The sequence below is a fragment of the Humulus lupulus genome, chromosome 7, assembly GCF_963169125.1.
Source record: "Humulus lupulus chromosome 7, drHumLupu1.1, whole genome shotgun sequence".
NCBI classification, from domain to species: Eukaryota; Viridiplantae; Streptophyta; class Magnoliopsida; order Rosales; family Cannabaceae; genus Humulus; species Humulus lupulus.
In genome coordinates, this window is record NC_084799.1 from 161,628,358 (window position 1) to 161,700,446 (window position 72,089).

Below are 72,089 nucleotides of genomic sequence, written 5' to 3' on the forward strand. Positions count from 1 at the left end.
GTAATACTAGGCTGGCCAAAACCATTTAGTGGAGGAAAGGTTTGATTTTTAAAATTTAAGTTGAATAGTATGGAGAAAATCAAGGAAGGGAGTTGGGGTTTGAAGCCTATAAATAGAGACTTACCCTTCACTATTTTTCTCACACTCAAAAGCTCTCGAAAACCTCTCATAATTTTGAAATTCCTAGTCCCAAAAGCTCTCTCCATTTTTCCATAAACACTCTACATAGCCATAGCAAAACACTAGTCCTTATAGTGCTCGTGATCTTTTTCTTCTATTTTCTTTATTTTTCCTTACATTATTGCCTTTCTAAACCCTATTATAGCTGAACTATTGAACCCCATCAAGCCAATATATAGCTAAAATCTACCCAAGTATCCAAACTCTTGGTGCTATTGTTGGAGATAGACATTAGAGAGAAGACTCGGGATTTCATCATTTTGGTTCTAGGTTGGAGGTATGACTTTATAAGGTTTAGAAAATTATTGAAAGTATAGTTTTATTATAAGTATCTAATCTTAAATATTTTATGTTATATGTAAGGTTTTGGGTGATTTTTCTATAGCAGAGCAATCTCTCTTTTTCCTCTCTTTTCCACACTCAAGGTAAGGAAAATTAGGTAGTTTAGTTTATGTTTTGTATGACCTAACATTTCAGGTATAATAAATTGATAAGTGTGGCTGGACCTAAGGTGTCCAATGATGTATGACAGACTTATGTTCGGTAGGCTCGGTTGCCAAAATTTTATGATGAACCTAAGTTGATGTCCAGTGTATGACAGACTTATGTCTGGGGCTTAATTGCCGCCCATGTATAAGAACTTATCTTTTTATTATATTTGTCTTGTTATAATGACCTATGACCTATGATTATGACTTATGACCTCTTACGAAGATAAGGGGAAGTGATGTATTTTAGGCTTGACCGACCCTAAGGCGGCACTCTCTAAGTTAAGACATGAAATCTGAAATAATGGGTTACACATAGAAAGATGTAATTAAGCTTTTGTAGTGGATAATTGCATTTTGACAAAACCAGCGGTACTTTATAATTAAAAGAAAAAATAAAGAGTTATTTTAAGTTTTAAATTATAAAGATAAGATTTTCTTATAAGCTATCTGAATTTAACTTGACTGACCCCAAGGCGACACTTTATTTGTTAGGTAGTTTTATTGTGGAAAAGTAAATGTTAATTTACGTGTTTTAATTGTTGCATTCATGTATCATGTTTACTTTCCAAAACATTGATATTTTTTCAAATGATAATATTATTGTGTTTTATTTTTAGTCATAAAATGTTGCCGCCCAATTATTTTCCTATAACATGCCTAGTAATGCATAAAAAGATTGATTATCATATAAAGAAAATAAAAACGATTGAAGAGGATGAAGATGGATGGGCGAATTCAACTTTGTTCAATTTTCTGGCCAAAAATCTTAAACATATCTATAATGACATGACGCCTCCTCCTGTACCATCATGGGATGCAAGTAAAGAGGAACATGAGAAATATGTTGATTGGATGAGATCAAATCACATGGCAAGATTTTCTGTCTTAGTACCATGGAAGAGAAGCTAAGGAAAAAGTTTGAACACATTGAATATGCTCGTGATTTGTGGGATGCTGCCTTTGACAATTTACAAACAAGACCACAATCATGAAAAAGGTAAATATGATTTACCTTTACCTTAGGCTTAATAGTGAATTATGATACATAAAGTTCTAAATATTTGATTTAGAAACCACTAATCATATTGTACGCCCTGATTTTCCCACGGGCTGATTAGCGAGCTAAGCTGCGGCCTAATCATGATTATCTCGTGGACATCCCCAAAACCGGAGCTTCCGTCATAAGGTCGTACCTCCTTAGCTCGAGGTAACCCAATGGTTCGCCAAGATTGCCAAAGACTTGAGTCCGGACTCTGAAGGCCGAGGGTCGAGTTAAGTATCCGGCTCTTGGTACGAGCTGGATATGGAGGCTATGACCCTTTGTAAAGTCAACACACGCAAGGTAAACGTGCATATATCAGACATCATGTGTCTGATATACCCCTGACTTCTCGGACACGCAGCCGGAACGTGCGTATTCAGACACCCACGACTGGGTTGGGCCGTGCGGCCCATTATCTCCTTACCTATTGATTTGACCACACTCATGTGTCAGGTTTAGGAATTAATCATGAATGTCACAGAGTTGATACGATAGGTAAGAAGGTCACGGGATGATCTTCTTACCAACTCCCAGGTGCCTTCTCCTATAAATATGGAGACCCTGGGAATAAATAAGGGTGGGATTATCTCTTGTAAGAAATACCCTGTAATCAAATATCCAGTATATAGCAATAATACTGACTAGTGGAGTAGAAGGATTTTAACCTTTGAACCACTTAAAAAACGTGTCTTGAGTCACCTCTTTCATTTTCTAAGATCATATATCTGTTTCGGTTCAACATTTAGCACTAATCCCTTTCTCTTCTTCTCTTAATTACCTGTTGGCGAAGAACCGCGTCAACACATATTTTTTTTGTTATGTGTTCTTCTTTACAGACACTTGAGCGATCAAAATGAACTTGTAGATGGAGACAAAGACTTGAAGAGGAAAAGCGTCTAGTTCAAGAAAGTGTTAAAGAAAGTCCATTTATTTAAAATTCTTTAGTTTTATTAAAGAAAACTTTATTGTTGTTTGAAAAATGTTTAGTTCATTTCTAGTTTATTTGGAATTTTATTGCATGTAATGACTTTAGAATATTTTATTTATAATTTGATTATTCTTCAATTTTTTCTTTAGACATACAATTGGATATTTGGACTTTATCGCTTTCATTAAAATGAATGAACGCTCAATAATTCAGACTTATTTAAAGTAGCAAATCCGCAAGGTAGCAAAAGACAAAAAGTTTAAAACGACGATGACACATATCTTTGGCAGCTTAGACTTGGTCATATAGGTCTAGATAGGATAAACCGGTTAATAAAAGATGGACCTTTGAGAGAACTAAGAGTTGGAACTCTTTCGATTTGTGAGTCCTGTCTAGAAGGTAAAATGACCAAACATCCTTTCTCAGCAAAAGGCAATAGATATTGACAAAGGTGGTGATCCGTTTGGCCGTTATGTTGACTAGAGGTTCCGCTTCGACCCATTCAGTGAAATAATCCACCGCTACCACCATATACCATGCTCCTCCTCTGCCTATGGGTAATGCGCTGATTAGGTTGATTCGCCATACAGCAAAAGGCCAGAGGCTGATCATGCTAACCAATTCATTTGGTGGCTGTCGAGGGTAGCTTACATGCCTTTGGCACTTGTCAGACCTTCTTGCAAATTCATTGGCATCCTTTTCCATAGTGGGTCAGTAATACCCTTGCCTCATGGCTTTCATGGCTGTGGACTACCCTCCTACATGATTTCCTCATTCACCCTCATGTATCTTGCATAAAACTTTTATGGCTTCCTTTTCACCAATACATCACAGAGCGGGACAGAGAAGCCTCTCTTATACAAGACTCCATCTACTAGATCGTACCAGGTGGCTTTGTAAACTAGCCTACGAGCATATTTCTTGTCTGACAGCAGGGTTCCATCGCTCAGGTATCCTACAATGGGGTCGATCCACGACTCTCCAGGGACATGGACCGTGCGAACTTCTTCTTCAACAATACTTAGTTTGGATAGGTATTCCACAGGGACAGATTCGAGCATATCTCCATCTTTTATGGAGGTGGGTTTTGCGAGGGCATCAACATTAGTGTTTCTTTCCCTTGGGATTTTCTCTATGTAATATTCCTTCAACTGGTCCAAGTAACCCTTCACCCTTATTAGGTATGCAGCCATCTTGGGATCTCTCTCATGATACTTGCCTTTCACCTGAAATACCACCAGTTGGGAGTCGCTAAAAATATTCAAGTGTGTTACCTTTAGCTCTTTGGTCAACTACAAACCAGCTAGAAGCGCTTCGTACTCTGCTTCGTTGTTCAAAGCCTTGAGTCCAAACCTTATTTCATAGTACATCTTGTGCCCCCCAGGCCCAATCATCACTATGCTGGCTCCAACTCCTTCTTCATTGGACACTCTGTCCACATGGAGGCTCTACTCCTCTATCTTCCTTTAATCCTCGTGAACTAATTCATTTTCTTCTATCTCTTTTCTCTCGTCGGGCCGATATGTAAATTCAACTATGAAGTCTGCAAGTACCTGCCCGCTGATGGAAACTCTCGGTGTATAGGTGATATTGAATCGACTGAACTTCATTGAACACTTCAACAATCTTCTCGAGGTTTCAGGTTTGTGCAGGACCTGCCTCAAGAGGTTGTTGGTAAGTACCTCGATGGCATGAGCATGGAAGTAGGGCCTCAACTTTCTTGATGCAACCACCAAGGTATATGCTAACTTTTATATCTCTGGGTATCAGGTTTTCGCATCATTTAAAAGTTTTCTTATGTAGTATACCAGCTGTTGATGTTTCTTTTCTCCCTTGACCAAAGCAACACTTATGGTGTGCTCGGACACCGCTAAGTATAGGTATAGCCTCACCTTTTTCGGGTTTAGCCAACAGGGGTGGTTTCTTGAGGTGCTCTTTCAACTTAGCAAAGGCCTCCTCACAGTTTTTGTCCAAAGCGAAGTTTTTGTTCCCTTTTAGGAAATTGAAGAAGGGGAGGCACTTGTCTGTGGACCTCGAAATAAACCTGTTGAGTGCTGCTACCCTTTCCATTAGACATTGAACCTACTTCTTGTTCTTGGGTGGATTCATCTCTACTAAGGCTTTTTGTCAGGGTTGGCCTCAATGCCTTTGGAGTTAACCATGAAGCCTAAAAATTTTCCTGACAAGACCCAGAAGGTGCACTTGAGTGGGTTTAACTTCATCCTATACCTTCGAAGTGTGTCAAACATCTCACTAAGGTCCTTGGTGAGTTTTTCAGCCTTCTTGGTTTTCACAAACATTTCATCTACATATACTTTCATATTCATCTTATTCATCAACCTTTGGTAGGTGGCGCGTGCATTCTTCAGTCGAAAGGGCATCACTTTATAGAAATAAAGTAATTTATCTGTTAAGAATGAAGTATGCTCCTCATCAATTGGGTTCATAGGTATTTGGTTGTACCCAAAATAGCATCCATGAAGCTAAGTAATTCATGCCCGCTTGTTGCGTCCACCAATTGATCTATCCTGGGAAGTGGGAAGCCATCCTTGGGAGAGAACTTATTAAGGTGAGTAAAATCCACACAAGTCCTCCCCTTTCCATTTGGCTTTGGGACTAGTACGGGGTTCGATACCCATACTGGGTAGAATGCTTCGCGGACAAATCCATTCGCTTTCAATTTCTCAATTTCCTCATTCAGGGCTGCATATCTCTCTGGATCAAGTGCTCGCCTCTTCTACCTCACTAGTCTTGCCTCTGGGTCGATATTTAGGTGATGGCACATGATGGAAGGGTCTATCCCAATCATGTCTTCATGACTCCATGAGAATACATCAAGGTTTTCCTTCAGAAACATTATTAACTTCTCCTTTATGTAGTTTTGAAGGTTTTTTCCTACCTTCAATTTTCTCAATGGTTCTTCCATTACAACAATCTCTTCCAATGCCTACACCAATTCAGCCCTGGGCTCCTCTGAGACTCGGGGGTGTAGCTCCTGTGGTTTCTGCCTCCACGTATGACCATCACCATGGGTTCTTGTTGTTTTGAAGCTATGCAGAGGGAAGTGTTGTAACACTCCCTCGCTTCCTTCTGCTCCCCTTCCACGTTCGCTATTCCCCCAGGGACCGAGAATTTAACGCCTAAGTGATATATCAAGGCTATCGCTTTCAATTCTCTTAGGGAAGGTCTCCATAATACCACATTGAAAGTTGAAGCACAATCTACTACGAAAACATTTGCCATAATAGTGGTTTGTCTGAGTTGTTCTCCCATGGTGAGGGCTAACTCGATTGTTCCCAAGGGTTGTATCGAGTCCCCATTGAATCTGCAAGAGGTATGACAGGGTTTCATTTTCATGATGCCCAAACCCATCTTCTCCAAGGCGGGGAGATATAATATGTCTACGAAGCATCTATTGTCCATGAGGACTCGTTGTACCCTCATATTATCCAGTTGGATGAAGGGGGTCGGTGTGGGGGAAATGCACCCTTCGTGCATCCTCCTCAGTGAAGGTTATCGAATCACTCTTCCCCTTAAAAATTTTTGGGGGTCGCTGCTCTAGGCTTATGATGCACGGGGGTGGACTTCGTCTAGCTTCCCAAGCGTACCTATCTTGCCCCTTCCTTGACTCTCTTCCAAATCATGGACCTCCGAAGACCATCCTCACTTCTCCTTGTACTTCTAGGGCTCTTTCTCAGGCTCGTGGTGAGGCTGGCTTATCCTCTAACCTTTGGTTCTCCCTTCTGACATACTTGTCCAGGTGCCCCTTGTGTATGAGTTCCTAGATTTCATCTTTTTAAATGGGTACATTCCACTGTTGTATGGCCTATAACTTTATGGTATTGGAAATACTTACTGGGGTCCCTTTTGGATCGATCTTTTTTCATCGATGGGGGTCTCTTAAAGGGAACTTGATTTTCATTCATGAGGAAGATGTGATCCCTGTTGGAAAAGCTTATACATGATCTTTATTTATTTTCATGTATATCTAATATTAAACAAATTAATACGAGAAAGCCTAAAACATGTTTCTAAAATTGAATTCAAAGAGAAAAAAAAGAATAGAATACTTACAGTATACGCAGCGGAATTAAAGAGTCCTTCCTTCAGTTTCTCTAACTCTTGTATCCTCTCTGTCGCAGAGTATTATCAAGAAACTGAACCGATCTTCTATTTTCTTCACAATCTTCCGATGTATCCTTAGAACCACCTAGACTAGTGTGGGCAATTCTCAACACATGAGATAAATATAGAGAGAAGAAGAAAAAATAACAAAGAGGCTTAGAAAAGGACTTGTGTTTAGACAGAACCTAAAACTATCAGAAAATCTGACTTGTGACTTATCTTTTGACTTCTCTCTAAGCACTCCTTTTATAGACTCAATTAGGCCATTTAATTTAATTAAAAAATCAATAAAATAATAGCCATTTTGAAGCCCTAGGTCGAAATTATTATGGGCTATAGGCTCGTGAAATTTCCCATTTGATTATAAGCCCATTGGACTTAAAATCAAGGCCAGTATTATTTTTTATTAATTTAATTAAGTAAATAATTATTTAAATCCTTTATCAAATTAATTATTTATAATTTGAACCTTGATTTAAATTTATTTATTAATTTAGATACAAATTTATCTTAATTAATAAATCTTCCATAATTTCTCTTTTCTTCTCAAAATTACACAACTCTGTGAAACTATCCAAAATTGACCTGGTCAACTTTGATAATTCTAATTGATGATTAAATCAATTAATTGAGACTATCTAGATGATTTTATCCAAGGTACAATGGGGGACCATGGGCCTATGAAATCAAGCTCCAATAAGTTATCATAAATCTAACAAATAAATTTACTAACTTATTAATTCCTCGTGACTCCACTATAGACTCGGAATTGCACTCTTGAATTCATAGAACGCTCTATAACAAATATAGATACACTATTAATTATCCATTGTTACAACCATAATTGTCACTCAATCCTCTATAGATGATCTACAATGAGATAGGACTAAAATATCGTTTTACCCCTCATTGTATTTTATCCTTAAAACACTTAGTTCCTTGTAAATGATATTTCAGTAAACTAATTTAATTACTGAAATGAGATCACTATCATTTAACACCTTGAACCAAACTAAAAGGAAACCATCGTTTCACTTCTTCATCAGAAGCTATAGATGTTCATATCTAGGATTAACACTCCCACTCAATTATACTACGGAGTTCCCAAGATGTAAGTATGGGCTAGTCCGTAGGGTAAGCTGGTAACGAACAAGTCAAAGAACTCAAATAATACAATCAGTTAGAATACTAACCACTCAAAATTGATATTGAATTGACCTATGGTCAACTATATGATATGACTAGAATAGATTATAACGGTATGTTTACTTATCTTATCAACTGTCAATATCGGTCCTGTCCGACGTAACAAATACATCTGATCTTATCTACTTTGCTAATGTTCTGGAAAGAGCATAACACTATAATGTGTAAGTAGATCATATCGTAGATTGGCAAGTCAGTGTAAATCTTGTGCACTGACTAATCTTAGGACTAACTTATTTTGAACATATAATCATATTTATATTCCACTGTGATTACGTCACTATAAATAAGATTAGCTAAATGCTCGGGATTTAATAGAAGTTTATATTAAACAAATAATCATGAAAATAAAACATGTGAGCAAAGTGATTAACCAATTCAAAAAAATGATTTCTATTCTTTTATTGATAATAAAATGAGATTACAAAGAATTTGAGTTTTAATTAGGGCATAAAACCCCAACAATCCCTGGTATCCACTAGGTCTGTATAGAAGGTGTATGGCATTTGCCTGAGTTCACTTCCATGTTTGTGTTTTCTCTGGTGGTCATATCTTGGCCCCTCATACACTCTCTTCTTCTTTGTACCATTTGAACCTTCATGGGCTTAGGGCGTGGAAAGGGGTTCACTTTTGCTTGCCTTTAGGTTCTTGTGGCCATCCTCAATGCGGATGTAATTTTGTGCTTTTTCGTAGAAGTCATCTAAATTAGTGACCTCTCTTTTGAGCACATTGTCCCATAGCTTGTTGTCTAGGCGCACTCCGGCCGTGATTGCAATTTTTAATTCTCCTCGAGTTAGGCTTCCAACTTTAGCTGCTTCCATGTTAAATCTGTGAATATATCTTTTTAAGCTTTTGTCTTCACTTTGCTTTACGTTAGCGAGGCTTGTGCTGGCTTGTTGTAATCACGTATTGCATGGTGCTGCTGGAGAAATTCATAAAAGAACTATTGCCATTACCTAATGAATCCTGGCCTTAGCCTCTTGAACCATTTGTATGCATCTCCCTTCAACGTGACGACAAAGCAATGACACCTTGTTCTGCTATTGATTCCCCTCCATTTCATCACGTCGTTGAGGGCATCAAGATGGTACTTGGGGTCTGTACTGCCCTCATAAAGGGGTCATGTGAGGCTATTTGAAGTTGGTCATGAGTCGTATGACCTAAATCTCCCTTGTGAAAGGTGACTCGTAGTCAAACTCATCATCGATAATATGCCCGCCCAAACACAATAACTATTTTTCTTCGACGACTTCTCATCTCGGTGTCCACCTCTTGCCTCCTTCTATCCGAAGGGTTGGCCTTCCCCTTCACCTTGTCCTCCAGAGGGGCCATAGGGTTTTTTGTCCTTACACCTGGCCTTTTATTGAGTTTTTTGTCTTAGGTCAGGGGGTGTCTCCTTAGAGGTGACCTCGACTTAGTTTCTAGGACCAGCGTCATCCCTCCACCTTTTCTCGCGGGTGTACTTTGCTGGCCTAGGGTTCGTGGTGCTTGGTCTGGGGAGTATGGCTAGTGGAAAGATGGTTTTCTCTGTCATCCATGGGGACGGTGGTTTTGTAATGACCCAACTATTTATAAGACCTTGGACCATTAAAAACTACTAGACTTAGCTACTACTTTTGGAGAAAACATACATAAGAAATAATCATAACTTTATTAAAACTCTAAAAAAAATAACATAAAAGTGTATAATAAAATGTTATAGGGTATGGGATCCCATTGTTTACAAAACATAAAACATAATTTTAAATACTAACTGCGGAATTACATTAAGAAAATATAATTTAAAAGACTAAAAATAAATAACGCCGTCCTCGATCGACACACAGTCCATTCATTCCATTCATCCTCAACACACAAGCCAAGCTACCAAGAATCCTTCCACCTCCATATCTATTTTCCTGCATCGCACTAAAAATAAAGGAGTGAGCCTAACGCCCAGCAAGGAAAAATCTACTAACAATCATAGATCATAAACATAAGGCTATAAACATATGCTATAAACATATGACTAATAAAACATATATCATATAAGACTATAATGGCCATCATACTTCTTGGGGCTTGTTAACTAAGCAAGTCATATGCCCATAAATTTTGCGGAGCTTGCTATCTAAGCAAGTCATATGCCCATAAATTACTGGGGTTTGCTAGCTAGACAAGTCCTATGCCCAAGGACTATAAAACATACTATACATATACATATCATAACATAAGCTTAACATAACATAAACATAACATAACATAAATATAACATAACATAAAAGAAGATAATGTCTATCTTATTTTCCTTACCAAAAGCCGGGATATTTGGGAACAAGAACGGAATTTAGAAACTCCTATTAACCAACAGTAGAAAAAGGGTGAGAATCTTTAAGAATAAAGATGACTATGGGAACTAAACCATCAAGAAGAAACTTACCAAGAAAGACCTTAAGTTTCAAGAACTTAAACACCTAATCAAGAATCAATAACAAGAGTTAGGATCTGAATTAAAGAAACTAAAGAAAACTAAAGAATTATAAAGAACTGGACTTAAGGAATAGGAATACCTTGGTTGACATTATAGATTCGTCTAAACCTCACTACATAAATCACACTATTTCTCACTTCCCAAGTGTTTATAAAAGCTTAGAATGATAAAGCTTTAACCCAAAACCCAAGTGTATCTCTCTATAGTAACACTAGCACCTTGGAGACTCTGATCAAATGCTTGAATAATGAAGAAAATGGCTGAGCACTAGGTCCTATTTATAGAGTTCAAGGAGTGAAACTAACGCCTTTTAATTTGAATAAATAAATGATTATAAAATGAAAAAGATTTGAATTTTCGTTCAACTAATGCCCATAACTCGGTCAAAATCGTTCAAAGGCAGGTCTAAGTGGTTAGGGCTTTTTTCAAAAATAAAAAAGTTAAACTTTAAAAAATATACCCATGGAGATGATATATCACCTACCTTAGGCGATATATCGCCTCCCCCAGTATTCCCAAGGTTCGTTCAATCGCTCGTGCAAAGTTGACGTGTTTCCCGTTTCCGTTAGGCGATATATCGACCCCAATGCTGCGATATATCAGCATACGTTAATATATTAAACACGTAATTGCACCTTTTTAGCATAAATTGAATTGGATAACAGCTTTGACTGAGTCATAATACGATCCTAACAGTTTCTGGAAGGTTCTAGAGCTTCTAGATCTTTCTTTTATTAAAACTATCCATCAAAAATACTTATTTCCTTAATAATCATGAATATGACAAGTGTCATGCTCTTATTGGATCTATCTAAACCTTAGGTTATAATAAATAATATATTTAGGACCAACAATATTAATCAAACCTTATGTTATAATTAATATTCTTAAACTATAGGTTAAACTTATAAAATCCATAACTGTTGCTATGAGTTTCCAACTAAGTCCTGACTTGAACCAAAATCCACGGTAACTAACATACTACTAACTAATACTAACTACTGCTACTATTACTATCTAGCTAGCTAAGTAAATATTTTGGTATCTATAGGTTTCTCCTCTCCCATGCTTTTCCTCTCTATGCTTTGGAAAGGGCATGCTTGACATCCCTTGTAGAAAACCCTTCAGCATCTCTTGCATGTTCTCTAACGTGGTCTCCAGCCTTTGATTCTTTTTGTGCAACTCTCGAATCTCATCTTCGTAAAAGTGAGTTCTAGAGCAGGAGCTCATGGAGTGTACCTGAGGACACTTTCCAGGCTTGTGCGTAGAGGGTCATGGGTCCCGGTGACTGGAGCTCAGAGCGGTCGATGGTCGAAGAGGAGGGTGTGTACCCGGGCCACACACGTGGGCAGTTGAAGGTTCTAGTGGGTCTCCATTAGGTTGGACAGCCGGGGATGATGCCTCCTTTTCCTCTTCAGGGGCCGGATGTTCCTCTAGCGCACCTCCATTCTCAAGTGGTGGAGGGTTTCTCCTAGAGGCCCCTAGTTGGTCTCTGTCCAGGTGGATCTCCACATCTTGTGATTCCCGTAGGCTTCTCGAACGCCCTGGCATTTCTTCTTATTAGAATGGATAAAAGAACAGTGACTTGATCCTTGTCTTTCCCACAGACGGCGCCAAACTATTGACAGTAAGAACTCGTGAACAAATTAAGGTCAGAAAATTCAAAGACTTAACAAGAAACTTATGAACATAGAAAAAATTGTAGAAGTTTAGAGAAAAATTGTAGAAGAATAATGGAAGAAAACATGTATATTGGTCTTAGAATAATCTGGTATTACAAGAATTTTCCAACCCCCTTCAATGATGAAGTGAGGTCCTATTTATGGGTGAGCTCTAATGGCCCTTAGTACATTGTGGTTTTGAAGGGACAAAGAATTGTATATCCAGGCTGTAGGTGTCCGTGGTGCAGGTGGTAGTGGTGTTGGAGGAGTAGTGGTGGCTTCAGTACGTGTTAGGGGTCTGTAAAAGTACTCCTACATTGGTACCATGTTGTGCCTGCCCTACTTGTCGGGTATGAACCTCATAGGCGTGCTGGGGGAGTCCTTACTATGTACCATTCTTGTACTGCCACTACTTGTCTGGCGTGGACATTGTGTCCGTGCCCTAACTCCTCTTAGTTTGTAGGTGCATTCAGTACCTGTACGAGATCCTCAAGTCATACATGTAATGCCCTAAATTTCCTAATAAGGTTTAGGACCTTGATTAGGAGGCCGGGAGGGCCATAATTGATTTATTATAGTATTTAATGATTATATGCATGTTTACGTGAATTATATTATTATATGATGGTGAAAGCATGCATATGGGCTCGTATGTTAATTATGAGGGTAATTTGGCCACTATGGGCGTAATTGTATATTTTGGGTGCGTGATTGTGATTAATTAATATAGCCACATTATAAGGTGGATTGGTTCGAGCTAATCGACATGAGACGATCATGAGATGTAAGTGTTCGGTCTAGTCATAACGGGTTTAAGTTTGGGGCTCGGGGTGAGTCTCGGGGTGAATTTAATGATTATAGCATTACCGGGGATTTTAGGGTAAAAATATATGAAATATTGGAGTTTGAAATTATTGAGATTAGCGGGAATTGGAAAGCGTTAATTATGATTAACGAGATAAGTGAAAAGTTCCAATTTTACCCTTGAAATGGTTATAGAGACTTTAAGTGACTTAAGGGCAATTTGGTCATTTGGAGTTTGGATATATATGACTAAGGAGGGTTGTAGAAAGAACAGAGCCAAAACAGGGGTTTTCTTCTTCAACCCGTACATCATCCCTCACCATCTCTTCTTTGGTGTTCTTGAGGCCATCTTGAGGTTTTGAGCTAGGAAATCAAAGGTGGCAGCTAGGGGACTTGTTTCAGCCATTAAAGGGGATTCAAAACTGTGTTTGAGGTGAGTTTTAATCATTGAATTCAGGTGGTACTCTGTTTTCTCCTTTAGTTTTTCAGTTTTGATTTCTTGTTGGAAGTTTGGATTTAAAGGGGTTTTGATTGATGGTTAGATTGGGTTTTGATGAGGGGAGGTTATGGGTGATGTATGGAGGTTTAAATGAGTGTTTGGAGAAGGTTTTGAACTAGTTTGAAGGCTTGGTTCTAAGGGATTATGCAGGGGAGGTCGAGCTGGTACGTTGCTGATTTTTGGCTGATCTGGGTAATGAGCCGCGGCCTGGCTTTTGTGTGCCGCGGCCTAAGGTGGCTTCTGAGGAAATTATGCCTCTGTCAGGGAGATGAGCCGCGGCATGGCTGTGGTGAGCCGCGGCCCATCAGGGCAGATTTGACCAAAATTGTGTTTTTAGCCTAGGGATGCTTACCATAGGCCTCGGGGTTGATCCTACTACTTGGTTAAGTGGGGATTGATGTCCCGGAGGCTAGATATTGGTTTGGGAACTTATGTTGACCATTTTTATTGATGGTATCTTATATTTGGTTATGACTAGGTGACCGCTAAAGGACTAAAAGTTGATCGTTCTCAAGGGTCGTTCTTTTAATCGTTCTAGCTCGACTTTGAGGTAAGAAAATTGCACCCTGTGTATATGTGACATGCATGGATATATGATGCATGTTGGTTGATTATTGAGTATGACATGCATGGTTAATATTGATGCATGTCGGTTGATTATTATGTATGACATGCATGGCTATTCTTGATGCATGTTGGTTGACTATTAAACGTGACATGCACGGCTGTTATTGGTGCATGTTAGATTGCTGGATATATTGCATATGATGCATGAGAAACATGTGATTAGGACATGCTTTGTATACAGGGTGTGATATCGTTCAGAGCTTGAGCCTCTGTGTTAATGCATAGTTCTAATTGTACTAATATCTGTTAAGTAAGCATGCTGAATACCTTGTTTATGGATATTGGACATGCGGTATATGTTTGGTGGCATGGCTTACCTGTGTATGGTGCTGACTTATTAGTCAGAATCGAAAATGGTGTCAGATCTGTCTGTGAAGCTGTGACTTATTAGTTAAGTTCACCACGGGCTGAGCACTGGTCGTGTTTTACCGACCCAAGGGTCAGAGGTGGCAGTGCGTTGTAAACGCCGGGCCAAATAAAGGTTGGATCCAATCAAGGTCGGCATTGAATGACTCATATGGGGTATTAGTGCCGGACCGACTGGAAGGTCAATGAGAACTATAAGCGCTTGCCTGGTCTATGACCAGATGTTTATAGCCAAGGTATATGACCCCGGTGACCGTTTGTCACATGGCTAAGGACGTTGTCCATAGTTTCGACTCTAGAGTCGTGAGGAAGGTTATGTTGGTGACTAATCACCTTGCACCTGTCCTAATCAAACTTAAGAAAGAATCACTTATCAGTTAAGCCCTGGTGACCCTATCGTCACATGGCTAAAAGGAGCGATGCTGATTATTGTGACTTTTGGCTATTGTCACCTATTTGCTTGGACTAATAGTCCTGAATGGTTATTATGATCATTGTTGATATTATATCATGCTTTATTGTGTTTTCTTTCTGGGCTTTGGCTCACGGGTGCTACGTGGTGCACGTAAAGGCAAAAGGAAGCTGGACCATCCTTGAGTTGGAGAGCTTAGGTGATGATGTGTACATATGCAGCCGCTCATCCGCCACGGCCGAGGTTTAAAGTGGAACTAGGGTTGAACCCTGTTTTGCCGCTTAGAACGGCCTGTTGTAAATATTTTATGTAATAAACTCTGAAACTTTATTTTCGGGATCCCAAAGTATATATTAAACGTTCTAGTGAAACGTTACCTTCTAACCAAAGTTTTTAATCCCTAAATCGCTAATCATGCCTAGATCACGATTTTGGCCAAATGACTCGATTAGCGAGTTTAGCACTGTTTACAAGGCACACCGTAACGGTCCCTGGTGTTTGGGGCGTTACAATACATAGGTTCTCACCCTCCCAAGATACCTTGTTCCTATGAGCTTCAAGTATTGAAATCCTTATATGTTATCATGGATGACACGTTTCGTCGTTCCCACCATTTATGACTTCATACTGAATCGTTGTGGGGTCTTCTCTAACCTTCCTCGAATGCATGTTCAAGAGTTCCTTGACTCTACATCTTGTGAGACTCATAGGGGAGGATGTGCCTCGTTGGTGGCGCTTATCATAGGGAGGGAGATAAGGCCTCTTGAACGAAGTCTGTGATGTATGTGATATGACATGGTGCCTTGTCCGCACACCAGGGGTGAGACACGTAGGCATGAAATGAAGGGCCCATAGGGCTTTGGCTTCGCAAGACGCAAGGTGACATGGTGCCCATGAGCAAGACGAGGGTCTCGCGAGGCACGAAAGGAAGGGTTTGCGGGGGCTATGGCTTTGCGAGGTGTGAGGCGCGAGGCGGCTTGGTGTCCATGTGCGAAACAAGGGTCTCGCTGAGTGCACGGTGTGGCATGGTGCCCATGCACGAGATGAGGGTCTCGTGAGGTACGAAAGGAACGGCCTGCGGGGGCTATGGCTTCGCGAGGAGCGAGGCGGCATGGTGCCCATGCGCAAGACGAGGGTCTCGCGAGGCACGAAAGGAAGGGCTCGTGGGGGATATGGCTTTGCGAGGCGCAAGGCAGCATGGTGCTCATGTACGAGACGAGGGTCTCGTGAAGTGAGGGTCTCGCTGAGTGCGCGGTGTGGGCATGTTTAGGATTTTGCGACGAAGCATTCAAGGTTGTGAGGAGCGAAGGTTTCACCATTTGACCCATGGTCTCCTTGGACTACCTCGGGAGTGTGTCACGTTTTTTTGAACACCCCCAGTCTATGAGATGGCCTTTAGGCGCTCTGGTAGACTCTTTTGAATCCACAATTACCAGCCATGATCATATACATATGTAAATATTAAATCACATACAAAACAGATCGGGGATTACCTCTTTGATAACTCTACAAAATAAAGTTATTTTATCATATTTTATATGCTAATTGTTGGTTAGTTCTTAAGAATTTTAAGTAATTTATTAATTTTTTAAGTTATTTTGAATTTATTATATTTATTTTAATTTTATAGATTTTGGTATGTTTTTATAGTTATTTTATTGTAATATGTTGTAGTTTAATTATTTATATTAATGTTGTGTGATTAGTGGTAAAAAATGCACATTTATTGATCTTAAATATCAAATTAAATTGAGTCTTAATTAATATTTTCAAGAAATTAATGGAATAAACTTTATAATTGAAAATATTTAATTTGATTTATTTTTGCAGGAATTATGTTGCATTTTGGTACTTTGAAAAGAAGAGAAAAGAAAAGAATTAAAGCTGAAAAGAGAATTGGGAAATTGACATTTTTGAAAATTAAAAGCCCAAAGGATTTCTGATATTTTTGAAAGAAGAGGCCCATGCCCCAGCCTTCAGCCCAGCCCCCAACCCTTAGCCGAGGCCAGCGCCTACTTCAGCCCTGCTGCTCCACTGGGCCACGCCTCCCCAAGGTCCACGCCTCCAACTTCCACCTGGGCCTGCCTCCAAGCCCACGAAGCCCGGCCTTCAACTGCCAAACCCAGTAAGCTCAAATAAGAGAAATTTTTCTTGGGCCCAACAATATCCCCTTGTCCCACAATGTCCAAAAATACCACATTTTTACCCAACTTTTCTACATATTTTACCACAAAATCATCATTACACCCTAAAATTTATCTTTACATGCCATATTTACTTTATTTGAGCACTCACAATGGATGTTCTACTCCATCCTTTAAAATACCTCCCCAAAACACATTTTTTTTTTCTATTTTACCTCTAAGTTTTACATTATACCATACATCAACTTCTCTATATATTTCTCTACATCATTTAAATATTATATCTTTAAACATATTTTATTAATTAAAGTAAAATAAAATAATTGAAAAAGAAAAAAGAAATAATAAATATATATACTAAATAGGAGAGAGAAAGCTTATAAAGAAAAATAATAATATTAAAATATTATATAAATGATATGTAAATGTTATGTAAATGTAGATATGGATTAATTGAAGTTTGTGCATAGCTATTATAAATATATGTATAAATGAGTTGATGGAAGATGTTTTTGTGAGTTTTAGCTAAATATTATAGAGAAAGTATATTACAAAATACACTACTAAAACATATTTTTTTTTTTATAATTTACCTAAAACTTTTACATTATATCATACATCAGCTTCTCTATTTTTTCTCTATATCATTTAAATATTATATTTTTTAAAAATATTTTATTCATTTTAAGAAATAAAATAATTAAATATAATACTATCACACTCATATATATACAACAGTTTATTAAAAATAATAAAATATTTATAGCATGATGAATAGTGTTTCATTACATATAGAAAAATACTATTCATTTAGGTAAAAAAAATATAACTTTACATCACCCATTGGAAGACTATTTAACAATTTTTTTTTCTATATTATAAAGAATTAGATATTTTACATCCTCCATTGGGAGTGCTCTATTAATTTAATCAATTTAAATTAATTATTTTAATACTCTTATTTTGGCTATAAATAAGGAATTTCAATATCATTTTTTGAGTGCTCAATTTTTGGTTACTATCATCTTTTCTACACTTTCTCTCTACATTTTCTCTCTTCCTTTTGAAGGACCATTTTGCATCAAGTATGTATTTATTTTGTAATATATTTTGGATTCTAGTTATGTGCCTCTAATGTTTTTTATAAGATTATTAAAATCATGATGATGCAACTTGTAACTAGATAGTATTTATGTTGTATGTTGATTTCATTTTAATGCAACCAAGTTTATGGATTTTTCTTCTTCATATATGTCTTTCATATTTATTATCTTGTATTTTAGATTGTTAGATAATATTACACTTTGTTCTTCATTTTGCAAAACATAATATTCTTTGTGTAAGATGTGTCATTAAATTGTACACATCCCATGCTTAGAACAAAAATATTATGTTTTGCCTTATAAATAATGTTATTTGATTTTTGTTGTTTCATTAGGTTGATTCACATTAAATAATTTGAAATTATATATATTTTTTAAAAGTGAATAAAAGATATATGTTTTAGAAAAAAAAATTGTGCTAAAATTATAAATCTATTTGGAAAATGATAGTTTGATTTATTTTAACTATCACTAAAACTTAGGAATAAATATACTAATAAATATTATTAAACTTACATTTTGTGGATTCTAGTATCTTAATAATCTTTCTTTTACAACTTATTTACTAATAATAATTAGTTTATTTTTCTTCTCCAAAATAGCTTTATTTTTAATCTTTTATTTTAATTTCTTTACATTAAATTTTATCAATCTTTGGAGGTAAGTTAGAATTTATTTAATTTTTGTTTAAAATAGTTTCTTTTTTATTTCAGACAACTCATTTGGGTTCACATCCTTGCTCACACGAACTCTATACTATATATACGATTCGTGCATCACTCTTGTAGCCTATCAAGTGTTCTTGAGTCTTTTTGTATAAGATCAACGATCTTCCTATCCAGTAATTTGAAAGCTCACACCTTGATCTTCCAGACAAATCCTTAAACACACAAGGACGTGTGTGGGCACGTAGGATTCAAAAGGTTGATTTATGTGACTCTCTAGACGTACTTGTGAATGTGGGAAATTCCTTGAAGAAGCAAGGCACTCAAGAGGAGGGCCTCGCATACATATGGGGCCTCACATAGCGAGGCTAGGCGCATGGAGGGGCCTCCTTGGTGTCACGGCAATGGAAGGCCGCGCATGGCCAAGGGAATAGCCTCGCATAGTGAGGCCCGATGCACGGAGGGGCTCCCTTGATGTCGCGCTGACGGAAGGCCACGCATGGCCAAGGGAATAGCCTCGCATAGCGAGGCCCGATGCACGAAGGGGCTCCCTTGATGTCGCGCTGACGGAGAACCGCACATGACCAAGGGGAAGTCTCGCATAGCGAGGCCCGATGCATGGAGGGGCCTCCTTGGTGTCGCAACGACATCAACAACCTCAAATAGGTGCACAAGGCACCCCCGCCTAAGGTCCTCCCTATGCGAGGCCGGTTGCATTTGAAACATCCTCGGCAAAGGTCGTGCGCATAAGCACCAGTGAGGGACCTAAGGACCTAGCTATTCGAGGTCGTCCTTATTGAAAGACCTTGACAAACTTCAGGGACTCGCTATGAGAGGTCATCCCTATGTGAAACCTCCTCGCATCGCGCCCTTGTAGATGAGACCATGCGAGACCCCTCACGATTCTGCCTTGAAGACTGCTTCGCGATGCCATTTTCTCCTAAACCCCTTTATAGAACACATGCTTTGCTGATGAGGCCCTACCTTACTCTCTAAGGTAGGTGTCACCAGCGAAGCGCGTCTCCAGTATATGTCAACCAAGGTCGCCTCTTACAAGCACGAAGTTGGGAACATCTTAAGTATACGAGGGCCCATTTCCTACATCAACCTTTGGCTTTAAGGACACCCACTCTACCTTGGGGCGAAACCTGCAAGCTTTCTAACACTTAGTAGAATACAAAGAAGCTTGGAGCAAAGGCATATCTTGGAAGAACAAGAACAACCATCATGTGTGGGGCATAAGTACGAGTACGGAACATACCAGACTGAAGAGGTCAGAGGCGTGGCCCTAACATCCGTATAACACAAGTAATGGTGGTACGAAATAGTACACAAAGTGGTGGCACTACCTACATACCTCTGACCATGTACCAGGGCTAACACCACACCCTTCAGTACCACTACAATATGTGTCACTACCCTGACATTGTACTTATGTACTATCTTGTCCCCTAGGACCACTATCTATCAGGAGCCATTAGAGCTCCACTATAAATAGATCATCACCCATCAAACAAAGGGGTTGGAAAAATTCCTGGTAGTGAGAGATAGTAAAGCAATACACGAGTATTTCCTCCATTGTTGTTCTGCATGTTTCTTACTTAAGTTTCTCCTAAGTTCGATCTACGGATTTTCTTTGTAAAAAGTTTTGAGTTTTCCATCCATATATCGTTGACGAGTTTCTGCCATCAACAGTGCTCAACACATGAGATCTAGAGAGGTTTGACTGAGAGAAAATGTTTTAGAATAGTTTTCAGGTTTAGAGAAAACTTCGCTTTAGAGAGAGTCTGTATTTTTTTAATTTCATAAAAATAAAATTATAGCTACTTCTGAAAGTCACTTACTATCAGACTCATATAAAATTATTTAATATAATAAAATAATCTTTATTTTATTATAATTCAAATTCAAATTAAAACTGTTCTGATATTTATATTTAACTATTTATTTAAATCATATTTAAAAAGAACTGTTATCCAGACTTCCGGATAGCGTTTAGATGGATAGCCTTCAAGAAGCAGAATTATTAAAGTCCTTCATGGAGAGTGACCAGTGGTCGCGGATGGACAGAAAGGCTTCGCCTCTCCCGTGTAGTTTCTAGCACTCTCCTTCAAGCAACCGCGACCCGGAAGCTCGTTAGTTCTCCCGGACTCCCGAAGGGATGTCCTTCGGGGAAGGTCCTTCCAGGAGAAGCTCTTCAGGTTATCTTCGCGGATACGGTTCCGTGCTTCGCACGGGACAAGACCAAGTGGTCGAGTCATGGAGGAGACATAGTTGGGATGATATTCACCTGACACAGGATCCCGCCTGACACGCCTGACAGGTCAAGGCCGCACACATCCCAGCACGCCTAAAGGTGCCTTTTCGCCTACTGTTCCGCTGACTGTCTGGAAAAGGCGGCTGCCATTTGGTAGTTCCCATACTTTCATGTAATTATACCTGCGTAGAGTCTTGTAGCCATGATACTACAGTAATTGTATCCCTTATTTATGGCTGGTGTAATTAAGACTCATGTGAGTAGAGAAAAACCCTAATCCAAAACCCTAGCTATAAATACCCCCTCATTTTACGATAGAGAGGACGACCAACAAATTACATAGCAAGAACTCTGCTAAAATCTCTCTAGCTTCATCTTCTTCAAGAGAACCCGAGAGAAACACTGTGAGCGTGTGAAGTTCTTGTACACCAGCCATCTTACTGTAATTCTCTACAAGTATAATAACATCGACTCGTGGACTAGGGCTCGTTAACGCCTGAACCACGTAAAAAACCTGTTTGTCTAATTATATTCCTGCACTTCTACAGTTCTTATCTTTTTATTATTCTGTTTGTATTCGTTTCCGAAAAACTCGGTAAACATTTTGGTGCTTTCATTAAGAGCTGTAGGAAGTTGTTAGTCAGCCCTTTTTCTGTGTACGTTTTTGTATTCACTCCGTGCTAAAAAGATGGTGACTACGAGAAAATCCGCGGTTGACAAAAATGCTAGGGTCAACCCCGATACTATGACGGAAGATGCGGTACAAAACGAACCCTCAGACTACCAAGGTGAAGACCCGACATCCCGCCAGGATCGGGTCAGTACTGAAGATACGACATACTTAGAAGACGAAGAAGAGTATGTCCAAGACGGTTACTACAAAGACGGCTGCTACTACGAGAAGGATCCAGAACTGGTCCAAGTAGCCGAAGAACTGGCGGTCACTAAAGCCAAGCTTGCTGAGCAGGAGCGCGTCTCCGAAAAAATGCAGCGCATGATGGAGCGCCTCCAAAGCAAGTTCGGAGATCTAGGCGACTCGGACGAGGACGCCTCTGTTTTAGGTGGTGCTGATGCCACTATGTCGGATCCAGCCGCTGCTAGACCATCCAAAGCCGCCCCTAACAAGGGCAAAGAAAAAGTTGGAGAGCCTGTGCGCGCTGACGCCCCTGCACCTCCTAAAGGCGTGAATCACCAGGCCGACTGCCCCCCCCCCCCCCCCCACGCGCAGAAGGTCTCTGGCGCTCCTAAGCCCAGACGCCCTTCAACCCCAAGGGGGCACTCTGTGCCTAAAGGGCCCGGTGCTAAGGCACCCAGGCCTAGGGGAAGGAACAACCACCCCAGTGATTCCGTCAACCAGGACGGTCGGGCTGCGAACTCGCACTCCGAAGATAGCTGGTCCACGGTGGACCTAAGAAGAAGGTTGGAGGCCAAGTATGAAAAGGCCAAAGGAGAAAAGGCCCGGCCTCGCGGAGATGACCTCCGAAATCATATTAATGACAAGCTCCGGGGACGTGACCTCCCGGAGAGTGATACAAAGAGGCTCGAGGAACAGATTGCTGCCTTGACCAAGCTGGTCCGGAAGCAAAGTGGGGCCCTGTCAGACTCTGAGGAGGAAGACCCGGAACCATGTATTCGGAGGATCGCGGAAACTTCCCTCCCGGATAACTTCAAAATGCCTCACATAGAATTATATGAGGGGAGGACAGACCCGCGTACCCATCTAGCTAAATACAACAAAATGATGCAAGTGGCGCGCGTCAGTGAGGACGCCAAATGCATGTGCTTCTCACTCACCCTTACCAAGTCCGCGGAGGACTGGTGGAAAAGATTAGCTCCCGGATCAATCCACAGTTGGAAGGAGCTACAGTCCGCGTTCAGGAGGCAGTTCATTGCTGCCCGCGACCACGACATGGAGGTTGGTTCCTTAACCAACATTAAGCAGCAACCCAATGAGAACCTCAAAGCTTTCATTCAAAGAATGATGGAAGCTGCTGCTAAGACTAAGGTCAGCGACGATATGAAGCTGATCGCCCTTCAATCAGGGCTTACCGTCGGCTCCCTACTGTGGGGGGAAATGCAACGGAGACGGGCAGAAACCCTGTCCGAATTCATGTCAAAAGCTCAGGGAATCATCAACCTTGAGGATGCCTACCAACAGGCCTTTGGAGTTCCTCCAGCTCCGACGCCTTCCGTGACTGCGCCGAGCTTTGCTTCGCAAGCTCCCGCGCCAGCTTTGCTTCGCAAGCTCCCGCGCCAGCTCTCACGCTTCCAGGAGCCCAGTTCACTCCAAGCGTGTATGGGCCTTCCGCGTCTGCTCAGACGCCAAGTCAAACCCATCTCTCTGGGTACGGAGCTGTACAAACCGGATGTAGTATCGCTCCCGGACCATCACAACCGCAAGCGGAAGGCCCAGAACAAAATCTAAGCCAATCACAGAATAAACGAGGCGGAAGAAACTCCAACCGGGGGGACCATTCAAAGAAACCCCGTAAGAACTATGAGCCCAAGTTCACGGAGTATACCAGTTTGATAGACTCACGAGAAAATGTCTATCGGGCGACCTGTAATATGGTCAACTACAGGAAGCCCCCGAAAGTGTCTCACGGAGGAAGGCGTCCGCGAGACTCCAATAAGAGGTGTGAGTTCCACGGAGACGTGGGGCACACCACAAACGAATGCCTTCAGCTGAAGGATGAGATCGAGTCCCTGGCAAGAGCGGGACACCTCGGTCAATGGGTGAGGATACCCATAATCTATCCCGGACAGGGGGTCGTTCACGGAGCTGCATATTCCCCGGGACAAAGGGGGACCGCTAGCGCTCCTGGAGCCGGTCACTCCCAAGCTCCTGTGTCTCAATTCCCAGCGCTTCCTGCTCCAACCTCTCCGGCACCCATTGCCTTGTTGGCTCCAGGACCTGGCAACCCATATCCGCCCGGCCTTGCTCCGCCACCCGTTGACGGACACGTAGCCACCATTTCCGGAGGACCGCACCTTGCCGGAAGCACCCGCAACTCCCAGAAAAGGTACTTGAGGGAGTTAGAACACACGAGGGAGATGTGCGCCTTGGTTCAATCACCTGCTCAACGTCCCCGAATGATGGACCTTCCCATCACCTTCACGGAGGACGACGCCCGACATGTGCACTTCCCCCACAACGATCCCCTCGTGGTGGAAGCCCAGATTGCCAATAAGAAGGTCTCGCGGATCTTGATCGATAACGGAAGCTCCGTAAACATCCTCTTCAAAGCTGCCTTCCACGCGATCGGATTAACCGAGACAGACCTGACCCCATGCCCCATCCAGCTTCAAGGGTTCAATGGGGATGCACTCATGCTGTTAGGCAAAATTCAACTTCCAGTCACCCTCAGAGGAGAAAGCGACGCTTGTGCCTTCAAGCACTGCACATTCGTGGTGGTCGACTGCCCCACGGCGTATAATGCCATCCTAGGCCGACCAGTCCTAATAGATTGTGGGGCCATAACCTCAATACGCCACTTATGTTTGAAGTTTCCATGCGACGATGGGCGTATCGGCACCCTCCGAGGAGACCAACGAAGTGCACGAAGCTGTTATAACGTCTCCGTCCGATCCGTCTACACGGTCCAGGAGACGGTCACTGCCCTTCTTTTGGCGGAAGAATTACCAAAAACTGGGGGTGCTCAAGGGGCATGCTTTGACGAACTCGACCCTAGAGTGGGGGTCGAGAGAGAGATAGAACCGATGGAGGAAGTCGAAGAGGTGGTCCTCAACCCAGGAGATCCCACCAAAGTCATTCAGGTGGGGAAAAACCTTCCGTCGGCCGTTCGAGAAAAGATCGTGGCCACTGTAAAGAATAATCAGGATATCCTGGCATGGTGCCACGCTGATATGACGGGGATTAATCCTAATGTTGCGTGCCACGCACTCAACATAGATCCATCTGCAACTCCAGTTCGCCAAAAGAGGAGGCCGTTAGACCCAGTAAGGGCCGAAGCAGTCAAAGCTGAAGTGGACAAGCTGATGTCCATAGGTTTTCTCCAGGAGTCACACTATCCCGTGTGGTTGGCCAACCCAGTTCTGGTCCCGAAATCCAATGGGTCCTGGAGAATGTGCATTGACTTCACGGACCTAAACAAAGCCTGCCCAAAAGATTGTTTCCCTCTTCCGCGAATCGATCAGATGGTAGACGCTACTTCTGGGTATGAACTCTTATCCTTCATGGATGCGTACTCCGGGTACAACCAGATAAAGATGCATGTCGCAGACCAGGAACACACCAGCTTCCTCACGGACAAGGGTGTCTACTGTTACGTGGTCATGCCTTTTGGTTTGAAGAATGCTGGGGCGACGTACCAGCGTCTAGTAAACAAGATGTTCAAGGACCAGCTGGGGAGGAACATGGAGGTGTACATAGACGACATGTTGGTAAAATCCAAGACCTCCAGGGACCACAGTGATGACCTTGAGGAAGCTTTCGCCGTGATCCGAAAGTATGGAATGAAACTGAATCCGAAGAAATGTACTTTCGGGGTCTCGTCTGGGAAGTTCCTCGGTTTCATTGTCAGCTCCCGCGGAGTGGAGGCCAACCCTGAGAAAATTAAGGCGTTCATAGATATGCCTTCTCCCCGGAAGCATAAGGATGTCCAAAGCGTTACCGGAAGGATAGCTGCTCTCAGCCGCTTCGTATCTAAGGCCACTGACAAATGTGTCCCTTTCTTCAACGTGCTGAGAGGAAACAAGAGGTTCGAGTGGACCCCCGAATGCGAAGCAGCCTTCCAACACCTCAAGGAACATCTAACCCGAGCTCCCATTTTGTCCAAACCAGTCGAAGGGGAGGCGTTGCTCTTGTACTTAGCTGTGACAAAACACGCCGTCAGTGCCGCACTCGTCCGGGAAGACGGCCGTATCCAGCTTCCTGTGTATTACGTAAGCAAGAGGTTACTGGACGCCGAGTCCAGATATTCAATGATCGAGAAACTCTCCCTCTGCTTACTAATCGCTTCGCGGAAGCTAAGGCCCTATTTCCAGGCGCACACCATCAGAGTACTCACCAACCACCCTCTCCGACAAGTCTTGCAGAAGCCCGAGTCCTCTGGCAGATTGCTTAAATGGGCCATGGAACTGAGCCAGTTTGACATCCACTACCAGCCACGTGTTTCCATAAAAGGACAAGCTCTCGCGGACTTTATTGTGGAATGCTCGGGAATGAATGACCTCCCAGAAGATCCTGTCCCGGAACTTCCCACATGGAAGGTCTATGTAGACGGAGCCTCAAATGAAAAAGGAGCTGGAGCAGGGGTCATCCTAGTATCTCCCCAAGGGCATCAGCTCCAGAGAGCCATCCGTTTCGCGTTCCCAGCATCCAACAACGAGGCAGAACACGAGGCCATGCTAGCTGGATTGCAACTGGCCAGGGAAGTCGGAGCCCAAAAAATCGAGGTATACAACGACTCTCTACTTGTGGTAAACCAAATATCCGGGGAATACCAGACGAAAGGCGAAAAAATGGCTGCCTACGTGTCTCTCTCCCGCGGCCTCCTGCAGCATTTCAAAGGCTACCAAATCCGCCAGGTCCCCTGGGACCAGAACTCACTCGCGGACACACTGGCCAAGCTTGCAACAGACCCGGAGATTGAGCAATATGGCCTGGTGCCCATCGGGCACTTAGAAGCACCTAGTACCGAGACACAGAGGGTAAATGCCATCATCGGCCATTCCCATTCCTGGATAGGACCCATCCTCAGATTTCTCACCACCGGAGAGCTCCCCACTGATAAAGCTGACGCAAGAAAGCTCCAGTATCAAGCTCCCCGATACGTGGTTATGGATGGAAAGCTTTACCGCAGGGGGTTGTCCATACCCTTCCTTAGGTGTGTTGCCGGAACCGAAATCAGCACCATCATCCATGAGATTCACGGAGGCTTCTGTGGCAACCATACCTCCGGGCTGAGCCTCTCCAAAAAGATCCTTCGACAAGGATTCTTCTGGCCCACCATGAAGAAGGATTGTGTGGATTATGTCAGAATGTGTGAGCAGTGCCAGAGGTACGCCAAGGTTCCGCGAGCGCCGCCTACAGAAATTACCTTAATGACCAGCCCCTGGCCGTTCGCCGTTTGGGGCATTGACCTAGTAGGTTCCCTTCCGACTGGAAGGGGTGGAGTGAAGTATGCCATAGTCGCGGTAGACTACTTCACCAAATGGGCTGAAGCCGAACCTATGAACACGGTCACGTCTAAGAAAGCACTGGACTTTGTCATCAGGAATATAGTGTGTCGTTTTGGGCTTCCACGAAAAATTGTGTCCGACAACGGGAAGCAATTTGATAGTGAACATTTCACGGACTTCTGTGCCTCGCATGGAATCATCAAAAGCTTTTCCGCAGTCGCCAGACCTCAAGCTAATGGGCAAGTGGAAGCAGTAAACAAAATCTTAAAGACCACGTTGAAGAAAAAACTCCAAGCATGCAAGGCTCACTGGCCGGAAGAGCTTCCGCGAGTACTTTGGGCCTATCGCAAGACAGAGAGGACTTCGACGGGGCACACACCTTATTCCATGACCTTCGATTGCGAGGCCGTCATCCCAGTAGAAACAATGATCCCATCTCACAGGCAGGACACCTACGACCCTGCTCGGAACCACGCCCTTCTTCAGGAGTCCCTGGATATGATCGAAGAGCTCCGGGAGCAGTCACAGGTCCAACTCAAAATGTACCAAGGCAAGATAGCCCGACACTTCAACACAAGAGTCAAGAGTCGTACATTCGAAGTTGGAGACCTTGTCCTGCGAAGAGTATTTCCTGCTACGCAGGACCTGGGAGTGGGAGTCCTCGGACCCAACTGGGAAGGCCCCTATGAAGTACAAGAAAAAGTGGGCCATGGGACGTATCACTTAAAGAGACTCGACGGATCTAAAGTCCCCCGCGCCTGGAACGCGGAGCACCTCCGCCGTTACTACCAATAAGCCCAGGACTATGTAGTCGAAAGTCCTTGGTGGACGTAGCAAAAGTGTAAAATGTGGAAATAATCCTCCCTGCTGTAAAACACGTGCCTAACAGGCTAATTTAATGAAACACGGAGAGATTCACTCCGCTTTTACTGCAGTTTTTATCCCTGTGTTCAAAGCTGTGTTTTAACAAGTGACCACGCGGTCCGGAGACGTCCGGACCCCACGCTCACTTGGGGGGGTATACATGCCTAAGGCATAGCCATACGCCCCTTGAACAAAACATACACAGAACACCACTTATGTGCTAGCATTGTGTTTGAAATTTTTTGCTTAGGTTAATTTGTTGCCATGAACATGCTTGCATTACGTGTCATGTGTGCATTATGTGTTTATGTGAAAATTACCATTGAAATGCCTGCCATTATGCATCATGAAAATTATCTCCTGTGTAGCCCAGCGATGAACAGGACTGGGGGTTGGGGCGCATTCAGAGAGCTACGCCGAAACACCCCCAACCTCCGGGCAAGCCCTTCAAAAAATACTCCGCGACCGCTGTAGAGCCTTGCTTCGCAAGCTCCAGCTCCGGGTCCCGCAAGGCGAAAGATGGCAAGATCCGCGACCGTTGTAAGCCTTGCTTCGCAGGCTTCAGCTCCGGATCTCACAAAATAATGCATGGCGAGCTCCTCGACCACTGCATGCTTCAGCTCCAGGAGCAGATATGGTCGATCCCCCATTCACAGCAGGCCTTGCTTCGCAAAGCCCCTGCTCCGGGATCGCACATGGTGGGCGTGGCAATTTCCCCGACCGCAACGAGCCTTGCCTCGCAGGGCTCCATGCCAGGTCCCTGAAGTCAGCCACCATGAGGTCCGCAACGACAGTTAGTTTTGCTTCGCAAAGATCTAACCTCAAGTCTAGCGACGCTCACCAAGAGAACTCCCGTTCCAGCACCATGGAACGGCTCACCTTAGCAATCCCAGCGAACAGTATAACTGCAAGTCCCGGGATTGGCTATTTGCCTTAGGAAAGCTGAAATACGGTGAAAGGAGTCTGGCCGTTGGAGCCAGGAAACGTTCGTAACCTAGAAACTACGTGGGAAAAGACATCAGCCGTAGAGCTTCAAGTTGGAAGTGCATAGGTTCTGGCCGTTGGAACCAAAAACTCATGCGCCCCTATAGCAGTTTCTACCGTGTAAAAGTCTACCATAAAAGCAAAGTTAAACAAAGAACTCGGCAGAAAAGAAAGGAGAATGCTATAATTATGGAAAATATGTCTGCAATGAGAAAAGAGTACAGGGAGCCTCGCCCCAAAGGAAAAAACAAGTGAAAAATAATAATCAGTAAAGAATATTTTTTACAAATGATAAAACCCCTTCAAGCATTGGGGGTGGCTGCAGCTTCCATGACCGCGGCCTCGGGGACATCGGTTTCAACTGAGGCTGGCGGAGTCGGCTCATTGGAAGGCGGAACTTCGTCACGGGAAGGTTCAGAGGTCCCCGCCTCTCCGGGATCTCCTGCCTCAGGGGCTCCAGCAGGTTCGTCAATGTTGTAAGTTTGGACGTACACCTCTGGGCCTTGATCCCACACCTGTAGCTTCTCCCTCATGGCGTCGGCATCCTCTCCCAGATAGCCTAGTACCTCCGGGTTCACTTTCCAGAGTTGATGCATGAGGACCACATGCGATATATTAATCGTCCTGTTCAGTATCACCTCGGCATCCTCCTTCTCCTTCAAGCGCTCCGCCTCGGAGGTTGCCAGCTGTGCCTCCGCGACAGCTAATTGAGCCCTCAGTTTTTCCATCTCGGCCTTGGAGGCATCCCACTCTCCCTTAAGAGAATCAATCTCCTTGCGCTGCTCCCTATTTTGGTTCAGCACGAATTGCTTCTCGGTCACATGTCCCCTGGCAGTGAATTGCAAGGCTCCGATCTCTTTATCCTTCTCGGCGAGCCCCAACTCCAGCATAGACACGAGATCCCTGCTCCTCTTATGAAGTTGCTCCTCCTCGTGCAGCTTACTCTGAAGAGTGGAATATTCCTCTTGCTGCTTAAGGAGGAGATCATTTTTTGATTGCAAGCGGGCTTCCAAGGTATCCTTCTCCATCCTGGCTTGGGACAGCTCTTCCCGGAGCTTGGAGTTTTCGGCCTTCATCTCGTCCGACCGCTGTCTGAACTCATTCTCTGCGTTGGCCCGGTACTCTCGATATTTGGCAAGATATTTCTTGTCCGCCTCTTCCTCAGCCGTGCGCCGGGCCTGGTCAATCTTCTCCGAAGCCTCCAAGGCCTGGCGAGCCACCTGGCTCTCCTCCAGCTGAACCAGAGCTGCACCCACCTCCTGGAACGAGCGTTCCGCGATCAGAGAGGCCTGCAAGGAAAGACAACAGAATGAGTTAAGCAGAACCAAATGTGCTAAGACAGATGATCCCAAAACACCACAACTGACGGCTTACCCCGGACAATTGCTGCTTCACGGCATGTGTCAGCAACAGCGGATCCTTACTGCTACTGATGGCCCATTTCTCATAATTGAGCTCGCACAAGCTCAGGGCCATGTTCTCCATCATCTCCGCTCCGAACGGCGCCAATGCACGCCCGAGCCTAGGCACCAGCCTCTTCTCCAAGGCTGGGCCATCCAAAACCGCTCCAGCTGGGTGAAGGGATCTCACCCCCTCGGCCAGCTCAGCTCTTTTCACGGCAGACAAGTTGTCTGCCCTTCCCTGAGTTACAGCCTTCTCAGCCTCCAACCGCCTCTTCAAAAAATTATCGGCCCGTCTTACACCCTCCAGGAGGGCAGCGGGGAAACGGGTTGGTTTCTGAGGGAAGTGGAACTTCAGGCCAGGCAGAGGAAGGTTTGTTCGCTGAGAAGAAGGAGACCCCGAAAGGGTGGACTCCCTTTGGGCTGGAGGAGGAGGCAGACGGGGCATTGAGGACGGTAGGGAAGACACCACCGCCCCGGTCTGTTGTTGTTGCTGGTGTTGCTTTTGTTTTTGTTGCTGCGGTGGCGGAGGTGACTGCCTTTGTTGTTGCTGTTGCTTTTGCTGCTGCGACGGCGGAAGAATTGCCAAAAACTGTTGCTGCGGGTTTGGCTGTTGTTGTTGCTGCTGCTGTGGCGGTGGTGATTGTCTCTGTTGTTCTTGTTGTTGCTGTTGTTGTTGTTGTTGTTGTTGTTGTTGCCTTCGACCGGGTGAAGAGTGTCTAAGGCGTTTCTTCTTGGCGCCCTCAGCATCTCCTCCGGGACGCTTGCTCACCCCAGTCGTCTTCACGGGGAACACAAGCCCTTCCCCGTCGCTGCTACTGCTCGAGGTCGCCATGGTCTCGGAAGGCCCCTTGGCGGGAGATCTCTCCACCGCCGGAGATACTTGCGCCTCGCCACCTGTCTGCTTGGATGTGGTGGCTTTACCTCCCCTACCGGCTCTGGCTTTTCGTCCTTTCCCCTTGGACGGATCTTGGCTGCTGGCGGCTTTCTTGATGAGTAAGGTAACTCTCCCCAACATCTTGGCTTCGGGATATTCTGCAAGAAACGTACGAAGCAAGGTTAACGAACCAGCAAGCAATGTGAAAGAAGATAAGCAGAAGACAAGACAATCAACAACATAAAAGCACAAGCAAGTCCGCCAGCAGGGGACAAGTAACAAAAAAGAGAGACGTTTGAGAGGAACAACCATGCACGAGAAACGTGGATGGCCTTCCCCGAGCGAAACAAGGCACCGCTTCCTGCTCCAGGAAGCTCCCGTACTCCTTAAAGTCCGGGAATGACATGCTGAGGGAAGAAGGGTCAACCATGACGACACCTTCTGGCAGACTACCGTCACTCAAATACCCAAGAAGCTCATCTACCCTATCGCAATATCTGTCAAAGGGTATCCTACGCGGATCTAGCCTAAGGAAGCGGGGATCGAACCCCATCTGGGGGGTCCAGGAGACCTCAGACAGGCTGGGGGTGTGAATCAATCGAAAGCTAGCCTTACCTATCCCAGGTGCCAGCTCCCGGAGTCCCTTCATTGGGGTAAGCCGCGGCGTAGCGAGCCTCAATTTCTTCTTCCTCCGACTGGGGGTCGGGGAACCTCTCTGCCCAACTGGGGGACAAATTACTCCCATCCTGGACTGCCTGGCAGATCACCTTGGACAGTTCCAAGGCAATCTGCTCCCGGACGTCAGCGGACACTTGACATTGCCCCCTGCCACTCACTGGCCCAATATTTTGGAAGGAGGCCAGCAGCCCGTACTCTCTCAGAGATTCGGTGGTCACAAGTCCTTCCACCTTCAGCTCCTCCTCCGAGAACCCCTCGTAGAATTGCGACCTCCTTATCATCTCCGCACAGCGAGGCGTCCGCGGGGTGGCTACTGCAAAAGTCAAACATGGGTGTCAAAGATCCTCCCGGAAGGCAAATCAAACGTAAAGGAACAAAGTTGAAAAGGAGAGGAAGGAGCACTTACCAGGGACTTTGAAGTCCAAAGATAGGGCTGGCACCCTCTTCAGTGGGAAGCCAGTCGTCAGGAACCAGTACTCCCGGAGGTCTGGAACCCTCGCAGTATGACAGGTGGGACACATCACGTCCGGGTGCCTCTCCAGCCTGTAAAACCCCACCTTGTCTGGATGACCTCTCATGGGCTGAGACTTCAACCCGTAGAAGTACAGCACCTCCTCCGGGGTAGGAGCCTCCAGGTTCCGGGACTTGCAAAAGATGAACCACCCCGCTAGGAGCTTGTAGCTGGGGGGAATCAACTGAAAGGGGGCAATCCCCGCCTTCACACAGAAATTGGCAAAGTAACTTCTTAGGGGCAAGTGCGCCCCACACACTATGTGTGCCCAGCTCCAGGCACCAAAGCCCTCGTGACTCTGGCTAGCCGACTCGCCCAGCACCGACAGACGGTGCCACATCAGACCTGGGATGTTCTTCAGGCCTGCCTCGGAGGAGTACAGCTCCAGCATGCCGTAGTTCCTAAACAGGTTCAGCTTCTGGTCCATCTCCCAGATTGAACTATTGGTAGTCAGTGGGCTAGCCGCGACCACTTTTGCCTTTCCTTTCCCCTTTGCGTCGGCGACAGGGGAACCCTTCTCCTGGGCAGAATCAGCCTCTGCCGCAGCGATGAGTTGTTCCTTGGAGATGTTCGTCACTGAACAAAAGAAACAAAGAAGAAAACACTCTAAGCAGTCAGCACCCTTGTCATACCCTAGCGGTATCAAAGGCGTCGGGGAGACCCTCCCCGAAAACTGCTTGGAGAGGCTCCCACCGAGCTTGCCGAGGGGTTGGCACCATGCCACCCAAAGGACAGCAAGGAACCAAACTAAGACTCCGAGCCTAAGCCCGCCGAGAGAAGTGTTTTTCCAGAGAAAGACACCCTAAAGGCGTTCATGCTTATGCCCTAAAACAGCAAACCAGAACAGCGCAAGCAAGACAAGGAACGACTTTCCAAACGCAAATCGTCAAAGCATGCAAAAGAGATTACTTATCGACTCACATCAATCGCATGCCTATCAAAGCCCTATTCACACATGCACATAGGCGATACTGGCAGAAAACTCAACTCTAACAACTACCAACAACCTAAGGTTTGGGAGGAAAGAGCAAAGTAGAAATACTTACTGGTATTCGGGTAGTTGAAGGTTGAAGGAGTAACCGGATCACTGCACAGCACGATCGCGAGAAGTAAAAGCTGCAAAGACGAACGGCGTTTCAAACCCTGAACTTCGGCGAATAAAACCACTGCCAAATCAAAAGAAAAGTTTCTAGATTCCTTACCAAAAAAAAAAAAAAAGTGGAAAGTTCGAAGGAATGGAAGCTTGGAAGCCTGAGAGTTCGAAGGTTTGGGAATCTGAAAATCCGAAGGATAGAGAATTTGAAAGCGTAAAGAGGAAGAAAGGTCTGTTCCCTCGTTTTTATAGCAGGAAAGAAGTCGTTTCGAATTCCTCAAATGGACGGTCCCGATCCTCCCATTCCGTGTGCATCAGATCCAACGGCTGGAGATGAAGCGACGATCCTATTTATGACTCCTCGGATGGGAATAAAGTATTTATTTCCCATCATTATACCACCTCGGGCCCGGTGTACCATTAAAAACTGTCAAATCATTACTCAGATGCCTGACGCACGCATACTCAGCCAGACTTCCGGATAGCGTTTAGATGGATAGCCTTCAAGAAGCAGAATTATTAAAGTCCTTCATGGAGAGTGACCAGTGGTCGCGGATGGACAGAAAGGCTTCGCCTCTCCTGTGTAGTGTCTAGCACTCTCCTTCAAGCAACCGCGACCCGGAAGCTCGTTAGTTCTCCCGGACTCCCGAAGGGATGTCCTTCGGGGAAGGTCCTTCCAGGAGAAGCTCTTCAGGTTATCTTCGCGGATACGGTTCCGTGCTTCGCACGGGACAAGACCAAGTGGTCGAGTCACGGAGGAGACATAGTTGGGATGATATTCACCTGACACAGGATCCCGCCTGACACGCCTGACAGGTCAAGGCCGCACACATCCCAGCACGCCTAAAGGTGCCTTTTCGCCTACTGTTCCGCTGACTGTCTGGAAAAGGCGGCTGCCATTTGGTAGTTCCCATACTTTCATGTAATTATACCTGCGTAGAGTCTTGTAGCCATGATACTACAGTAATTGTATCCCTTATTTATGGCTGGTGTAATTAAGACTCATGTGAGTAGAGAAAAACCCTAATCCAAAACCCTAGCTATAAATACCCCTTCATTTTACGATAGAGAGGACGACCAACAAATTACATAACAAGAACTCTGCTAAAATCTCTCTAGCTTCATCTTCTTCAAGAGAACCCGAGAGAAACACTGTGAGCGTGTGAAGTTCTTGTACACCAGCCATCTTACTGTAATTCTCTACAAGTATAATAACATCGACTCGTGGACTAGGGCTCGTTAACGCCTGAACCACGTAAAAAACCTGTTTGTCTAATTATATTCCTGCACTTCTACAGTTCTTATCTTTTTATTATTCTGTTTGTATTCGTTTCCGAAAAACTCGGTAAACAAGAACTATTAAATAACTAATCAAACAAATTTATTTGAAATTCAAAATTCAAATCCTAGGGATAAAAACCACTGAGTTAGGCGCCACACACTGTACTATACAATGTGTGTCGCCCATCCTTATTAGGGTTTCCCTAATTTTCTACTTTGTTTATTTAATAATTTTTTAAGACAATATATTTATCCCAAAATAAATATCAGTTAATTCAAAATTATCTTTATCTTAAAATATCAGTTTTAAATTAAATAAATAAATATCATATTCTAAATAAGATATTTATTATTCTCACTCTTTATATTAATCTAAACAAGATTAATATTAATTTTAACCTATATTTTTTCAAAATAAAAACTATATAGTTAAATAATTATTTAATTCACAATTAAGCAATTACCCATTATTATCACATAATTATTTCTTTGCCCTTGAAAATTAATTCCTTTGCAATTTAGTCATTCTCTCTACAAATCTTTCTTTTGATATCCTTACGCTTGATAGTGTAGGACAGAGGTGATCTGGGGACCATGGACCTATAATACAAATCTCCAATAAACCAGATTATTAATCAAACTATTTAATCTAATAATCTTATTTATTAATTCTATGATTACTCCACTATAAATATGTAATTGCACTCTAAGTAACTATATAATTATATTTACATAGTTTTCTCTTGTAGTCCATTGATATAATCAATATATGTGTAGATGCTCAAAATTTCATGCCTGTAAAAGGTCCAAGGCACTTGATAAGGTCCCATGAATGCCTGTGCCGCGAGGCCCTCGGGCCACAATCATCCCGCGGATAGGTACATGAGGCTAACCTCGGCGTGCCTTACATCCATGCACCTCGGTAGGACCATCATCTCACGCCGCATGGGAAGGAGCGTCTCAGGCCCAGGAGGTCGAGGAGCCTCGCGGAGACCAACGCCTTGCGCGTGCCCAGGTGGCCGAGGGGCCTCGCGGAGGCCAGCGCCTCGTGCGCCCTGCGCGTGCCCAGGTGGTCGAGGGGCCTCACAGAGGTCAGCGCCTCGTGCGCTCCACGCTTATCTAGATGGCCGAGGGGCCTCACAGGGTCAGTGCCTCGCGCACCCCGCGCATACCCAGATGGCCGATGGGCCTCGTGGAGATCAGCGCCTCGTGCACCCTGTGCGTGCCCAGGTGGCCGAGGGGACTCACGGAGGTCAGCTCCTCACCCCAGCACCTCGCGACAGCGCCTCGCCCCAGCACCTCGTGACAGCGCCTCACGCCCTGTGCCTCGCGTGCCCAGTGCCTCGCGCGCGCAGCAGGCCTCGTGTGCCAACGCCTCGCGTGCCTCAGGCATCCCTGGTGTCTCTCACCCTACACCTCAAGTGGATGTCTCCTATGAAGACCTATTAATGCCCCAACATCTAGAGGCAAAAGAACAAGTATAATTCAACAAGATCATGCTAGTACAATCTTTTACGGGGCACAACCTTTAAGAACCCGTATGCCTAATCCATATACTCATGCCAGACAAGTAGTGGGAGTACTAGGATAGGGGACATGGCCTGAATACGTCTAACCAGATGTCAGAGCAGATACCACCACCAGCACCACTACGCTTGGTGCCATTCCTCTGACATTCGTACAAAATAGGTAGTGGGGATATCCTCACTATATCTAACCACGTACTGGAGCCGACACCACTACACCTAATACCACTCTCCTGACACCGTACTTGCGTACTATCTGGTCCCCTAGACCACATTGTATCAGGGGCCGTTAGAGCCCACTATAAAAGGAATTCCACTTCCACTTGGAGAGGGGTTGGAAAAAACACTGTAGCACTACACCATAAGAAATACAAATTCAATTCACCATTTTCCTTCTGCAAGTGTTCTTTGAGTTTCCAATTAGATCTTTAAAGTTTTTCTTTTGATAATCTCTACATTTCTATTTTTCTAACTTAACTTGGTTGGCGAGTTCTCACTGTCAACAATTTGGCGCCGTCTGTGGGAAGGGATAGATTGCAAGTCACTATTTTCCATTAATTCTGATAAGAAAAAAAATGCTACGACATTCAAAACGGTTGAGAGAGCCGCGCTAGGTGGAAGTCCACCTTGATGAAGATCAACTAAAAGCCTCCATGAGGGATCCTCCTCCACCTGCAAACATGGAGGCCCTAAGGGAGCTTGAGGTGCCTAGAGACGAAAGGGAGGCCTCGTCTCCAGTAGTCCCACCTGAGGAGGATCGCCCAAGGTCGGTGACTACCCCAGCAAGGGGCGCCGATGAGTTCCTGCCTCCAAGGCCGCCGCATGTTCCAAACCCCGATCGATAGGATCCAGGCTCATCAAAGCGCCGGGCTGACAAGCACCCTTGGGTCCACTCCATGAGCTCGAGTTCTAAGTCTCAATTCTACGAAGATGAGATACGAGAACTTCACCGCAAGAATCAGAGGCTAGAAACCACCCTGGAGAACATGCAAGAGGTGCTAAATGGCCTGTTGCAAGGGAGATCACACGTGACACTCCCTAAGCGGAAAGAGAGAGGCCAGGAAGGGGTAGAAACCATCATCCTAGTAGATGATGGGCGGACCCGACTCTCCACTGGTAACACCCCCCAGACGAAGCAGCATGAACGCCCCGGACCACCGAGGCAGCCCTAGGAGCTAGAGCCAAAGACCAAAGACCAAAGACCTATAACGATGTCGAGGCCACCTCAGATTTACGAGAAAAACTCAACAAAAAGAGGGCGGGTAAAAGGACCACACCCCCTGTGGCGCCCCGGGGAGGCAAAGGAAAGGGGGAGCCTAACCCATCCACGATGAGAGACTCCTTGAACAAGAGGAGGGAAGACCTGGACACAGAAATGAGAAGCCTACGAAGCAAAATCGTCACTGCCTTTGGAGGTCATGACTTTGAGGATGAGTTCGACCATGAGTCGCCCTTCATCAAGGAGATCTAGGCCATCCGGCTTCTGGTCAACTTCAAGGAGCCCTATATGACTCCTTACGAAGGAAGCACATATCGAAAATACCACTTGGATGCATTTAACGACCTGATGAAGCTGAGGGGAATTAGTATCGGGCCCAGATGTCATTACTTCGCTATCACATTAAAAGGACTTGCGTACAAATGGTTCAAAAGACTTAGATCGGGGTCCATCAGATCTTGGCAACATTTTTCTGATGAATTCCTCCAGCAGCGCCACGCCGTACGGGACTACACGATGCCAGGCACCAGCCTCGCCAATGTGAAGCAAGGAAAAAATGATAGTCTAAAGAGCTACATTCACAGGTTCAATATGGAGGCAGATAAGTAGGAAGCTTGACCCGCAGAGAGCTAAAAATGGCCATCACAGCTGGAGTACGCCCGGGAAGCAAGTTATGGGATAACATGCTCAAGAGGAGGTCACAGACTGGGATGATTTCTACGAGTGAGCACAAAAATATATTCGCGTGGAGGATGGTCACAAAAGCCTCAAAGCCAGAAAATGCCAGTCGCCACCAAAACCTTCAATCCGAGAAAGCCAAATCGGTGCAAAGAAGAAGGGGGTCTATGAGGGAACGAGAGATGATTGACCCCGAAAGCATCAACGCTTTGATGAGCACATACAGGGCCCCTACACTTTTTATACTGACCTCACCCATGCGAGAGAGCATATTTTCGTTACGAATGAAAACCAGGCCCCTTTCAAAAGGCCCCCGCCAATGAAAAAAGATCGGTCTAAAAGGGACCCCAGCAGGTATTGCTAGTATCACAAAGATATCAGCCACACCATCGCGGAATGTAACCATTCGAAGGTGGAAATCGAGGAGCTCATCCGCAGGGGACATTTGGGCTGATATGTGTGGAAGGAGAGCTAGAGGCCAGAAGAAAGAGCATCCTTGCCATGGGCGCGAGAGGTGGCCGCAGAAGTATAGGGAGAGGTCAGGACCATCTTTGGAGGACCAGGATTTGGAGGCGATTCAAGGAAGGGACGAGACAAATATGCCAAGGAGGCCAGACAAAGTCCACCACAATGCGTCTTAAGTTTGGAGCAACGCCCTCCAAAGAGTTTCAAGGGCGAGAATGACTCGATAACCTTCACTGAAGAGGACGCGCAGGGGGTACATTTCCCTCATAATGACCCCCTAGTGCTGACTGCCTAGCTTGCGAACATGAGAGTGCATTGGGTCCTAGTGGATAATGGAAGCTCTGTAGACATCCTGCATTGCCTCGCTTTGGAGAAGATGGGACTGAGCATCCGACACCTGAAGCCCTGCAATACCTCTCTTTACGAGTTCACAGGGGACTCGATATAGCCCCTAGGTGCAATTGAATTAGCCCTCACCATGGGGGAACAACCCAGGCAAACCACCATAATGGAAAACTTCATCGTGGTGGATTGCGCCTCAGCCTTCAATGCGGTATTAGGGAGACCCTCCCTGAGAGAATTGAAGGCGATAACTTCTGTGTACCACTTGGCTATGAAATTCCCAACTCCCGGGGGAATAGCAAGCATGAAAGGAGAACAAAAGGAAGCGAGCGAATGTTATAACACATCCCTCCGCACGGCTGCAAAACCTTCGGTGCCTATGGAAATGGTTGGGCATGAAGGTGCAAACCCACACAAAAAGGACCCACGAATCGCGGAAGAAACTAGAGCATGGAATGCGGAACGCCTCAAGATATACTACCAGTGAGACTTCGTTTCTAGAGGCTAAAAAGACCTATGTTTAGTTTGTTCCCTGTTATGTTCACTTAGTAAGAATTAAAGAGGCTACCTGGGTAACCTCCTAATTAGATATAACTCTTTCATATATGTCATTGTTACCCTCATGCTTTGAATGAAACTGTTCACAACTTCATGTGTCATTCTTCTTCTCTATAGCACCCACCAAAGTGCTTGCTGAAATAAATGTCACCAAGCACTTGGGGGGTAGGACAAGAGGCAAAGCATACAGCAAACAGGAGGATCCTAAAAAGGATTCCTCGTATCAGGAGGATTATAAAAAGGAGGAACCCAAAAGGACCCCTTATATCAGGGCCTTAAACGAATTCTTTTAAAAAGGGCTCCTAAAAAGGAGGATCCTTAAAAGGACTCCTTGTATCAGGAGGATCCTAAAAAGGACCCTCTATCAGGAGGTACCCAAAAAGGACCCCTTGTATCAGGGCCTTAAACGAATTCTTTTAAAAAGGGCTCCTAAAAAGGAGGATCCTTAAAAGGACTCCTTGTGTCAGGAGGATCCTAAAAAGGACCCTCTATCAGGAGGATCCTAAAAAGGACCCTCTATTAGGAGGAACCCAAAAGGGACCCCTTGTATCAGGGCCTTAAACGAATTCTTTTAAAAAAGGCTCCTAAAAAGGAGGATCCTTAAAAGGACTCCTTGTACTAAGAGGATCCTAAAAAGGACCCTCTATCAAAAGGATCCTAAAAATGACCCTCTATCAAGAGGAACCCAAAAGGACCCCATGTATCAGGGCCTTAAACGAATTCTTTTTTTTTTTAAAAAAAGAATGCATGGTGAACCCTAACAAACTGGGAGGAGACCTTGCAAGGCATCTCCTGAAGTTCACAAGGATTAGCTACCCTTACGAACATCAAGGAGGCCAAAAGGTCTTATAAAAAAATAAAAAAAAACAAGCTTCCAAATAAGGGCAGATACTCTCTCAAAGGGAGAAGCCTCAGAAAGAGCACCCACCAATAAGCTTAGAGCGGCCACCAAGCCGTCTAGCCAAAAAGGGTCCTAAAAGAGACCCTTGCAAAAATAGTACTATGAATAATGATGAGAAGGAAACTTCTAGCAAGAAATAATAAGCGCGCGCAAAAATATATAAAAGGATAGCTAGAACCCAAGGGGTCAATATATCCTTATAAGAATAATCAAGAGGCACCGAAAAAGGACCCATTGAACCCTTTCACATGGGCTCCAAAGGACCTCTAGCCTGATAAATAAAAGAGGGGAACTTACCAAACCTCATCATACGGGCTCAAAAAGACCTCAAACATAGAGGAATAATAGATGAATAACCGCATATGTATATATTAAAAGAGAGTCTTGGTAACATGACAAGATTTTTAAAAAAAATTATTATTACAAGCACAACAAGGCTCGAATAAGCATACACCCACATCGGACTAACTGACGAAAATTATGAAATGACAACCTCAAGGCTTCCTGCCACGGGCGTTCCACCCAGCCGCCCAAGCGACGGCGTGCTCGCCAAAGGAAGAAAAATCAAAGTTTGGATCCTGCCTCCATACACCATAAAGGGCGTGCTCTATGGACCTATACTCAATAGCTGCCTTGTCTGCCTCTAAGGAAGCGACCCTGTCTTGCGACGCAACTACAACAGCCTTAGCACCCTCAAGTTTGGCCTCTAAGGAAGCAACCCTCTCCAGCGACGTAGTCATGGTAGCCTTGGCACCCTGGAGTTCGGCCTCTAGGCTGGTGACCCTTTCCTGCAACATCGTGGCCTGGTCAACCTCCCTCTTCTTCCATTTTGATGAGGCAGAAATTTTTGCCAAGGACTTTTCCAGCCTAGACCTGGTCTCGGCAAGCTCCCTCTCGAGCTCCTGGACCTGAGCCGCAAGACGGTCCCTCTCGGTATTCGATGCGGAAAGGTTGTGAGTCGAGTCGACAAACTGCTGAGCCACGGTATAAGCATGCACAAGAAAAATAACAACAACAATGATAAGTAACAAAAAAAGGAATAAAAAGAGATAAGGCCGACATAAGATGCATGAACTCACCCAAGCAGTAGAGCGTGTAAGAGTCTCCCAAAGATCCGACATGGTGAAACTCCCAAGACCTCTCCAATCAACTTTGGGGAGGTCTGAGGCGATCTGGACATACTGCCGCCCGTAAGAGGCCGCCATGTGACTCACCTAGGGCGTCCCTTCCGAGCCAAGGGTACTTGGCTGGGTAAGGACAAACGACCTGCTCGCCGAAACAGGAGGGGGCGCAATAAGATTGGAAAAATGAGCCCGAGGTAGATCAGGAGGAGGTGTAGGAAGATCAGGAAAGTAAGCCCCCGATGGACCGGGGTCGAGGGGAGCCTGAGGAAGAGCGTCAAAGTCCATGGGGTCAGGCCAAACAAAATGCCCGGGCATTGCCTGTTGACCTTGGGATTGAGAAGCCATGTCAGGGTCGAAAGGGACAAATGAAGGACATCCCCTGGGGGACGAAGATAGCTGGTAAGGTTGCCCATGTACAAGGGAGACTCCCTCCGGCACACACTCAGCCTCACCTTCACCCGAACGAGGCTCAGCCAAAGCAGCCTTCGTCTTCTTTGACCCAGGAATAGTCCACAGCAACCCGGGATCTGCAACCAGGGACAGCTTGTAAAAGTTGAGTTTTTCCACAGTGAATAGGTATGTAGCCTTTCTCACAGCGGGGTCAACACTGATGAGTTTGTTCACAGCGTTCGCCTCCAACCCAACAACTACAGGTACGGCGAACTGCTTTGCACGATCCACACCATTGTCGACACAAACATAAGTTATAAAACAATAAGTTTTAAAAAAAAAATAATAAGAAAGGGCAGCTCGAGGTAGTTACTGGGAGCAGAACGGAAGTGCTCATGAACAGGAAGATGGCCTTTCACAAAGAAAAAGTCCTGCTTCCAGGACCCCGGTTTGGACACTGCGCCATCTATCAAAGGGACTTCAGTATTGGCTTTTTGCAGGAAATAAAAGCCCTTGGATATGGGAGAGGGCATGAGATTGTACAGGAAATGCACCTCTTGGGCCGTAGGAGCATGATGGACAAGTTCCATAAACGCGATAAAGAGGCAGCTCAAGGTCAGCCAACTGTTGGGTGCCAGCTGAAGTGGAGCGAGGTCAAAATAGTTGAGAACCGCAACGAAGAACGGGTGTAATGGGATTGTACCACCCGCCTTCAGGATATGCTCGCTAAGGGCAACAAAGCCAGTATTAGGGCAGTCAGCCCGGCACTTGTCCGAAGGGGTGTATAATGCGTACTCCGGGGGAACACGGTAGTGCTCTACAATTTCCATCAATTTATTTTCAGACACGTGGGACACTAGGGTGGATGCCAATAGGGGGGCATCGTCCTTGTCATTAACGGACACCTGTCGTCGTCCTCCTCTCTTTGACATATCTGCAAAACCAAAAGAAAAAGGTGAGGAGGAGACATAACACTTTACCCTCCATTTTCTCTTCCTAGCAAGAGTCTTCCACCAGGGCACCGGCTGCGGAAGCGCTAAGCTATAGGGAAGATCGAAAATAAGGGCTGAAGAGAAGCAGGAGCGACCCCATGACAGTCATCAGGCAAGGATGGGCTAGGAGGCTCAGGCGGAAGATGTCCCTCCATAAACTCCAACTCCCCCTGCAAATCTAAAAGGGTCACCCTAAGGTTCACTACATGGTCACTAAGGTCAGGAGGGAAAGGTACTCCATCTCCTCTCAACACCGAGTCAATTTCTCTCTCTACCACCCAAATTTTATGCCTAAGTTCAGCCATGTGCTCAAGATGGCGAATACGGGCCTGCCTTATGGTGTCATGGTCATGGTAAGGATTTTCCTCAGGGGACTCTGAGTCTGAAGACAAGTCAACAAACTCAACCCCCAGAGGAATGCCGAACGGACCTTCACTTGCCATGAGACCTCGTCCCGAAAGCAAAAAAGGGTTCACATATAAATGGGAGGATCGCTACAAAACACAAAGGAATGGGCTAAAAACCTCTAGGTACAAACGCTCTAAATGACCCACTACGGGGTAGGAATAAAGGGGCATGCATCAAGGCTAACTCACGACGAGCTCAGGCCAAAGTACCCCATCCCAAGTGGTGCCAATTTGGACCCAATAAACATAAGGGAGGAAAAAAGTGTACCTCAAGCAAGTAAAATTGGGCACTGACATGGTCAAAAGGAGGTCAAGGGCTAAAAGCGCCGTCACAGTCAAATAGGGGCAAATGGACGAAAGTACGCGTCTGCAAAAACAAAGGAAAACGTGTTTTATTCCTCAAATACCTGCATGGATATAGACATACAAGAAATGAACTCAAAAAATAAAAATAGCAAAAGTGAGGTTGTGGGGGATTGAACACCTTACCTCTTGAAAAGAGGAAGGATCTATATGCCACTTAGCTAAGGAGATGAAGTGTAAATAATAGGCTTGGCATGAAGGCCTATTTATAAGAATCAAAGAGAAGAGTCTACCAGAGCACCGAAAGGTCCTCTCCTAGACTGGGGGGTAAGTGTGGATGCTCAAAATTTCATGCTTGTAAAAGGTCCAAGGCACATGCTAAGGTCCCATGAATGCCTGTGCCGCGATCATCCCGCGGATAGGTACATGAGGCTAACCTCGGCGTGCCTTGCATCCATGCACCTCGGCAGGAACATCATCTCATGCCGCATAGGAAGGAGCGTCTCAGGCCCAGGTGGTCGAGGAGCCTCGCGGAGACCAGTGCCTCGCGTGTGCCCAGGTGGCTGAGGGGCCTCGCGGAGGTCAGCGCCTCGCGCGCACCCAGATGGCCGAGGGGCCTCGTGGAGGTCAGCGCCTTGCATGCCCCACGCTTGCCTAGGTGGCCGAGGGACCTCGTGGAGGCTAGTGCCTCACGCGCCCCGCACGTGCCTAGGTGGCCGAGGGGCCTCGTGGAGGTCAGCGCCTCGCCCCAGCGCCTCGCATGCAGCAGGCCTTGTGTGCCAACGCCTCGCGCGCCTCAGGAATCCCCGGTGTCTCTCACCCTACACCTCAAGTGGATGTCTCCTATGAAGACCTATCAAGGCCCTAACATCTAGAGGGAAAAGAACAAGTATAATTCAACAAGATCATGCTAGTACAATCTTTTACGGGGCACAACCTTTAAGACCCCGTATGCCTAATCCATATACTCATGCTAGACAAGTAGTGGGAGTACTAGGAAAGGGGACATGGCCTGAATATGTCTAACTAGATGTCAGAGCAGACACCACCACCACCACCACTGCGCCTGGTGCCATTCCTCTGACATTCGTACAAAATAGGTAGTGGGGACATCCTCACTATATCTGACCACGTACTGGAGCCGACACCACTACACCTGATACCACTCTCCTGACACCGTACTTGCGTACTATCTGGTCCCCTGGACCACATTGTATCAGGGGCCATTAGAGCCCACCATAAGGGGTTGGAAAAAACACTGTAGCACTACACCATAAGAAATACAAATTTAGTTCACCATTTTCCTTCTGCAAGTGTTCTTTGAGTTTCCAATTAGATCTTTAAAGTTTTTCTTTTGATAATCTCTACATTTCTATTTTTCTAACTTAACTTGGTTGACGAGTTCTCACCGTCAACAATATGTAGTTTTGTCCTCCATTATTGGTTCATTAATTACAGCTGGTCAAAATAATCATTTTACCCTTCTAATTACCTCTTGATCCTTAAGTACCATGAATTCACTAGCGAATAATTAATCTATACTCTAATTATATATTTGAGCTTAATAACTATTCAGTTCGAGAATTAACCCTTGAAGAAACCAATATTCGATCAGTTAGTAAAGCATGGACTCCAATATTGTAATTCATGTTCCCAACCATCCATGATATTGAATCTCCAAAACAAAATTCATTGGCCTTATTATTCTAAGAGACTTAACGAGTGAATCAAAAAATCCAACAAACACAAACAAGAGTTCATGAATACTCAGGATTTAGACTGATCTACAAATGATCATCTATTATGACAAGAATTAAATCTTTATGTGAAATGACAAGTTTATGAAGATAATTAATTCTCATCAATCATGTCATATATAATCTCTGTTATATACAACACCTTTACTAAGATGTCTATCTACATCAGTAATCTGAATCTAGATCACACACATCTCGTATGCTTAGCAAACCGTACTAGTAACTATTCATTAAAGATTCCATACTTTAATATGTTACTGTCTATTTTATTTATTATATATGATCTTAGTTCTCTTATACTAATACAAGATCATATTCTCATGAATGAATAGGGAATTTTCTTGATATTATCGTATAAATAATTCAAACAATAATTATAACATTCAAATATAATATAATTGTACTTTTATTTAAAATCAATAAAATGTCATTACATGCTTTTAGGGCATTAATCCTAACATGAATGTGAGCCTATCATTCCACTTCGCATATCCCAAGGTGAGTGTAAGACCTCGTTTCTAACCATGGATCGAATATTGAATCCAAAGGCTAGGATCATTTTGGGCTTTCTATAAATAGGCCTTCTTCTTAAAAGGATTTTTTATACTATCATTTGCCTTAGTTTAGTGGAACTTGGTTCTTTATAATCCCATTAGGTGGGAGGTTTCATTCTTCACAACTTTATTCTGTATGTACATTTTTTTAATATACATACATATAAATGCACATATACCGAGATACTAACAATTGTCTTTATATATATGTGTGTGTGTGTGTGTGTGTGTGTGGTGTGTAGTATTGAGGTCACGACAACGCGTAGAGTTATTTTTGTGGGAGGTACTTTGGTAGCGATGGTGGTGAGTTGGTGCTTTGGTGCGAGGCGCTTAGGTCGTGACGGTGGTATGCCTCCCTAGTGATCAGGAGCTTCCAGCAGTGGTCCCTTATCAACTCAAGGTATTCCCTTATTCTTTCTCTTAGTATTCTTATGCTTGGAGGGTTTAAGTTACCATTTGGGTGTGGTGTTGTTTTAGCCCCAGCACCCCCTCATGTGAAGCTTTGAGCTAGCATCCATTAGCATGTTCAAAATCGTGTTTTGGAAGACTTGATCACTCTCTCTCTCTAGCTCCATAGAATCTCTAGTTTTTCTCCAAGAACTCTCAAAGAAAGTGCTTTACTTTGAGAGTGAAGGCTTGTTCAATCTCAATCCTCATTTCCTCAAGAGAAGGCCTCAAGCATCCATGGTGGCTTGGAAATAGAGTATTAGGACAACATTTTGCAACATGTATAAGCCTTGGTTTTATGTAATTGGTTTGCTCAAATGATTGCTTAAAGTGGTGGTTTTGCCTAGGGTTTTGAAGCTTCATCAATGTTGAAGAAAACCATTGATCTACTTGGGCTTGCAAGTTCTTTCTCATTCCTTTTTAAGTCTCTGTCAATCCATTTTTTCTGTAGATTCTATTTTTTGAGGTGGTGTTATCTCACTCTCCCCCAACATTCTAATACTATATAATCTGAGATAGCATATCATGGAAGAATCTAACTCTCTTTCGGCATTGAAATTCATTACTCAAGACTTTTTTAGATTGGATAGGTTTGATGGGACTAACTTTGTTTGTTGGCAAGACAAGATTAGATTCTTTCTCACCACTTTGAAAGTTTTCTATGTCTTGGATAAAGACCTAAAAGCCTTAGAAGAGCCCAAGGAAGATGATACTCAAGAAGTTGTCAAATAAAGGAAGAAGCACGAAGAAGATGAATTGATATGTAGGGGTCACATCCTCAATGCCCTCTCGGATAGGCTCTATGATCTCTACACCAACACCAAGATCGTTAAGGAGATTTAAGAGGCCTTGGAAAAGAAGTACAAAGCAGAAGAATAAGGTACTAAGAAATTCCTTATTACTCAATATATAGAATTTAAATTTCATGATGATAAGCCCTAACTCCCTCATATTCATGAGTCACAAATTATTGTGAATAAATTGTCTAATCTTAAAATTGTATTGCCGGAACAATTTATTGTTGGTGCCATTATAGCCAAGATACCTCATTCTTGGAGAGGCTACAGAAAGAAGATTCTCCATAAAACTGAAGAGATTTCTTTGGAGGAAATTCTCAAACACTTGAGAATTGAGGAGGAATCTAGCTCTAGAGAAATGAATGAAGAAAAGTCCAATGGAGAGACTTCTAAGGCCAATGTGGCAGCTAACCCTCCTAACAAGGGCAAGAGTAAAAAAACCTTGGGGCCCAAGAAGAATGAGGGACAATTCAAAAGTTCCAAGGGACCTTGCTTTGTGTGTGGCAAGAATGGTCACTATGCTAGAGATTGTAGGTTCAAGAGGAGCAAAAACAATGAGGCAAGAGTCAATTCAACCCAAGAGGAGCTAGTGGAAACATTAAGCGAGGTTAATGCCATTCATGGAAAGGTGAGTGGGTGGTGGTATGATACTTGTGCCACCATTCATGTTACCTTTGATAGAACTCTTTTCAAGACCTTTGAATCTTCAAAGGAAGGGCATGAGATCCAAATGGGAAATGAGAAAAGGTCCAAGGTTGAAGGAAATGGAACTATTGATTGTTCTTCACATCCGGCAAGAAGGTTCTACTCACCAATGTCTTGTTGTGTAACGTCCTCCTAATCAAGAACCGTTACACTGTGTACTTTAAATGGAGCTAGATTTCTAACCAAGTCCCTTGGTTATAAATGTGTGACTAAGGTTAATGACAAGGATTAGGGTTAAAAAATATTTGGTCAAAAGGAAACGTTGACTTTTCATTTAAAAATATTTATGTTCATGAATGGGATCTGAATATAACATAAACAAATGTTTAAAAGGTCTTTTACAGTTAAAAAATTACAATCGGCTGACCTAAGCAGAAAAATAGGGTTTGCCCCTTAGTTTCTTTGAGAAACCCTTGGCTGTGGTGGTCGATCAGCTGCATATGTAAACGCCGCCATCAAAGCTCTCCATCTCATGGCTGGTCAAGTTTTATCCTTGCCCTACCTACACCATAGAAAACCTGTGAGCCAAGGTCCAACAAGAAAACTTCACAGCATAGCATATAAAAATTTATTTCAACAAGTGCATAATTAATAAAACACAACAGACAATTCATATGTTTTCATTAAAACTCACAACAGCGACCTAAGTAGGTCAAGGTGTGTTACGAGGCACCAAGTTCATGGTCCTAATTGAGCGGGTGAGTACAACACCCTTAGGTGGCCCAGCCATGGTGGCCTGCATTCAGCATGCTTATTGTCGATCCTGGCCTTTGCCGATACTGGCCTATGCCGAACCCGGCCCTTGCCGATTTCGGCCTATGCTGAACCCGAACATTGTCGATCCCGAACCTTGTTGCTTAGTCATAAACACATATATGACATAGTGGTTACAAATATTTACACATAATACTAAGTGCAATACAAGTACAAATAATCAGGCCATGCCTTGCTCTATGTGCACAGACAGTTTTCTTACCTCAAGTCCAAGTGCAATGAATAACGAGAATGACCCTTGAGCATGATCCTGGTTCTGAGCCCCTAGCGATAACCTAGTCACAACCACAATATGAATTCCCATCAATAATGAGCGAATAAAGGCTTTCAAACCGAGTCCTAGTCTCCAGGACGTCGAATTCTACTAAATTTGGTTGTAGAATTGATCCCGAGCCCTTAGGTTTGAGTTCCCACACTCAAAACCTTCCCTGGGCTCAAAAGCCCTTCAAGCATCGCGACCAAAGGAAAAAGAGCCACGACCCACTCCAAGTCAAAGAGCCTTAGGGCTCTTCTCTGAACACACCCACCACGGCGCACCCCTGCAAGCGCCACAACTCAAATGGAGGTTCAACACCTTCTTCATCTTCTTCTTCTCGTTCATGAGACCTGTGGTGCTCTGAGAATAAGGCCGCGGCTCGCCATGAAAACCCAATTTTCTCCTTCGTTTCTCCAAGAAAAATTGCACAAATACCCTTTCTAAACATATCTAAATCCCAAAATCAAAGTGCCCAATCAACTCAGCACCACAATACCCACAAAACCCAAGTTAAACTTGGCCAAAAACCTAATAAATTCTCCAAATTCAGATTGATTTTTCAAAACTCTAAAACTTAACTAAAACTAGAGAAATCTCATAGAATCAAGGCTAAAAATTGTTACCTCTACTGCCCAAAACGATGTTAAGCTTTTCCCCAAGCAATCTCAAGCCTAAACGTGCTTCGATTCCCAAGTTTCAAGCTTTTTCCTTCTTAAAATTCAAGAAAACCTCTCATGGGACTTGAGGGAGAGAAAGAGTAACGAGAGAGAGAGAGAGAGAGAGGGAGAGAGAGAGAGAGAGAGTTTCACTAGTTTGTGTATGGCATACTTAGGGTTCAAGTAACCTTAAGCAAATCCTGAGGCTTAGATTACCAAAAACATCCCCGAGGGTAAAATGGTAAAAATCCCCCAAATTCCCTCCTAATCTCACTAACTCCAAATATATCCTCAAATATTCATTCCCATTGCCTGATATCTCGCTAACGTACCAAATACCCAAAATACCCTTTGACTCACCCTGAATCGGGTATTGGTCCCGTTGTGACTTTCCTGCTAACTTGCTCCCTAGGATCGTCTCGTGCCAATTAATCCAAATATATCCACATAATAATGTGGTCTCACACATATATCACATATATTCAAAATATAACTGCTAGAGCCAAATTACGAAAATCAGCCTTTTATCAAGAGACGGGTTTGCATGCATATTTAATACACCTAAACATTTATATCTTGTCATATGATAATATAACTCATGCAATCATAAAATGATACACTTATATATCATATATACACATATTTCATATAAATCTCCATAATTTTCCATCCTGCACCCCTAATAAAGGCCCTAAGCCTTATTAGGTAATTTGGGACGTTACAACTATCCTCTCCTTATTGAAATTTCATTCTTGAAATTTTACCTGAACAACTTGGGATACTAATTCTGCATATCTGACTCCAGTTCTCAGGTCGCTTCCTCGACCTTGATGTTCATCCATAATACCTTAACCAAATGTATAGTCTTGTTCCTCAAGACCTTGTCCTTCCCGTCTAGAATTTAAACTAACTACTCCTCATAGGGTAAATCCGTCTCTAGTCATAGATCCTCACAACTCAACACATGAGTCTCACCTGACACATACTTCCTCAACATGGAAATATGAAATGCGTTGTGCACACTAAACAGTGCCTGGGGTAAGGCCAACCTATAGGCCACCCGACCGATCCTCTCCAAGATCTCAAATGGTCCTAAAATCCTAAGGCTTAACTTGCCCTTCTTCCCAAATCTCTTCACCCCTCTCAGTGTTGAAATCCTAAAGATGACATAATCTCCAACTTGGAACTCCACGTTCCTCCGCTTTGGGTCTAAATAATTTTCTGTCTACTCTGTGACATGAGCATCTGATCTTTAATCTTCTTAGTAGCTCAGTAATCCTCTAAACTGCCTCAGGTCCCAAATATTTCATCTCACCCATCTCACCCAAGTGAATGGGTTATCTACATTTCCTACCGTACATCATCTTATAAGGTGCCACTCCAATAGCCGACTGGTAGTTTTTATTAAGGGAAAACTCTATCAGAGGCAAATATTTACTCCAGAACCTTTCAAAGTCAAATCACATGCTCTCAGCATGTTCCTCCAATATCTGGATAGATCTCTCAGACTGACCATCAGTCTCAGGATGATAAGTTGTACTGAACTTCAGCTGCGTACTCATCGCGTTCTGTAAAATTTCCCAAAACTTGGAAATAAAGATAGGGTCCCTATCTGACACGATAGACCTCAGAGTCCCATGAAGGAGTACTATCTCTCTCACATAGATATTTGCATACTGGTCAACTGTGTAGTTCGTCCTCACTAGTAAAAAGTTAGCTGACTCTGTATACCGGTCCACGATGACCCAGACTGAATCGTACTGGCTCACTGTCCTAGGAAACCCCACCATGAAATCCATTGTGATGTCCTCCCACTTCCACTCTGGGATATTTAAAGGCCGTTGTAGCCCTGCTGGTCTCTGATGCTCTGCCTTGACCTGCTGACAGGTCAGGCACTTTGCCACGTACTTAGACACGTCCCTCCTCATCCCAGGCCACTAATATAAATCTTCCAGATCCTGGTACATCTTTGTGACGCTTGAAATTATAGAATAAGGGGTAGTATGAGATTCATCTAGAATCTCCCGTCTGATCCCAATGTCCATCAGAACACAAATCTGATCCTTGTACCTCAATAAACCCATGCTTGACATTGTATAGTCCTTAGCCACTCCAGCTAGGACATCCCCTCTAATTTTTCCCAAATGTGGGTCATCCAACTGTTTCTCTTTGATCCTCTCCAACTATATACCTGTCATGGACCCTTCTGGTTTAAGGCATCTGCCACCACGTTGGCCTTCCCTGGGTGGTAAAGGATCTTAGAATCATAATCCTTCATGAGCTCTAACCAATGCTGCTGTCTCATATTCAAATCCTTCTAGGTGAAAAAGTATTTCAAACTCTTGCGATCTGTGTATATCTCACACTTTCACTGTACAAATAGTGCCGCCACACCTTCAGTGCAAAAACCACTGCTGCAAGTTCAAGATCTTGTGTGGGGTGCCTCTGTTCTTATTCCTTCAACTGACATGATGCATAGGCAATCACCTTTCATGTTTGCATAAGGACACAACCTAAAACCTATCTCAAGGCACCACAATAAACCATAAACTTGTGTTGATCTGTAGGGAGACTCAGAACTGGAGCGGTAATCAGTCGCCACTTTAACTCCTTGAAACTGTTCTCACACGTATCTGTCCAAAAAAAAATTTGTCTTCTTACACGTCAACTCAGTCAATGGTGTTGCTATTCTGAAGAATCCCTCAACGAATTGCCGATAGTACCTTGCTAATCCCTTGGAAGCTTCTAACCTTTGGTACATTGCTTGGTCTCGATCAATCTCTCACTACCCCTGTCTTGGTTGGATATACCAGAATCCCTTCCTTACTCACAATACAGCCAAAAAATGTTACTTGGGGTAACCACAATTCACGCTTACTAAACTTAGCATACAACTTATGCTCCCTCAGCCTCTGTAGTACCAAACGAACATGTTTCTCATATTCTGCTTCTGATTGGGGGTATACAAATATATCATCAATGGATGCAATTACTACCTTATCCAAATAATACCGGAATACCCTATTCACCAAATCCACGAATGCTTCTGGGGCATTGGTTACTCCAAAAGACCTGACCAAGAATTTGTAATGTCCATACCTTATACGGAACACAGTCTTTGGTGTATCCTCTTCCTTAATCCTCAACTGATGGTATCTAGACCGAAGGTCAATTCTAGAAAATGTCATCTTTCCTTGTAACTAATCAAACAAATCGTCAATCCTGGGTAGCGGGTACTTATTCTGAATAGTCAACTTATTTAGCTCTCGATGACCGATGCACATTCTTAAAGACCCATCCTTCTTCTTCACAAACAACACTAGAGCACCTCACGGTGAGAAGTTAGGTCTAATAAATCCTAGATCTAGTAATTCCTACAATTGAATCCTCAATTCCCTTAACTTTGCTGAATCCATTCTATAAGATGCCCTCGATACTGGTTTTACTCTCGGTGCTAATTCTATGACAAATTCAATTTCTCTGAGTGGAGGTAAATCTGGCGGATCCTCCGAAAACACGCCCAGAAACTCACAGACTAATTTGGTCTGTCTTGGTCCCACTGGCATGACCTGAGTGGTATCCACCACACTAGCTAAGAATCCTATGGATCCCCCCGCAGTAGATCTCTAGCTCTAAGTACGGATATCATAGGTATACGGGGTCCATGCACAGTGCCAACAAATGCAAATGGATCTTCACCCTCAGGCTCAAGGTTTACTATCTTCTTCTTACAATCCATCGTTGTCCCATACTTGGCTAACCGATCTATATCCAAGATCATATCAAAGTCGGTCATAACCAACTCTATCAAGTCAACTGACAACTCCCCAGTGGGAAATAAAGTTCTAAACCCCCACAACATAATAGTCACATGACCTACATAGTCTATCAATAATCATACTAGCAACAAAAGAGTGTGTAGCACCAAAATCGATCAAAATAGTATAAAGGGTTCCAACACTAGAAAGCTGACCTATAACCATCGAGGGACTAGCCTCGACCTCTGCCTGAGTCATGGTGAACACCCGAGTTTGTGTCAGGATGTCCACCTTCCTTAGTCCTTCTTTCTTTATTCTAGGGAAATTTTTCCTCAAGTGTCCCACAATCCTGTAGACGAAGCAGGCCTTTGCTCGACATTCCCCATATGGCGCTTCCTACACCGAGTACACTCTGGGAATGCTTTCCAGGTCTCATCGCCACCCTGGCAGCCTATCTAGCCCTTGAGCTGAAAATGCATCTAGGGACTTTCACTTTTGGTCACTAAGGCCTTCGCTCCTACCAAAGCCTAAAAATGAGGTCCTGGCCTCCTAGAATCCCTTATGGCTACATTCTTGTGCCACATCTTGTTCTCTACACTCTCAGTTGTGAAGGCCTCCTCAACAACCTGTGCATAAGTAGTCACTCTTGGCGCAATAGTGATACGAGTGACTACTAATCATAGGTAGTAGACCCTAGAGAAACCTCTCCATTCTGGTCCCATCAATGGGCACCAGATCCATAGCAAACTTTTCCGATCTGTCAAACTTCGAAGCATAATCAGTTACTAACATATTGCCATGAAGTAACTTGCTGAACTCTCCGACCTTCGTAGCTCTAACTGGGTCACTGTAGTATTTCTCATTAAACAAAGTTATGAATTCTTCCCATTCCATAGTATTTACATTCCTGGTCTGAGATACCACCTCCTACCATACTCGGGCATCCTCCCAAAACATATAAGTGGTGCAGGCCACTCTCTCATTACCGCCCACCCTCATGAAATCAAAGATGGCGGCTATCATAGTCATCCACTACTCAGCCTTCAGTGGGTCTGAGCTACCCTAAAAAATGGGAGGGTGTTGTTTCCTGAACCTCTTGTATATGGGTTCCCATCTATGTTCCACTTCCTGGAGCTGTACTACCGCTGGTACTGCTGGCTATATCATTGTTGGTACTGCAGGCCGTAGGTTCCCTACTGGAACCTGTTGCTGTCTCAAAAGGTAGATCTCATCTTCTTGCCTCTGTAACATGGCTTTCATATCAACAAGCACCTCTTGTTAGTTCTCTGGAGCTGGCAGTAGGGTCTAGCCCTGGTCATTCTCTTCCTGGCCTATACTTCTTCGCTAGCCAACCTCTCTGACCGTCGAGGAAGCATACTGACAACTATCCCATTATTTAGCGATAAATTCGGTCGTTAGGTAAGTAATAACTATACCTCTTCCCACCTGGCAGTCCAAGACCGAACAAACAGACGGTGCAAAAAAGTATATTCAAGCATTTATACATATATCTCAATGCTAACAAATATGTCTTTATCATTCATACAACAATCAAGGACCAGACCCTATCAAAATATCTCAAGCACCCTAATAAGGCATGAAGATAAGGCATTTATATCATATTTACGCAGTAAACACATAACAACATAGATAGTTACCAAACCCTGAGTTGAGCTTGTCTTTAGTGGCGAGTGTACATGCCCGACCAGTCTTCAAGAACCCATAAACCTTGGTAGCTCTGATACCAAGTTGTAACATCCTCTTAATCAAGGACCATTACACTCTGTACTTTAAATGGTGCTAGACTTTCTAACCAAGTACCTTGGTTATAAACATGTGACTAAGGTTAATGACAAGGATTAGGGTTAAAAAGTCTTTGGTCAAAAGGAAACGTTGACTTTTCATTTAAAAATATTTATGTTCATACATGGGATCCCAAAATAACATAAACAAATGTTTAAAAGATCTTTCACAGTTCAAAAATTACAACCAGCCGACCTAAGCACAAAAATAGGGTTTGATTTTAGTTCCTCTGAGAAACCCTCGACCGTGGTGGTCAAGCAGCCGCATATGTACACGGCGCCACCGAAGCTCTCAAACTCATGGCTGGTCCAGTTTTATCCTTGCCCTTACTTGCACCATAGAGCACTCGTGAGCCAAGGCCCAACAAGAAAACTTCACAGCATAACATGTAACGTCCTACGTTTTCGGGTACCTTTAAACGACTCGGGTCGGGCTTTTTCCCCTGGGTTAAGAATATTATTTTAAATAATATTATATTTTGTTTGTAAGTATTCCATGAGTTATTGCTAGCCAAAAAAAAATGAATTTTGTGATTTTAAAAGTCAAGATAAGACTTTCGGTCCTGGACCGACACAAAAACCCTGATCGGGTAAAAATCTCGGAAAATAAAACGAAAAATCATGGCAATTATATTTTGGGCATAAAATACATTCATAAAAGTTAAAGTTTGGTAAAAAATAATAAACCTAAAAGAAAATGGAAATTTTAGGGCATTTTGTGTTAAATGCCTAATTCTACCGAAATGGGGAATTTTATTCCATGAATGGACCTTAGGTTAAATTTTATTATGTGATTAATTAAATTAAATGTGAGAGGTGAGAGACATTTAATTTAATTAATTAATGTTAAGTTTGGTGATTAAAACTTAATAAGAGTGAAAAAGGTGTCAAAAGCCAATTTGGACTTTTCTTCTTATGAAACCTTTTTTAACCTTTATTAAAAAAAATTTTAAAAAAAATGAAATGATTATATATATCAAGGGTTGGCCGGCCATGTGGTGTTTTAGGTGGTGTGAACCCAACTTAATAAAGATAAATCTCATTTTAACTAAGTCAAGTCAAGTGGGCAAGTGGGAGGAAAACACTTGAGTGTTTTTGAGATAAATTAGATACCATAAACTCTTCTAACCCCCCTAAGAAACCGACCACTCTCCCTCTCTCATTCACTATCATATTTTTTGAAGACCTCTCAAAGTGGTCTCTCAATATTCAACCTCAAGAACACCAAGGAAAACTTGGAGGCTAAGTCTTGGTCTAGGAAGTATTTTCCCTAAGGTAAACCTTCACTAATCTAGGCTTTTGTAAAGTTTTAAGCTTAGAGTTTCAAATAGCTAATTAACTATGTTGTTGGGGGAAGTTGGTTAGGGTTTTTGAAAGGTTTTGGAGGAGCCAAAGCTAATAGGAAGGTCCAAACCTTAAGCAAGAACACCAAAGAGGTAAAAAGTTTACTTTTAATGATTTTGTTGTAGGGTTTTTAGTTTTAAGCATTATTTTGTATATTTAATGCTTAAAGTTTCTTGTTGGTGATGTAATAAGGTTATGGTAGTTGTTTAATAATTTTTATGATGCATGTGTATTGATTTTTGAAAATGGGAACCAAAACCCCCAAGGGTTTTGTAGGATAACCTAAAACAAAACATGTTTTGAGCTGTGACTTCCAAGGGGTCAAGCAGCCACTGTATATTGTTTTTGTAAAATTAAATTGTACTGTGATGTTGTTGAGATTGAGTACATAAAATTGAGCTTTTGAAACACTAAAAAATGTTTAGAAATGAGTAAGTTATGCTATTTCAAAGATTAGGTAAAAAACTGTTTTTTCGTATTCTTATTTTCGGAACCAAGTTTGGACAGCCACTGTATAGGGCAAATGAACCCAGTTTTTTCTAAAATTTTGTGGAAATATTACTGGCATAACCTATTATTCCACTGTAAAATTTGGTAAGAAAATATTGAACGGTTTGAAAGTTATTAACTGTCAAAGTTTGGAAAAAAATAAGGACTTGAAAATAAGGTCATTTTTACCTCATTGTTGGAAAATGATTTCACCAATCAAAAATGCTCATTTTGACCTAAGATTTTACAAAGGCCTAAATGGCATAACAAAAATGGAATTGGGAAATTTTCGTAATAATTGGGTAAGTAAATTTCAAGTTATGAACTAACGAAGTATGTAGTTAAAAATGTGAAAAATAGGTTTTCACACTTAGTGTAAAAATGAGATTTTGGAACATAAGGTAAAAAGTAAAATTTTGCTTATTTCAAGATATAAATTGGTAAGTCTTGAAATCATATCTTCACTAAAATTATCCCTTTGAGTTTAAATGAATTATTTTTATTAAAGAGTTTTTATTCTTTCTAAAAATAAGAGATTTAATTTATTAATAGTTAATAAATTAAAAGAGGGTTTAAAACCCTATATTTTGAGAAAATAATTAAATAAATTATTTTCCTAGTAAGTAAAATTGATTAATTGCTTTTGGAAAATTAATTAGTCAAGATGAGAAATTTATAACGGTTTTCCTAATTAAAACAAATTAGGCAATTTTCTTAAAATGGTTTTTAGATATTAAAACCTTAAGAAAAATAAAAGGAAAATTTAAAGAGTTTATTTTCTTTAAAAATAATTAAGGAATTTATTTGTATTTTCTGGATATAATACCGGCTAAAATCTTACATATTTTAACCGACTAGTCGAAAGTGCGGGTTAATAGCAATATCTTGAAAGAATAAGATTTTTAGCGGATTGTGGGAACATACCATTGTGATACCCGAGCCTAGGTATCGAGACCTTAGGATAGGTCTCCCCGAGACTTAGGGTTTAGTCTCGAATATTTTGTATGACTTTCCTTAATAGGTTTAAAACCAAATAAGGATTATAAATCCTTACAAATGACTTTTATTAAAATGACCAAACTGCCCAAAATAATAATAATGAATTATTAGTGCCATAATTAATCCGAGTATACTGTATGGATAACTACAGTATTGGCTAAGCGTAACTGGACTGAACGTTGGAGGGTGAAAACCTGCTGAGCGCTAAGGACTCCAAGTAAGTCAACTTATATTGTATGGCTGCAACATGAAATGATTATTGTCTGGTATGTTAGTATAGGGATACATGCATATATATAGGCTGTCATAGAAAGTTGCTTAGAGACGTTAGTCTAGTGAGTGCTGATTTAGAAAATATGAACGGTAGAAGTCCGTCATGTCCTAGACGGTTGATCCCCGTCACACTGCTTGATTTTATTTATGTCCGGTTCATTACCGCGACGAGTGGCCATGAGATGAGGATAAGCTGGTTAAACCTAGGGGCGCCAAGATAAATGGGACCTAGGGGCCCTCATGCTTACTTAATCATTGGACGGTTAGAATCCGAGCAAGTGCTCTGATAAGTTATTCCTGGATAGCAGCCATGAATATTGGCCATTCAGTGAGAGTGCCTAGAGACACTAGGGGTTGCCGAGAATGAGTGAGGCTGAACACCCTAGGGGCAACTGCTCACCAGCACCACTGATTAACATAGAAGTCTCTGTAAAACCGTGTAAATTTGATTACACTCTTGAATAAGTAGCGATGCCCTAGGTAACACGATAGTTACCCTTGATGAGAATATCTATTGGCTAGATCTTAGTGTGGGGACTCGGTTCTCTTTTACAGATTAGCAATTATGTTGGAGGGCGCGTTCCGCATGAATTGTGTGAAATGGTCAAGCGTTGGTCTCGAATTATGTTGTGATATAATATATCTGCTTGCTCTGGGATTTTCTGAGTGCAGGGATATATTTGTTGATAAGATATAGTTGTGATATAATATATCTGCTTGCTCTGGGATTTTCTGAGTGCAGGGATATAATTGTTGGTAAGATATAGTTGCGATATAATATATCTGCTTGTTCTGGGATTTTCTGAGTGCAGGATTTTTATCTAGATAGGAATTAATTTATCCTTGGTTATCAGGCATGACCATAAGTTTGCCAGGATGCTTTAGCATTCTTGAAATTGATTGTGTAGGGTCCGGATGGGTCCGGATGGGTCCGGATCCCTATTTCTCTATCTTCTTTGTTTGGAAGTTGATCTTACTAAGCGTTTTCGCTTACCTAGTTGTTTCATGTTGTAGGTAAGAACAAGGGCAAGGCAGAGCAGTGAGCGCTGGAGTCTTCCTTGCAAATGTACATGTGGACCGACCTTTTGGGTAGCCTTTTTATTTTTGGAAATGTTATGTAATTTTCCTAAACTAGGCTCACTCTAATCTTTGTAAAACATGTTTGTAACTAAATGTTAAGTATGGCCATACGACCTTTTAAAAAGTTTTTTTTTCTATGGGTTTTTGAGACATTTTGTTAAATGAAAACATTTATATTTCCGCATTATCGAGTCTTGAAAATCTGGGTCGTTACATAACATATAACAATTCATTTCAATAAGTGCATAAGTAATCAACACACAACAGACAATTCATATGTTTTCATTAAAACTCACAACAGCAGCCTACGTCGGTCAATGTGCATTACTAGGCACCAAGTTCATGGTCCTAACCAAGTGGGTGAGTACACCACCCTTAGGTGGCCCTGCCATGGCGGCCTACATTCAACATGCTTATTGCCGATCCTGGCCCTTGCCGATTCCAACCTTTGGCGATCTCGGCCCTTGCTGATTCCAGCCCTTGTCAATCTCAACCCTTGCTGCTCAGTCACAAACAAATATATGACATGGTGGTTATAAATATGTACACATAATACTAAGCACAATACAAGCACAAATAATCTGGCCATGCCCTGCTCTACATGCACAGACAGTTTTCTTACCTCAAGTTTGATTCCAATCCATAAAGAGAATGAACCTTGAGCAAGATCCTGATTCCGAGCTCCTAGCGGTAACCTAGTCACAACCACAATATGAATTCCCATCAATAACGAGCGAAAAAAGGCTTCTAGACCGAGTCATAGCCACCGATACAACGAATTCTACTAAACTGGGTAGTAGGATCGATTGTGAGCCCTTTGGTTTGAGTTCTCACACTCAAAACCTTCCTAGGGCTCAAAAGCCCTTTAAGCGTCGTGGCCTAAGGCAAAAGAGTCGTAGCCCACCCCAAGTCAGAGAACCCAAGGGCTCTTCTCTCAACACACGCGCCGCGGCGCACCCCTACAAGCACCACAATACCCACAAACCCAAGTTAAACTTGGCCAAAAACCTAATCAATTCTCCAAATTTAGATTGAGATTTCAAAACTCTAAAACTTAACTAATACCAGAGAAATCTCAGATAATTAAGGCTAGAAATCATTAGCTCTACTGCCCAAAATGATGCTAAGCTTTTCCCCAAGCAATCCCGAGCCTAAGCGTGCTTCGATTCCTAAGTTTCCAGCTTCTTCCTTCTTAAAATTGAAGAAAACCTCTCAAGGAACTTGAGGGAGAGAGAGAGAGAGAGAGAGAGACAACTGAGAGAGTTCCACTAGTTTGTGTATGGTTTAATTAGGGTTCAAGTAACCTTAAGCAAATCCCGAGGCTCGGGGTACCTAAAATGTCCCCGAGGGTAAAATGGAAAAAATCCCCCAAATTCCCTCTTAATCTCACTAACTCCAAATATATCCTCAAATATTTATTCCCATTACCTGATATCCAGGTAACATAATAAATACCCAAAATACCATTTGACTCACCCTGAGTCGGGTATTGGTCCTATTATGACTTTCCCGCTAACTTGCTCCCTAGGATTGCCTCGTGCCGAGTAACCCAAATATATCCACATAATAATGTGATCTCACATATTTATCACATATAATAAAAATATACCCGCTACGGGCCAAATTACAAAAATCTCCCTTCTATCAAGAGACTGGCCCGAATGCATATTTAATACACCTAAACATGCATATCTAGTCATATTATAATATAACTGATGCAATCATATAATGATACACTTATAGATCATATATACACATATTTCATATAATTCTCCATAATTTGCCATCCTGACCCCTAATCAAGACCCTAAGCCTTATTAGGTAATTTGAGATGTTACATGTATATACCGGAAATGAGTAGAAACCATGACAGTGAAAATTTACATGGAAAACCAGGAAGTAATGTTGTGATAGATTCCAACAAGATAATTTTATCAAAAGACAATGTTTTTGTGGGAAAGATATATGCTTGTGATGGTATGTTCAAATTTTTTACTTCTATTGACCTTGTGAACAATAAAGTTTCTTTTTCTTCTTCTTATTCTTCTTGTATGCTTGAATCAAATTCTATTACTTTGTGGCATATTAGACTTGCGCATATAGGATTTAGCACAATTAAAAAGGCTGTCAAATGTGGATTAATTGATTTTGATAATGTTGAGCATGACAAATGTGAATTATGTTTTATATCTAAAATGGTAAAGAAACCTTTTCCTAGTGTTGAAAGGAACTCTAAGCTGTTCAATTTGATACATAGTGATTTATGTGAACTTAATGGAATGGTGACAAGAGGAAGTAGATATTTTATTACATTCATTGATGATTGCTCTAGGTTCACATATGTATATTTGCTTAAAAATGAAGACGAAGCATTTGATGTATTGAAGGTGTATAAAGCGAAAGTTGAAAATCAACTTGAAAGGAAAATTAAAGTGCTTAGAAATGATAGGGGTTGTGGATATGTTTCAAATGAATTTAATTTGTTTTGTGAAGAACATGGAATAATTCATGAGTGTACAACCCCTTATACTCCACAACAAAATGGTATAGCGAAAAGATAAAATAGAACATTTATTGAGATGATTAACACTATGCTATTACACTCTAAATTGAATTTTAGTTTGTGGGGCAAAGTCTTGTTATCCACTTGTCATATTTTGAATTGTATTCCCATGAAGAAAAAGAATACATCTCCATATGAGTTATGGAAAGGAAAGAAACCAAATATTGGTTAACTTAAAGTGTGGGGGTGTCTTGCTTATTAGAAGAGCACCGATCCTAAAAGGACCAAGTTGGGTCCAAGGGCTATAAGATAAGAATTTGTGGGTTATGCCCAAAATAACAAAGCTTATAAACTATTAGACTTAGAGTCTAATGTAATAATTGAAACTAGAGAGGTTGAATTCTTTGAGAACATGTCATGCAATGACAGCAAACTAGAACCAACTCAAACTAGAGAGCTTCAAGAGGAGACTCCTAGAATAGTTGGTGAGCAACCTCAATTGCCTAGAAGGAGACAAAGGCTCAAAGATTTTGGATCAAGTGAGAAGTGTTCTCCAATAGAGACACTATACATTGTTGAAGGTGATAATGAGGAAGTTACTTGGAAACATCCAATAGTACTTCAAATAGAAGATGATCCCAAAACCTTCAAAGAAGCAATGTCCTCGAGAGACTCCACTTTTTGGAAGGAGGCAATTAATGATGAAATGGATTCAATTATGTCAAACCACACTTGGGAATTGGTTGACCTTCCAAAGGGGTCCAAACCAATTGGGTGCGAATAGGTTTTTAGAAAGAAATACCATACCGATGGAACCATACAAACCTTTAAAGCTAGGCTAGTAGCCAAAGGATTGAAACAAAGAGAGGGAATAGATTACTTTGACACATATGCACCGATAGTATGAACTACTTCTATAAGGTTGTTGTTTTCCTTATCATCTATATATAACCTTTATGTTCAAGAAATGGATGTCAAAACAACATTCCAAAATGGGGATCTTGAGGAGAAGGTATATATGGAACAACCAGAAGGTTTTGTTCTTCAAGGAATTGAACATAAAGTGTGGAGACTTGCCAAATCATTATATGGTTTGAAACAAGCTCCAAAACAATGGCATGATAAGTTTGATAAATTAATTGTTTCTAATGGATTTAGACACAATAATGCGAACAAGTGCTTATACTATAATGCTTGTGGTGACTTAGTCATACTTGTGTGTCTACATGTAGATGATATGTTGATTTTGAGTAGTGGCATGAAAGGAATAATAGAAATGAAGATGTTTCTATCTTCTAATTTTAAAATGAAAGACCTTTGAAATGTGGATAACATTCTAGGTATCAAAGTTATAAGATATAGTGGGGGTTTTGTGTTGAGTCAAACTCATTATGTTGAGAAAGTGCTCGACAAATTCAGACATCTCAAAATCAAAGAGGCACATACACCATTTGATTAAAACATGAAGTTTGAAAAGAATGAAGGAAGAGCAGTGGTTCAATTGGAATATGCAAGTGCAATAGGAAGCCTAATGTACGTCGCTCATTGCACAAGAGCGGATATTGCATATGCGATTAGTAAACTTAGTAGGTTTACTAGCAATCCAAGTATCAAGGATTGGAAAGCTATTGAGAGAATTCTTGGTTATCTTAAGGGTACCAAAGAGTATAGTCTTTACTATACAAATTTTCCAAAGATATTTGAAGGATATTCCGATGCTAATTGGATATCGAGAGTTGGAGATAATCTCTCCACCACCGGTTGGGTGTTTACTCTTGGAGGAGGTGCAATCTCATGGGGCTCCAAGAAGCAAACTTGTATATCACACTCAACCATGGAAGCAGAGTTTATAGTTGTAGCAGCAACTGGCAAAGAGGCCAAGTGGCTAAGTATTCACATGATGGATATTCCTTTAACCATAGATATGGTATCAACAATTTCAATACATTGTGATAGCCAATTCGCACTTGCTAAAAGATATAATAGTGTGTATAATGGAAAGTCTAGACACATTAGTCTAAGACATAAATATGTGAGATAATTGATTCAAGGTGGAATCATATCGATCTCATATGTTAAGACAAGTGAGAACTTAGCAAATCCATTTACAAAACCTCTTATGAGAAGGTTAGTAGGTTATACTTCAAAAATGATGGGATTGAAACTCCTAGAATAATAGATTCACCAATGATGGAAACCTAACTCTCAACTTGAAAATCAAGGGAAAGAGTTCAATGGGTAAGAATAAGTCATTGATAAGTGAATAATTTCAACACTAAAATTTATGATAAGTTCCATCCGAGATGGTTTGTGTTGGTTGCTACCGAGTTAGGGTTAAGCCTAGGGCTTTTAATTAGGTTCAGTTGAACGCAACAAGCATCTATAAAGGTAGCAAAGATGTTGTAAGAACTTCACCTATGCGGACTTAGAGGTGGTGCCGCCTCTCATGGGAGTTGGAGTCTCTCCCCAGAAAGTTCATGAAGAGATGAGCACAAGGCCATGATAGTGCTATGAAAGAAAGTGGGAAAACAAAAGATGTGGTTTGTGTGAGGTATCACTGGTTTTATCATATGGAATACTTGGTTCAAGCTTTAAGCAACTAATGATTTCGATAAGACTTTGTGGTATTTTCACTAAGGTAAAGTTCAAACCGAAAGGCACTTTATTTTATGCACCAAAACTGTTTTAAGCTAGAGAATGAGGCCTGTATTTGACCAAGTGGGGGATTGTTATGATTGTAGACACTTCCAGTACCTCTGGTTCTGATAAGAGGTTTTAGGATACCCAAGGTGGTTGTTGTTGTGATTGGTTAAATACAAAAGATAAGTGTTAAAATACAAGCAAGGTCTAAACACTTAGTAAATTTCACATAGTGAAGATGTAAAATTTGAGCTTTAAATGTAGGCACTTATAAAATGTAATTTTGGGTCCAAAGTGATGCCTGAGAGTATCTAAGGGTTCCCAAAATGTTTGGTTGCATTTATAGAATTTTTAGGACATTTGGAAGTGTCCAAAATCAGAGAGGGTGGCGATATGTCGCCACCCAAGTTGTGAGGCATTGCCTGATGCCTAGGGTTTCATGAAACCCTAACAGGCGATGCATCGCCTGCTTGGAGGCGACGCATCGCCTATTGCAGTATGTGAAATTACATAAAATGCTCATAATGAGGTGTTTTTCAAGTCTAATCTTATTGGTTAGACCTAATAACGGTGCCTACTCTATATAAGGGTCAAAATAGTGTTTTGGAAGACTTAATCACTCTCTCCAATCTCTCTCTACCCTCTATCTCTATCTCTCTAGCTCCAAGAATCTCTAGTTTTTCTCTAAGAACTCTTAAAGAAAGTTCTTGACTTTGAGAGTTGAAGGCTTGTTCAATCTCAATCCTCATTTCCTCAAGAGAAGGCCTCAAGCATCCATGGTGGCTAGAAAATAGAGTATTAGGACACATTTTGCAACGTGTTTAAGCCTTGGTTTTGCATTTTTGGTTTGCTCAAAGTGGTGGTTTTGCCTAGGGTTTTGAAGCTTCATCAAATTTGAAGAATACCATTGATCTGTTTGCAAGTTCTTTCTCAATCTTTTTTAAGTCTCTATCAATCCATTTTTTGTGTAGATTATATTTTTGAGGTGGTGTTATCTCACTCTCCCCCAATAGTTGTTAGGGATGGAATGAGAATTGGAGGAACTGCCTTGAGTGTGCCAGATGCAGGCGACGTCATTTGGGAGAATACCTAGGTAAGGTGTATTTTCTATGTGGAGTGGTGGGTCATCTTCAAAAAGATTGACCGCAGTTGAAAAAAGAGGAGCCAAAGAAAAATGATAGTCTGACTCCAGGTTGAATGTTCACACTGACTCAGATGAAGGCCGAGGCTAGTCCTTCTATAGTGACAGGTCAGATTTCTAGCGATAGCTCTCTGTATACAATTTTTATTGATTCTAGTGCTACTCACTTTTTTGTATCTAGTAGAGTGACAGACAAACTTAGTAGACCCTTTGATGTGTATGCTGTGGGGTTTGAGACTTTGTTACCTATTGGGGAATTAGTAATCTCTAGGAGGTGGGTTAGATCTTAGCCAGTGTAGGTGGATAGTTGAGAATTGTCTCTGGATCTGATTGAGTTAGAAATGGAAGATTTTGATATAATGCTAGGCATGGATTATTTAGCCAAGTATGAGGCAGCCATATATTGTAAAAGGAAGATGGTAACTTTTGAGCCTGAGGGAGAGGAGCCATTTGTGTTTATGGGTGTTGTAAATGGACCTTGTATTCCAATGATTTCAGCATTGAAGGCTAGAGACTTATTGTAAGAAGGTTGCATAAGATTCCTAGCTAGTGTGGTTGATACAACTAAGACTGTACCAGTTGGGCCAGAGGAGACTAGATTAGTGTGTGAATTCCTACATGTGTTCTTAGAACACCTACCTAGATTTCCACCACATAGGGAGATTGATTTATAATAGAATTGGTTCCTGGAATAGAACCAATATCTAAGGAAGCTTATAGAATGACACCAACATAATTGAAAGAATTGTAGGTTTAGTTACAAGAGTTGCTTGATTTGGGGTTTATCAGACCTATCTTTTCACCATAGGGTGCACTAGTGTTGTTTGTAAAAAAAGAAAGACGGGTCTTCAAGGATGTGTATTGACTACTGGGAGTTGAATAAGTTTACCATTTAGAATAAGTATCAATTGCTAAGGATTGATGACTTGTTTGATCAGTTGCAAAGCAAGACAATTTTTTTGTACGAGGTATGGACTAACCAATGCCCTAGTGACCTTCATAGATCAGATGAATAGAGTATTCAAATATTACCTGGATAAGTTCATGATTATGTTTATCACGTATTGGTTTACTCCCAATCACAAGTAGAGCATGAAGAACATAACCGTTTAGTGTTGCAGAAGTTGAGAGAAAACAAGATGTATGCAAAATTCAAGAAATGTGAGTTCTGGCTGCCTCAAGTATTGTGAGTAAGGATGAGATTATGGTTGATCCAGCCAAGATAGAAGTATTGAAAGATTGGCCAAGGCCAAAGAGTGTTTCAGAAGTTAGAAGTTTCCTTGGATTTGTGGGATACTATCTACATTTTGTTGAGGGATTCTTTAGGATAGCAATACCCTTAACTGAGCTGACACGTAAGAATTTTAAGTTTGTATGGACTGATGGATGTGAGAAAATTTTCCAGGAGTTGAAACAAAGGTTGATTACTGAAGTGGTACTGAGTCTTCCTTTGACCAGGAAAAGTTTGAGGGTTACTATGATGCTTTGAGGCAGATGTTAGGTTGTGTTTTGATGCAAGCTGTAAAGGTGATTGCCTATACTTCAAGACAATTTATGGAGTATGAATAACGATATCCTACTCATGATTTGGAACTGGCAGCAATGGTATTCACAATTAAGGTGTGGCGACATTACTTATACGGAGAGAATTGTGAGATATACACTAACCACAAGAGCTTGAAGTATTTCTTCACACAGTACGATTTGAATGAGGTAGAGACGTGTTGGGGTTTTAAGCCCTAATTAAAACCCAAATTCTTTGTAATCTCATTTTATTATCAATAAAAGAATAGAAATTATTTTTTGACTTGGTCAATCACTTTGCTCACATGTTTTATTTTCATGATTATTTGTTTAATATAAACTTCTATTAAATCCCGAGCATATAGCTAATCTTATTTATAGTGATGTAATCACAGTGGAATATAAATATGATTATATGTTCAAAATAAGTTAGTCCTAAGATTAGTCGGTGCACCGGATTTACACTGACTTGCCAATCTACGATATGATCTACTTACACATTATAGTGTTATGTTCTTTCCAGAACATTAGCAAAGTAGATAAGATCGGATGTATTTGTTACATCGGACTGGACTGATATTGATAGTTGATAAGATAAGTAAACATACCATTATTATCTATTCTAGTCATATCATATAGTTGACCATAGGTCAATTCAATCTCAATTCTAAGTGGTTAGTATTCTAACTGATTGTATCATTTGAGATCTTTGACTTGTTCGTTACCAGCTTACCCTACGGATTAGCCCATACTTACATCTTGGGAACTCGGTAGTATAATTGAGTGGGAGTGTTAATCATAGATGTGAACATCTATAGCTTCTGATGAAGAAGTGAAACGATTGTTTCCTTTTAGTTTGGTTCAAGGTGTTAAATGATAGAGATCTCATTTCAGTAATTAAATTAGTTTACTGAAATATCATTTACAAGGAACTAAGTGTTTTAAGGATAAAATACAATGAAGGGTAAAACGGTATTTTAGTCCTATCTCATTGTAGACCGTCTATAGAGGATTGAGTGACAATTATGGTTGTAACAATGGATAATTAATAGCGTATCTATATTTGTTATAGAGCGTTCTATGAATTCAAGAGTGCAATTCCGAGTCTATAGTGGAGTCACGAGGAATTAATAAGTTAGTAAATTTATTTGTTAGATTTATGATAACTTATTGGAGCTTGATTTCATAGGCCCATGGTCCCCATTGTACCTTGGATAAAATCATCTAGATAGTCTCAATTAATTGATTTAATTATCAATTAGAACTATCAAAGTTGACCAGGTCAATTTTGGATAGTTTCACAGAGTTGTGTAATTTTGAGAAGAAAAGAGAAATTATGGCAGATTTATTAATTAAGATAAATTGGTATCTAAATTAATAAATAAATTTAAATCAAGGTTCAAATTATAAATAATTAATTTGATAAAGGATTTAAAAAATTATTTATTTAATTAAATCAATAGAAAATAATACATGCCTTGATTTTAAGTCTAATGGGCTTATAATCAAATGAGAAATTTCACAGGCCTATAGCCCATGATAATTTCGACCTAGGGCTTCAAAATGGCTATTATTTTATTAATTTTTTAATTAAATTAAATGGCCTAATTGAGTCTATAAAAGGAGTGCTTAGAGAGAAGTCAAAACATAAGTTTGATAAGTCATAAGTCAGATTTTCTGATAGTTTTAGATTATCTCTAAACACAAGTCATTTTCTAAGCCTCTTTGTTATTTTCTCTTCTTCTCTCTATATCTATCTCATGTGTTGAGAATTTCCCACACTATTCTAGGTGGTTCTAAGGATACATTGGAAGATTGTGAAGAAAATAGAAGATCGGTTCAGTTTCTTGATAATACTTTGCGACAGAGAGGATACAAGAGTTAGAGAAACTGAAGGAAGGACTCTTTAATTCCGCTGCGTATACTGTAAGTATTCTATTCTTTGTTTCTCTTTCAATTCAATTTTAGAAACATGTTTTAGGCTATCTCGTATTAATTTGTTTAATATTAGATATACATGAAAATAAATAAAGATCATGTATAAGCTAATCCAACAAGACGTTGGTTGGAGTTCGTAAATGATTATGATTGTGAAATCCTCTATCTTCTAGGGAAGGCTAATGTTGTAGCAGATGACTTAAGTCAGAGTGTTTTGAGACAAATGTTCAGTTTGAAATAGATTTCAGGGAAACTGGCTGAAGATATGACCAGAGCTGGGATAGAGTTCTTCATGGGTCGTTTGGCCAATATTACTCTCTACTCTAGACTTCTTGAAAGGATAAAGGAAGCTCAGATCAATGATCCTCAATTAATGAAGCATTGAGGGTATGTCTTAGATGGAGTGGCTAAGGACTTTGCAATCTCCGAGATTGATACGCTAAGGTATAAGGATAGGTGATCAATGCTCAAAAATATCATTTTATTAGTTTTAAAGTTTAAAATAAATTAATTTTTAATTAATATTTTCATAGATTTATTGTAATATATTTTATATTTGAAAAATATTAATTTTAATTTAATTTGTGTTCAATTTTGAAGAAATAAAATGTATTTTGACACAAACAAAAAGAAAGAAGAAAGAAAGAATTATAATTGAAGAAATGATGAAAAAATGGCATTTGTATAGACTACTCCAAGCCCAAGCCCAAGCTATACTCTTGGAGCTGAGCCACCATCTGACACGTGTCGACATCAGATTTGTCAAGCCGGTCCAAGCCGTTTGCCAGCCGAGCCACTCCTCTGCCAAGCCAACTAGTACAAGACACGTGTCAAACGCGTCTCCTTCATTGTTGCAGCTTGTCTCCCACTTACATCAGAATATGAAGCCACTTTCTCCACAACATTGTACACAATTTTGTCACATTTTGGGGTTTATTTTCACTATAAATAGGACCCTGAAGCAAAGAAAAAAGGACATAAGATTGTGGAGTTCAAAGTAGAGAGTAGAGTTAGAGTTAGAGAGAAATACATTTATTCTCTTATTTCTCTTTTTTTTTTTTTTAGAGAAAACAATGTTTATTTTAGGCTAAATTCTCTTGTGGAAAGGCTAGAGTGGAGTTCATGTTTCACATTATATTTTTTAATATATTGATTCTTTTTGTTCTTGATTTCTATAAATTTGTTACAATTAAATTTCTTTTCTTCTAATTTTTATTATAAGTTTATTGGTGTCTTTTACATAAGTCTAGTCATGCTTTTCTTATGTAATTTAGGCTATTGATTTAATTTAGGATATTTATTATATTATATGTTTTTTACTGTATTCTTCCATTGGTATTTTTTCGCTCTAAGGTATATAATATGATGGGTTTTAAAATAAGAAGTTAAAATAAATTTAATTAAAGAACATATTTTATGGTGATATTTATTATACATTTTTCCAACTCTAATTAATGGTGTAGAATTATAGTTGAGTAGAATGAATCAATTTTATTCAAATATATATGTTTGCATGAATGAAACTTGTGCCTTCCATATTCTCTTTCAGATTCTAATTTTTTTTTAGTGTTTAAACATATTTTTTTTTGTCAAAGTTACATTATTTCTAAGTTTCTTATTTCTTATTTACTAATTTTTTTTTACTTGTATTTTACGTCTTTGTGGATACGACATAGCATGTATACTACTGCGACCGCAAGGTGAAGTATTGGGTGATATCAATAGAATATGTGTTTAGATGGATGCTGGTGTCAAGAAATAGATTATGGATGTGTCTCATACTACTCCTTACTCACTAAACTGAGGCACGAAGAAGATGTATCGGGATTTCAAATCTTTATATTGGTGGCTAGGGATGAAGAAAGATGTGGTTGAATATGTGGCTAAGTGCCTAACCTATTAGCAAGTGAAAGCTGAGCACCAGAGGCTAAGAGGGTTAGTACAACGTTTGGGCATTCTAGAATGGAAATGGGAGGATATAACCGTGAAATTTATGTTTGGGTTACCTCAAACTATGGGACAGCACGACTCGGTATGGGTGATTTTGGATTGATATACCAAGTAAGAACACTTCGATATGGGTGGTATGATTATGCTGAGCTATATGTGAAGGAGATTGTAGTCGTCATGGGGCACCAAAGTCTATAGTGTCAGATCGAGACCCCACATTCACTTTCAAGTTTTGGGAAGGCCTATAGAAGGCTATGGGTACGAGACTGAAGTTCAGCACTGCTTATCATCCTTAGACAAATGGACAATACGAGAGGACGATCCAGATGTTTGAATACATGCTTCGAGCATGTGTATTGGACTTTGAGGGATAATGAGTAAGTATATTCCCTTGATTGAATTTTCCTACAACAATTGTTACCAGTCGACTACCAGAGTAGCTCCGTATAAGGTGTTGTATTGTAGGAAGTGCAAATCACCCATCCATGGGATGAAATGGGTGAGATAAAGTATCTTAGTCTTGAAGCGGTTCAAAGGACAAGTGACACTATTAAGAAGACTAGAGCTTGAATGCTTGCTTCATAGAGTAGACAGAAAAGCTAGGTAGATCCAAGGCTTAGGATCGTGGAGTTCCAGGTTGGGGACTATGTTTTCCTTCAGGTTTCATCGATGAAAGTAGTGAAACAATTTGCGAAGAAAAGAAAATTGAGCCCTAGGATTTTTGGACCTTTCGAGATCGTCAAAAGGGTTGGGAAGGTAGCTTATTGATTAGATATGGCTCCAGCTCTATCGGGAGTTTATAACGTGTTTCATGTATCGATGCTTAGGAAGTATGTGTCAGATACCACGCACATGCTGAGTTATGAGACCCTAGAGTTGCAACATGATCTATCTTATGATGTGAGACCAGTAGAGATTCTGGACAGAAATGATAAAGTCTTACGGAATAAGACTATTTCATTTGTGAAATTTTTATGGAGGAACA